Raw genomic sequence first — 72,089 nt, forward strand, 5'->3', positions numbered from 1 at the left:
TTTGCTTATGAGGAAGTGATGAAAATGGGGGAATGGAATCAGAGGAAATATAAAAAGCATGAAATGATTTTAAAAAGCAAAAAAACACAGAAATGTTTCCTAGGGTTGTAACAAGTATGTCGAGTAAGTGAAGGCTGATTAGGGTACAACCAGATAGGGTTCATTCCCAACTATGTTTTCTCTTCTTACTATCAATCATCATCAATGCTATAGGATCATGTGTACCTACCCAATGCAATGCTCTCTCTACCCTAAATATACTGCCAATACTCTCACTTGCTGCCTCTCACCGTATTGGGAGGAGAATGTACCAATACGGATCATGATATACATTTAAGAGGCATGAAGTCCCATAGCTCAAGAGAGTGTTTGGATATCGGAATCAGAAATCAATTGCAGAGGCTGAAAGCAAAAATATTTTAGTGTAGAAAAAAAATAATTTTCGTAAAACGTTATTCTAAAACTGTTTATCATAATGTGATTACAAGTGGCTATTTGATTTTAGGTTAAGACAATTCTTTCGACATGGTGACAAAACAAAACCATTATTGGATGTTGGAATTAAAACCAAAAGGAGACTTATCCAAAGAATAATGAAATTATCATATTGAAAATATCAAGTTATCTTCCGTTAAAACCATATATAGCAGCACATATTGTGGATCTTAACATCACCTGTAATGGAGAAAACAGAAGAACATTAAATTTTACTATCATTTTTGATAAATGAAATAACCAACAACAACCTTACATGTTGCATGGACCCTAACAAGTACACACAATAACTTTTTAGTTTAAAGAAAAAGAAATTGAGTAATTCTACGCCTACAAAAAAAGTCTTAAATTTTGGATGCAAATCTCATTCTGAATGTGGCTATAAGTTGGTTGTGAAAAATTATGGGTTAGTGTTTGTTTGTTTGTTTTTTATTGATAAAGAGTTTGGTACTGATGAGTTTCGAACTGAGATCACTGATATGATCATCCGATGACTTTATCACTGTACTACAGTCACGTTTATAAAAACAATCAAATTATGGGTCAATAAAACCCGACTTTTATAACAACAATCAAACTTATCTACTAGAAAAATGGCAAGAAGTACCTATGTAGATTATTGTGTTAGCAAAACGGGGATGTTTGAAGGGATCACAAATTCACAATAGTGGAATAAACCACATTCCTTTTATTTGTTGATCTTTGGAAAATTACTGGTCTCGTCAAGTTTTGTACAAGTTGAAATAAATTTGCAAAATATTTGTTTTCTTTCTTTCAACTCATTTATTTTCTTTAGAGCAAGAGTTATGGAATGAGTGCAAATTTGATCATGGGTAAGCAAATTGAGAAATTAAGAGGCTGATGTTTAACAGCATGGAGAGAAAATTAAGATTATCATATGACCCACGAAATAAGAGTTTAGAACAAATAAAATACTGAAAATATCTATAAAAGGCTGAAGATCAGCCACTTAAGGAGATTTTTTGTGAGCGGCTGGACATCTACTCTTAGCGAAGACTATTGAGTATGAATAAGGGGACCTCTCCATTACCCATAGTGGCACAAAATTTGATCAAACTTGTTCATGTTGAATGCGAACCCTCAATCCATAACCCTTACCCTTAGGGGTCAGGCCTAACATTTCTTGTTATATTTTTCTTTTTTATGGGAAAAAAACTCGGTACAGTCTAATAATGATAAATTATCCTTGGATAAGAAAATAATATTCGTTCAGCAGTGTTGTTTATTTATCAATAAATATTATCATTTAGAGAGTATTTTAGTATGTTTTTTTTTTAAATTAATATCATTTTTAATTTATGCTATTGAAATGTGATGGACGTCGAACATCCTTTGAACTATCCTAACCATACTAATGAGAATGACACGGTTATGGAATCCACGTACATGCGAAGAAATTATTGAGTGTGTAACAAATGATGAGTATGTTCCTGAATCAGGCCAGATGATAGTAGCGTCATACTTGTATTTGTCTTATTCCGGTAATCCTTCTATTTCTCTTGTCGGATTTCTCGGTATTGTACTTGTACGGTATGTTCTTGTTACTTTGTAATCTCTTATTTTCTATCTTAAACTCATTGTTACCTTGAATTTCCATTAATGAAAAGGTTCCTTGTTTATCAAAAAAAAAAAGCAGTTATTATAAAAAAAAAATTGCTTGTTACAACATGGGCAAAATATTCCAGAAGTCGTACATGTATATTTTTTCCTATAAAATATAACAACCATTTATTTTAATGTTGAACGCGCAATTGGGGGATATGAAAACTAATTGGGGGATTTGATAATATGACAAAATAGGGATTTAAATAGCAAATCAGAATTACCCCACATCCATGTATTTTAACTAATTCCTAATCAACCCGTCGCTAATCATGTTTAATGGTTAATTATAATTATTTAAGTTAATATACTAGTTTGATACTTTACTTGGGTGAGAGTAGAAGAAATTTTTTTGAGGTAATATGAATTTGGTTAAAAAATGAGTACTCCCAACTTACAAAATGCCGGCAAAATCAATGCCGACAAATGTTACAAAATGTGCAGAAAATGGGTACTCTCAACTTACAGTGCCGGCATTGTAAGTTATTTATCGAGCACGCCGATACCATTTTTCGACATGGTCTTCATCACTTCCGGCACGGTCTTCATCAATAATACAATGCCGACGATGTAAAAAAAAAGAATTCACTTCCGGCATGGTCTTCATCACTTCCGACATGGTCTTCATCACTAATACAATACCAGCGATGTAAAAAAAATCGTTTTCAAGGTGAGGAGCCGACATAGAAGAAAAAGAGAATTTGAAAGGGAGTGAGGAATATTTAGGTTTGATTTAGTTTTTACTTGTTTTAAAGGATAGTTTAGTATTTCCAGCCTTAAAAAACACCCCTTAGCAAGAACTATTGGATGGGAATATTAATTCATATCTCCCAATTGCACATTCTTTATGTTTCCATTGATTATTTATTTTTTTTTATTTTTTTTATGATCGGTAAAGAATTTGGTGCTAGCGAAGTTTCGAACTTAGGTCACTCTTTATCATTATAAATAACACCGGATTTTACATTGGATTTTCAGGTGCTCTAAAAATAAAAATTTATTCATAATGTGTTTAGGAAAAGATTATTCATCTGTCAAAGTTATTTGGTTATGGAAATGACACTAGCTTTGCTTAAGAAAAGGATAATCACATTGGAATTAAATAATCGCAAAATAGAAAAAAATTTGAAGCAAAAACAAAAAGTAAACAACACCCTCTAGGGAGTTCCTCCTAATCACAATGGGGTTGTGCCTTGTGGTAATAAGTGTTAATAATAACTTAACTAAAATAAAATAAAAAAATATTGGAAGAGAGTGTGTGAGGGGGATATGGTGATGGGTGAGGTCGTACGCGTGCTTACTAACCTACGCACGTGTATTTCTGTTTATAAATACGCATAAGAAATCCACCCTTCCAATCCCACTAAAAAGCGACTAGTGGATTTTTGTTTTGTTTTCTCTTCTTCTCCTTTCTCCTCCTCCCGCTGTCACACCACTTTTACACAGTAGTAGTTGCAGAAACACACCCACACAGAGAAACCAAATACTCATCATTTCTAGTAGTAGAAGAACAATGGAGAGAGTTAAGGAAATGGGGCAATCCAAATTCAAAAGGATTTGTGTCTTTTGCGGGAGTAGTCAAGGCAAAAAAACTAGTTATCAAGATGCTGCTATTGAACTTGGCCAGGAATTGGTAATGTCTTGATTCTCATTTCCTTCGATTTTTCCTTCATGGGTTTCGATTTTCTGACAATTTTTTCTTTTAGGAATCCATTTAGATTCCTACTCATTTTATCTCCTGAAAGCAGGGATAAGAGGGCTTTTTTGTGTACTCTGTTAGTATTCTATTTGCCCCTTTTCTCTGCTTAGTAGACTACTACCAGTTAATGTACTAGTTCTAAAAACCAAATCTTTTCATTTTTCTTTGGTAAATGGGTTTTTTCTTTTTAAAAAGTTGAAATGCAGTAGTAGTAATACTACCCATCTTCTAATTTTAGGGTCTTTAATTTTTGATTTGTTGATTGCAGGTGTTGAGAAACATTGATCTGGTATATGGTGGTGGAAGTATAGGTTTGATGGGATTAGTATCACAAGCTGTTCATGACGGTGGTAGACATGTTCTTGGGTAAGGCCCCCTACCCACCCATCATCTTTTGGTCCACAAAAATTAATAATCAAATGTAATGAGAATTTGGGTTTTGTAATTTTTCTTCCTTGTTCACTAATTTTTGTCATGTTATTGTCTTCTGCAGAGTTATTCCCAAGACTCTCATGCCAAGAGAGGTATTGTCTAGCTCTTACTCAACAATATCATCAACTTCCACTGCTTTTTGTTCTCAATTTTTGTTCTTCTTCATCATCTTCTATCTTTGTTTGTATGTGATTGTAGTTTTATAAGTTGTGGTACTGTGTGTTTTTGTTCACTGCCTCTCCTTTGGTCCTGTAGATGCATGTGATACCCCCCCAACTAAAGCTGAAGATTTTTGTTTTTTTTTTTCAGTGGTTGACAAACTTTCAAAAAATGTCATAGAAATATCTTCCTATCTATCATCATACCACTTGTGATGTTGGGGTTTCACCATTTCTCTGATACCTAGTGTTCTTTCTTAGTCTTTTTCTCTTTTTTTTTTTTTTTGTGTCCATCTCACTTTTTCCCCCACCCTAGACTTGACTTATCTTTTGTGTAGTTTGTACTCCTCACAAGAATCATTGATTTGTGGGAAATGGTATGCACAGACATGATTTTTGTAAAACTAGGTGCATTGGGGTGCATACATAAAGAATGGATAGTAATATTCAAGAACTGTGGCACTAGTGATTTGAATGAATCTGGTTATATCAAGAATGCTTCTGGTCATATCAAGAACAATTTTTATAATCCTTTTAATTGGAGCCTGAAATTTTTTTCCTCAAGTTGAAAAATTTGGACTACAGTTTAACCAATACAAAAAACATACACAAACTGCAAATCTCATCATTGTCTCTCTGCTCAAAAACTTGAGAAAAAGTTTTGATGGAAAACTTTTTCTTCTTCTCCTCTCTCTCTCTCTCTCTCTGCAATTATCTCTTGTCTGCTTCTTTATTTTGTTTTTGAGTTCTTATTTTTTTCCTTGTTTGGTGTCTTTTTGTAGATAACTGGTGTAACAGTAGGAGAAGTGAAAGCAGTTGCAGATATGCATCAAAGAAAAGCAGAAATGGCTAGGCAATCTGATGCCTTTATAGCTTTACCTGGTTAGTCATCTAATCCATCTCCCTGCACAATTTTTCAATTTAGTTCAAGAGGGTCTGCTTGATTATGCTCTAAATATTCAGTTGAATCACAAAAATAAGCAGAACCCAGTGTTTGATTCTCCTCAAAAGTTTTGGAAGAAAATGTATGGAAGAGATTCTGAACAGTAACTTACTGAATACTGCCTGTTCTTATCACTATTTGATACCAAATCAGGAAAGGAACTGACCCTAACTTTAATACTACATCATTGTTATAATTCAACTTTGTCTTACAGTCTACAGCAAGATTCATGATAAGAGAACAACTGTTCAAACCCTAGATACATCAGCATCTGACACTGAAAATAATAATAACAACAAGAGCCCTTATTATGCATGAGATCAGAGAGGAACCCTGTTACTTGTAATGTTGATAGTTAGGTGGTTTTCCTTTCTTGGACAAAATAATATCACTGTGTGAGTTATTACTGTACAATTATAGTTGCCACAAAAAAAAAAGAAAAAGTCAGAAGCCATTAAGCCAAAACTTTCATCAAAGTGTGTTTTGTGCCAACTATCTCCTCCTGTTGATGCCATGTGAGATGAAATCATATGATTTCCTTTCCTTTCCTTTCCTTCCATTGAATGGACTGATTCTTCTCTCCACTGTGAAGAAATCGTAAAGCCAGCCTTTATGAAGAAGTCAATGAATCACTAGTCCAGACTTGGATGGTGACCATGAAATGATAGTAATAATGGGCCCCTAGCTAAGAACACCCCCTAGCCATGTGAAGCTTTGCAGGAAAATGCTGTTATAAAAAATTTAGTATTTTTTTCTTGCGGTGATTTTGACTAGTGCCATGTAAAACAAACAGTTTCAGGGCACTTGCTCAGCTTAATCATTTTAGCTTCTGATAAAGAAGATAAAGATTTAATCTGCTTTGTTTATCATGTCAGAGTGTCCTTGTGTTATAGCAGAAGAAATTTGTCCGTTCTTTCCCATAGCTCAGCTCATATTATTCTTTGAATTATTGTTTTCCGTTGGTACAGTTTTGACTCAATTGATTAAAGAGAACTAAAGAAAGATAAATTGTGTGAATGAATTTCAGGTGGTTATGGAACTCTTGAAGAGTTGCTTGAAGTTATAACTTGGGCTCAGTTGGGAATACACGAGAAACCGGTAATGCCCTATGCAATGTTAACTTGTTGCTGCATTCCAAGTTCTTGTTCATATCAGTCATATGTATGAACGGCATTTGCTTAATGTTTTTCTTCTTAATTTTGAAGGTGGGTTTACTGAACGTCGATGGGTACTACAATTCCTTACTCTCATTCATCGACAAAGCTGTAGAAGAAGGGTTTATTAGTCCAAGTGCACGTCATATTATTGTATCTGCCCCAACAGCAAAAGAGTTGGTGAAAAAACTCGAGGTAACATTACAGCAGTTCTGTTAACATTATTAGAAGGTTGCATTGAATTGGAATTTAACGAATTTCATCTTAAAACAGGAATACTATCCTCGCCACCAAGGAGTTGCATCAAAGTTGAACTGGGAGACGGAACAGCTAGGTTACACTCCAAAATGTGACATCTCTAGATGATGAAGAGAAGTGTTTTGAGATGTGCAGAATGGAAGGAGGAGAGGATAGCATTTTGACAAATAGGAAAGGGCAAGCTTGGAAGACCAAAATATTTCCACATTTAGGGGAATTCTTTTTTTGTAAATTTAACAACAAGTGGCCTCAATATATGAGAAGCTTCACCTATATTCCCTTGTTTTGGTGTTCTTTTTTTTTGGGTTTTATGTGGGTTTTTTCTTCAGAAATATGGTTATCTTTTGGTCTTTCAATTATATAGGATGTCTTTTTAACTTTTTAGTATATATTAATGACAAAATTGCCCTTTCCAAAATGCTCATTTGCACAAGCTTGTTTCTTTTTCCTTTTCTTCCTATGTGGTGTTGTGTTGGGATACTAACGCCAGAGCCCAAGTGCTTCTTTAGCTACAAGTCTCACATGTCTACTTTCGTGTTTAAATTCTCATTCCAGATGTTTTCTTAAGAAATGGTTGATGTTATGTATCAATGCTGAAATCCAAAAACTTTTTAAATGCTATTCCTAGTTGCCGAGATTCCTAGCACCCTCTCCTCGACAAGAAACCCCTTTTACACCAGCTCTGCCTCTCTAGATCTCTCTCTCCCCATAAACATATAAGCTATAACAGTCTTCCTTCCTCCATAACTCTTCTACAAACAATCAATGATGGGGAGAGAGTAGTATGTAGTACTAGTGAATGCTAATAGTTATTTTTGCACCAAGTACTCTATACTATAGTCTATAGTACCACTTGCGAGGAAAAACTAACGGTCTTGATTATATTGATTTGGACGTATGTATGTATGTATATTAGATAGGACACAGCACCATTTTGTACTTCGAGGTGTGGGGCACGTCTCAGCCTTACTGACTGAGGAAGACTTGAGCAGAGGAGCTAGCTTTGGTCGACATTTTTTCTTTTTAAAAAAATTGGGTTAAAACCCCAAACGTTATATTAACGTTTAAACCTTAAGAGGTTTACTACCTACGGCTAGGAAAAAAAAGAACGACTTTTTTGTGACCATGAATTTTTTTTGGGGACCATGATCCTATTAGGCCACCTACCATACAATGTTAAGGGATGTCCTAAAATCAGATGAGATTACTAATTTGATCCTTATCCTAATTAAATTAACCCTAACCTAATAACTACATCTAACTTAATCTAAAACAAAAATCTAAACATAATCCCAATCTATCCTATCCGCACAACAACAAAAAAAACAGTTTTGAGGAACTGTTCTCCTCTTCTTCTTTCCTCTTCCCCCATTTCAACATCGTCTTCATCGATTAATCGTCGATTCATAAAATTTTCATCGTCGATTAATCAATCGACTATAAGAATGTTTCTTCGTAAGAAAACCAATAGACTCCCAGGAACAGGTCCCACATTAGGACATCTAGCAAATCAGCCGAGTGATTTTGAGATTCATAAAGAAGTGGAAGAGCCAAGTGAATCCATAATCCAGTATAATAGACGCAGTAAGAAGCCTGATTCTGCCATGGGACTGATTCGCAGGTATTTTCCAACAAACCCATACTTTTAATTTGATTTTGATTCGTTTAATTGAATAGAAATCATCAAAATAGGGCTCGAATGGAAGTTACAGTGCGCTGTTCGGTTAAGACGAATTTCTAGAAAACCCTAGTTTGTTAACCGAACTTCCTGAAAAGAAGAACACGAAGAACAGTTCGGTTTTATAGGATTCAAAACCGGGTCACCGAACTGCCAGTTCGGTTAGTTCGCAAAAAAACCTAAAACTTTTTTCTAACCGAACTTCACCAGTTTTGCAACAATTGTTTTTCCACTTGTAACCGAACTGTGCAATTTTGCCCGCTATTTTGAGTTTTTGTGTAACCGAACTGAGCTATCTTGTTCGGTTGGTTCGCATAATATTCTAAAACTATTTAGTAACCGAACTTTACCAAAAAAAAAACAAATTTCAATATAACTGAACTATGCTATTTTACTCAATATGTTGAGTTTCAATTTAACCGAACTTGTCCAACTATGTTGTGTTGCATACATGTGGAGTTCGGTTTATTCGCAAAAAAACCTTGACAAACCGAACTCTTCACTATTAGTTACCAATGTTGAGTTCGGTTTATTCGCAAAAAACCTTGACAAACCGAACTCTTCAGTATTTGCACACATGTGGAGTTCGGTTTGATCGCAAAAAACCTTGACAAACCGAACTCTTTACTATTAGTGACCAATGTTGAGTTCGATTTATTCGCAAAAAACCTATTCAAACCGAACCTTACGCTGAGAACCCTTATGTTGCATCTGATTTAGTCAATCATTTATCGGTTAAGCTAATAAATTTTGTTTTCTTGATTAGAGGAAAACAACCTTTACTGGAAGATCTGAGAACTCCCACGCCTCGAGGCAAAGTACATTGTGGTGCCGGTAAGCGTGGAACCAAAAATGCTAAGTATGGAGGTGGGTCATTACCGGGTGTTGTCATCCAAGATGGTGTCAATAGAGATAATGTTGACAACGTAAGCCAACAAGTTAACGAAGAGATTGTGGAAGAGATGGGCAGTCAAGAACATAATCAAGGTGGAGAAGATGAACCAGCTCAAGAAGGAGGAAATGAAGGTGGCGATGATGGGGGTGAAAAAGATGAGGAAGATGGAGACAAGGATGGAGATATGGATGATGATGAATCAGAGGAGGACTCGGATGAAGAGGAAGAAGAAGAGGAAGAAGAAGAGGAACAAGCAGACATAGTGGTAAAGAGACCTAGAAAGACGCCTAAAAAGCCTTGTGCTAGATATTCATACATTCCTCATAAGGATTTGTGTTTGCCGCCAAAGAATCCAACATGTGGTACTCCAAGAGATGGCGGGGAGGTATTGATGGGCTACAAAAACTCATGGGATGCCAAGATCTTTGCGACAAAGGTATGGTTCAATCTTAACCATCAAGATTTAGATTTCTCAGTCATTTTATTATATTTTGACATATATTGTTCTTTTGTATATACTCCCTCCGTTCCAATTTAGATGATGTTTTAGGAGTTTTCACGCAGATTAAGAAATGGAGAGAGATATAAAAAAATCTATGTATGCCCTTGAGAAAAGTCTTCAAACATTAATTGTTATTAGTGTATTTAAAAATAAGCTTATGGTTTCAAGACAAATTGTGAGGGTATTGTTGGTGGTTTTGTGGGCAAAACATGAAAACTATCAAATAATATGGAACAAAAAAAATAACCCTAAAAACTCATCTAAAATGGAACCGAGGGAGTATATTAGTATATAAGATATGATGTTGTTTTTTTTAGGATCATAAAAATGTTGTTCGTGTTTTGAAACGTCAAAAGAACAAGGTATGGAATATAGAAAATGAGTGTGATGAGGTCCGCTTGGCGGTATTTGATTATGTACTATGGAACGGGATACAACATGCGCACCAAAAATTTGATGATGTCACTGTTACTGCATTTGCCGAGAGGGCTTATCCAGAGACGAATACCTTTCATCTACCTTTTGGTGAGATGGCAATAACTCCGGATGATTGTTTTAGAATCACAGACCTACCAATTACAGGAACAAGTGTTCGAGATGGCTACGATCCCTCGATGAGTTATGAAGTTCTTGAAAAACTAGTCGAAAGGTGTCTAGGATGGAGCGATAAAAAGGCACAATGTGAGTTTAGGCGATCCAACAAAGAGCCTAAGGAAGGTGATGAGTATAATGAGTTTGAGGAAGACCGCACGTACAAGAAGAAGTTGAAAAAGATCAAGCTCAAAACCTTGTTTGATGAGTTTTCAGGGACGAAAGATTTGGTTGCTCAAGGAAAGTTGGTGATGATAGAGGAGAAGACTAAGCACCATGTGACTGCTTATTTGTTATATCAACTTGAAATATAACAACATCAATTAGAAATACATTAGAGTTCGGTTACATAAAAATTTTATCGCAAAAACCGAACTCTAAGTTCGGTTCATAAGGAAAAGTTGAAATGTCACCGAACTAAACACTGTAACTTTTGATTTTTTTTTTCTGAGTTCGGTTGTTTACGCTTTTGTTTCAAGTTTGCGAAACAACCGAACTTAATGCATTTAGTATACTCTTATATTATGTCAAGTTCGGTTAGCTAGTTCGTAAACATGCAGTTTGCGACAAAACCGAACTTTGTACACTAATTTAACTCTTATTTGTACGTAAGTTCGGTTAGTTATGGTTATTTGGTTGCGAACCAACCGAACTTTGTACACTAAATTGGATCTAATTTTTACGTAGAGTTCGGTTTGTTAATTTGTTATGAACCAACCGAACATAACGCTGGTAATCCTAGAAACTTCTATTAACGGTGAGTTTGGTAACCTGCGTGTTTGGACCAAGTAACCGAACTGCACTTTCAGCCGAGTTCGGTTGCTTGTTCATCACGCGATGGAACCGAACTACACATTCAGGAGAGTTCGGTTACATCTTCTTCACAGAAGGTAACCGAACCGTCCCAAATCCAGTTGAAAATTTTAGATTTTTAGGAAAGTTTTGACCAATTCAATATACATTATCCAAGTTTGGAGCATACCTGGACACCCAAATACTCTTCCTCCGGTTGTGGTTGATAAAATCCATCATATTCATCTTGAGATTGAGTTTGGGGAAGAATACAATCACCATCTAAGAAATAACTCATATCCGGATCATTATGAAGATTAACAAATATTCTAGGAGAGGATGGAGATGAAGAATCAGATGAGTCTTCATCACTTGAATACCCAAAGTTAGTGAATTGGAAAAAATTTTTATTTTCAATATTTTTCTCCTTCATCTTCTCTAACTTTACTCTCTCAATAATTCTACACATCTAATAAAAAACCCATTTTTTAATTTAATCTCACTAATTAATTTTAACTAAATCATTTCACTAATCATAACCTAAAATTAATTATGAGGGTAGTTTAGGTATTAATATAAATATCTAGATATGGGGTGACCTAGGTTTACTTCTAATGTCTTTACCCAAAATAAAACCATGGTCCCCCAAAGAAACCATGGTGCCCAAAAAATCGTTCAAAAAAAACCACCCGATACTGACGAGTTTCAAACTCCGGTCGCTGGTATCATCACCTAACAACTTTACCATTGTACCACAATGACATCTGCCTTTGTTCGACATTTTTTTGAGCATGTACCAGTGCTACATTGTTCCCTACACCGGTTGCCATTCATCATTTGTACTAGTGTGTCTATGTGATGTACAATATAAAATTGAGACTTGGAATCATAGAACAATGCTAGACTAATCAAAAGAAAATGGGATTACTACTAGCGATCTCAACAAGTTTCTCAGTAGACTAACAAAGAACTAGAAAACTCGGCAATTGGTTGCTGACCAAATGCATTGCCAAAGTGGGATATATACAGTACATTCTACTAAGCCAAGAAATCAGTGCGCGCATTCATTGTTACACACAATTTCCAAAGGATATGCTTCAAATCTCCAGAATTTAACTTGAACAGAAAAGAAAAGTTAAACGCTTCAAAGTTCAGATAACGTTGAATTGACCCTTCAAATAACATTCCAGAATCTCCAGACTAACAAGACCTCGAAAACTAAAAAGCATCACTACTAGTAATTGCTACCCATGTTCCAATAGGAGCATGGCCAAGAAAAATAGACAGATTGGGCAGGAAAATAAATCGTTTCACATTCACTCACCAAGAATAGCCTTGACCAAAATCAAATAGCAGTCCAGATTAACATGACCTCGAGAACTCAAACGAGCACTCCAACTATAGACCCCGCTCTTTAAATAGCTCCCTGGTCTTCCCCATTCGGAATCACTTCTTCTTCTTCTTCTTCCCAGAACAATTACAATGGTGGAAGCAAGAAATGAATCATGTTTTAATTGGGAAGATAGAATCAGTAGGTTACCAGATGCAATAATTCACCATATCTTGTCTTTCAATATTGATACCAAACATGTAGTCCAAACAAGTGTGCTGTCCAAAAGATGGATTCATATTTGGAAATCCATCCCAAATCTAAACATCGACAGACGTTCATTTCCTCAAGGCGAAGAACATACTCAGAGATTCATATATTTTGCGGACATGGTATTCATTCTTCGCGATGATTCTGACATTCGGAGATTTCGTCTGCATTGGGACAGCTTTGATCACGATGATGAGTATGTGGCAAATAATGTTAATAGGTGGATTGTCCATGCTGTTAAGCGCAATGTTCAACAAATTATCGTAGATATCGGTCAATATTATCATCATTTGGCTTATGAAATTCCTCATCAACTCCTGAATTGCAAATTACTGAGGACGCTGACAATACGACCGAATGCCGGTGCCAGACATGCACCAGAAGTTACTTTTCCAATATTAATGGATTTTCAGTCTACGATGTGGAACTATCTCAAAGGCTCTTTTCAAGTTGCCCACTTCTCGAAGTATTATACATATATGATTGTGTTGTACTAAATTTGAATGTAAATTCTTTAAGCCTCGAGAAGTTTCGGTGTGTGCGGTTGCGTTCTATTGCCAACAATATCAAGTTGACCGCTCCAAATCTGAAAAACTTCTACTGCAGGTCTTCTGCGAAGCAATGTTATTCTCTAGAGAACTGTCCGCTTTTATCCAATGTGGATTTTCACATGATGCTCGAACAAGGGGATTTAGATGAGGATTCAGAAGTATATTGGAAACTGCCTATAGAGGGAAAAAAAAGTTTATGCTGAACGAATGTTGAAGTTTCTAGGAGCAGTTCATACGGCGAAACAATTGAGATTATCATCTGGATTCCTCGAGGTATGTGTGCTTCATTTCTCCCATGTATGTATAAACTTCTTAGCATACTTGCGGAAATGGTTTAAGCAACTGCGTAGTCAATAATATGATAAGGCCAAGGATGCTGCTGCTTGAGCAATCCGATTTTCACCATCTGTATATAGGTTTAATGATGATGCTTCTTGGTTATCAAGATGATTATCCTTTTTGTGTTTCTTAGGCAAGATTTAGCTGCAATATTATTTATAGACTTTTCTATTGTTTCTCTAGATTCTCTCAAGAGCTCCGGACTTGCTAAACTGTCAACCATCTCGCTTATGTAATCTAAAACATTTGAAGCTGGGAATATGGTCTACAAGAGGTTGCTTTCAGGCTATAGCATACTTACTCAAGATATCTCCTAATGTAACTTCTCTTTCCCTTGAATTAAAGGAGGTACATTTAACCAAGCTCTTCATTATTAACTTGGCCTGCGTTGTTTCGTTGTCAGTAAGTGACTGACTGTAAAGTCATGCTGTGCTTGTTTGGATATAGTCGAATTTAGCGGACGTTGGAGATGACCGGGAAGCAGGATTGTCATCCCCGGGAATGTTGTCTCACCTCAAGCATGTGGATATTGGAGCAGTGGAAGGATGTGATGCTGAGCTCAAACTTCTGAGTTTTTTGTTAAAACATGCAAAGGTTTTGGTTAAAGTTGATCTATACTTTCATTCTAGTATTGGCTTGCCTGGCAGAGTTAGACAAATAGAGCTGTTCAAGAACAAGCTAAGAGCAATTCATACAGCTTATTCAAATATCGAATTGGTGTTTAATTAAAACTTAGTTAATGGCATTGTGAGCTCTACCAGAACCTGCAACCAGAAGTAGTCAGATGCTCAGACGTAGCAATCTTATAATGACTCTATATTCTTTCGGTCAAGAAGCAAGAAGATACTGCTGCGGAAGCCTAACATTGAGTAGTTTGATGTTTGTTCTTCCTATTTTGCTTTTGTTTTTATGTTTTTATCAGTGACTTTTCTGTCATTAGAACGATTGAAATGTCTATCTGTGATTAAATGCTAATTAGCTGATGCATAATTCCCTGCACTTATTTCATTCACCATTCTTACTACTGTGACTAAGGTTTTTGGTTTGAGTACAAGTCATCTATGTGATGTACACTGTACAGTATAAAATTGAGACTTGTGGAATCATAAAACAAGTAAACTAAATTGGTCATGGATTTCATGAAAACCTAAGTATCTTCGCAGTAATTACAATGAATCATTAGACTAATGAAAGAAAATTGGATTACTACTAGCTTTCTCAAGTTTCTCAGAGAACTAAACAAGAATCAGAAAACTCACTGTTCTATTGGCAGTTTGAGGTGTTGTTTTGAAATCCAGCAACTTTACCGGTTCTTCAACAATCAACAGTTTTAGGTTGCGATCTTTTGAACCCGAGTTTTTTACAGATATTCCAACCACTTTTGGATTTACCCATTTTCCCGATCTCTTGTTTCATGGACAAACATTCTTTTTCAAGTTCAGCAACTCGCATTTCCATAGTCTTTTCATTGTCTGCAAGGTTGGTTTGGATGTCATTCTTGGTGATTGCTAAGCTACCACGTGAATTTTCTGTGTTATTGGAGACGTAGAACCAACCAGCAATTGATGTGCGGAGACGAAGTTGTTCAAAGAAGAGAACTTGTACGATCACACGAAGTGGTAGTCTCTCATTCTGAGCTGCATGAGTGCACGCCTCCAATGAGAGTTTCTGGCAGTTCATGAGCCTGCATAGTTGCTCCCTCTCCAAGTCCGTGAGCCAAGGGTGTGCCTGATAGTAACCAGGAAATCATTTGTTAAGAACTTTCAGAAGTTATGAAACTTCCATTTGTGATGAGCTAACAAGTGCTTCTACTGGCTAATGCAGAAAAATAGGACATGTGGACGCGTGCATAAACATGTCCTGTGCAACTAATTTTGTACCTTTAGGTATATATCAATTGCACGATAGATTCCATCATCCAGAGGCCTAGCAAATTCAGGGATAACAGCAGCAAGAGACTGGAATTTCGGGAGCTTTAAGTTAACGTCAGGCGCAACCTCAGCAAGATAGCCATCCACTAGTTTAGCAACCATTGTTACCGGGGTAAGTGGTAAAGAACCACCATCTACTACCTGCCTTTCTTCTGCTTCTTCTTCGACTATACAAGGAGAAGGCGGTTCATCCGCAGCCTGGTCAACGGACATAAAATGATCAAGAATCCGCTGGACGCAGTCAATATCATAGAGAGTTTCTACTGTGTAGCCCATGTTAGGAATAAGAAGATCATCGAGTGTTGCATGGTCCAACTGTGCACCAATCCTTTTCTCCAAGTTCTCTCTACACGATGGACTGGCATGTAAACTCATAGCAGTTTGAAGCAGCCTGAGCAAAAAGTTTGTGAGGATAACTTCCTTCTTGTTGGGAAATAATCCAACGATTTCTTCAAGAAGAACTCTTTGGTCAGCCTCTGACGGAGCCAAACTAGTAGACGCAGAGTTATGATGGTTTGTATTCTCTTTGAAGCTCAGTCCAGGGAGATATCTCTTGGCGTAGAACATCAGAGATCCAGCAATTCCTTCGGGATTCATCCCTTTCGACTCAACAGCCACTATCAGTCTCTTATAAAGAGGTAAACTTAAGAAAGAAACATCCTCATACCACCAATCCTCTATCACGTTGCGTGTCTTAGATTCTGTGCATATTCCATTCCAAAGTTCAGCCCCTTCTGGCTTAGGAGCGCTGTTGGAAACAGGCCAACCAAATAAGCTAGGATCTGAACAAGCTTTAACTGCTATAGAATCAATACATCTCGAGACAACATGAACTTCTTCTGCATGAGGGAGAACCTCTTCACATGTTTCAAGAGCTCTAATGGAATCACCCCAGTTTCCAAAGACTTCATCGAGGAAATCCTCCGTTTGTTTAATAAGATTTCCATCCCCATAAGCCTCAGTCATCTGAAGGTGCTCAGCAGCACATCGGAGACTAACAACATTTAACGCAGAGACTTCGATTTTAACACCGTAACAAAATTTGGCTATTAGCTCAAAGGTTTTGGCTCCACCAGGTATGTCATGAAGCTGCAAAATGCAGCTTTGCCCATCCTCACCGCTAGAGACATCTTCTATTAGCTTTTCTAATAGCCCACTTCTGGAAAGCAATGGAAACTGCACCATGGGAGCAGTTAGAAACATGCCCAATTTATCAAGTTTGTTGCTGGCAAGCAACTCAATGATGCTAGATAGTATAAATTTGAAACATAAACAAGCACGAAACAAGGAAAATGTAGCTGTATGTTAAAGAGAAATATACGGTATATTCCCAGCGTGAATTAGCTAAATACCTTGTGAAGATGAAAGGACATTTCTCCAACTTCAATGACAATATCACTAGGAAGCCCAGCGGTGCATACCCTGCAAAATTGCGTATTTTGAGTTCAACTTCATTGAAATAGTGAAGTAACTCAAAGTTTTATGTTTTTATTTTCGATCATCACTCATATCATTGTCCAACCAAAGTACATTGATTGTGTTTCGATGTTTAAACTAAAGTGCATTATCATGTAAGTACACTATAAGAATCATTTTTTCATTCATTGAGATTCAACTGAATACGAATCCAAGGTACACAATGCCATGATATCTTTACTGCTAAAAAATTGTGCAATGAATCATTTTAACATACATATGAGATTCAACTCGAGAACTCGAATCTCGAGCTGACAGACAAAATGAAATCCCACAAGCTAATATATTAAACACATCTAACTCTTTCACTGTCCCTAGTATCGTCTAACTGGGCGAAGCTAAAATTGAACCAAAATGTCACATTCTTCATTTGTTACACAAAATCATTTATCCAAACCCATAGACAATTACTGAACAAGAACAGGGAATCCTTCAACTAAACATAAAAGGTTACACTTTTTTTTTTTTGATCTCATTAATGGAATTCTAAGTGAACCCATGATTTAAAATTCACAGATACAATCAAGAGAATAAGAAATTTAATCAAGATATGAGATTATGCGTTTTTTGTGTGTTACCAGGTTTGGCCATCACGTAGAAAAGCTTCAGATTTAGAGCCCAATTTCATGCATGCCATCAAAAGATTATGATGATGATTTGATACAAAAACACAAACAATCAAAAGACTTTTCTAAACATAGAGAAGATCTAAAAAAATAATATATGAATCAAATGAATTTACAAAACAGATGGAAATTGGAGAAGGTGGTTTATGGCGGGTATTACAACAATTGGTTTGTAGAGGACCGAGTCTACAGGGAAAAACATTTTGATCCCGCAACGGGAGATCAAAAATGAACTCGCGGCTTCACGGCTGTCGCATTTCAAGATGTGACATCATCAAGTTCCGGTTTCTTTTTCAAAGGTTGTATCGATGAGGGTCGGAGGGCGTTATGACAATCTTATAGGTGTATTTTGGTGCAATTATGCTTAGTCCACCGGGGATCAAATCCCTTGAAATATACGGCACCTCACATCTTTGGTGGACCCTACGGTGGGTAAACATCACCCCCTACAAATCTCTGTGTGGGGGAACCCAGGGCTTGTCTCTACCGGGATATTTCACGTTTGATTTTTGATGTCAACCTAGCATTACTCATTTTGGTGGGAACCAAGTCCCAGGGCCGGCTCTGAAGCCCGTCAAATTGTGCTCTTGCACAAGGTGGAATTTTTTTTGTAAATTAACACAGGCTTTGTATTTTTGATGGCCCAATAGTTTTTGGTTGTTCAAAATTTAGAGAAATGGGAACGGAAAATACAAGGCTAACTTCTCGGCTTCTGCTAAAAAAGAAAGAAGAAAACAACAACAGAAGTACCAGGTTATCACTTAATCGTAGAGGACGTCAAATTAGGGTTTTCATTTCATCCAGCGCATCGATTATTAAAGTGAGTTTAGTCCTAAGTTTTGGAATCATTATTCATGAGTTCTAAAGTCTAATAACTAGATTCATAGACTTATGTCAATTTGTCACTTCTCTAGTTTAGTTTAGACTGGTTGATCTAGGTATCTCACTGTCTTGGTTTTTGTTTTTCAATTTTAAAGACACGATGAATTGAATTGTGAATTCTTATTTGCATCTAGATGTTTCATAATTGATAGTAAAGAGTTGGTTAGCTCTGATATCTATAGAGATTATTAGGTTTGTAGGCATATAGATTTTCGAAAAATGATGGAGCAGTTTGCTGACTAAAATGCAAGGTGGAAGAAGTTCAAGTGAAAGTGGACACAAAATTAATAAGAGGTTACTATCTTATGTTAAATGTTCTTTGATTATGATTTTACTTCCTTTACTTTTCAATTCCTAACCGTATTTAGTAGCATGACACATACAAAAGTTCTTAAAAAAGTATTTCGGTACCATATTGTCCATCCGACTACATGGAACATATATTTAGTTGTGAATTTTTTTTCTTGTCCTAGCTTTTTTTCTAACTTTAATACAATTCTAAAGCAAAGAGTAATTGGACGGCTACTATCTATTTCAATTTGTTTCTGTCTGTTTTCGTTCCCGGCGGAAAGAGTTTCCAATTTTTCACCATATATATAAGAGATATTTCATTTCGAGATGAATCATGCCACAGTTTGGCCATGTTATTGGCCTTCAAATCTTTAGTTTCAGTGTTATATATACAATAGATTTCGCTAAGAAAACATACAAACTGCATGTGTGATTTTTTCTCCCATAAGAGGGCGTTCCAAGAACTTTCGCATAAGATCGTCTAAATGTCAGAGACGGCCCTGCCAAGTCCCAGTAGTTGGTGTAAGATTTTGGATGAAATGATGTTTAAAAATAAATGGATTAGCAATTTCAGAAGGGGATGTAAACATGTTTTTAATGTTCTTTTTTTTTTCTGTGAACTCTTTCACTTGGGTACAAACTGTTGTTGATTTTTATTTCCCAAATTTAACAACATAATGTATATTTTTGATGGACAAATATCTTTTTATAGTAAAAATTGTTGGAAAATTTGTACAAATAGAAAGATAAATGGAAATAAAAAGACGTATTACCGATCTTGCTAGGTGAACAGCTGAATACCAGCTGATCCCACATGGCACCAGATGTGGCAAACTGGAGTGATTACTCCTCCAAACCACGTCATCAAAAATAAATTTATACGGAAGAAGTTTTTACTATGGCTTAGATTTTCAAATTGTATATTATATTGCAATAATTTTGAGCCTTATTCTTGATCAAATTAAGAAGCCAGATCTTGACACAGTACATATATATCTGAATACGTAAGATAATTTGAAATTCCAGTTATCATTGTCAATCAAAGATACTCATTACTTCTTTTTCAAAGATTAAAAACTCCTTTAAATTATCATTCCCATTACTAAAATTAACAACTGGCCAAAGGGTAACTCCTCACTGTTTATTTTTCTTTCTATAATCTTGAGTTTTATGCATTGATTCAGAAGCCATACCAAGAATCAAAGAGTAGTTTTCCCATTCCTTGAACCAGCCGAGGCTATTCAAACAATAAACTCTTCCAACAAAAAAACTAACACCCTAATTAATGTAATTAAGTTTCATTATTGCGATAAATACGATGTGGGTCGATTTTAATTAAGTCTTTATCAACTAAAATTGAGAAAGTTCTTAATATAATTAATGAATTAAGGTTAGTAAGATTTTCCCCAATTTTTATGTGAAACTTGATATTTAGGTAAAAATTCATCACTGTGGAAGAAAGGGATACTACGGATCAGTTTGACGCAAGGTTGACGATGCAAGCATGAGACTTTTGTGGATGAGAAATAAGTAGATGAAGTCCGGAGAAAATCAGATGATGAATGAAGACGAAGATAACAAAGAAAATGGAAGACAGTCGCAAATAAAACAAAATTTTTATCTTTTCTTGTTTTCTGCCAGATGAAATGTCAAACAATAGAACACCCGTCTGTGCCAAATATATTGCCACGTCAAAATCAGCTGTTATTTAGCTGTCAACCGGCTAGTTAAATAGCATTTTCGGACGTACTACAAGCTTCAAGGCTCTTATCTAAGATTTTTTTAGACAATCATTCAACTCATTTTTATTGCCCAAATTTATTACTCCCTCCGTTCTTTTTTAATGGGCTAGTTTCTATAAATAAAAGTTTCAAAAAAATATGCCAGTTTCCTAATTGGGAAAGTCAAATGTTATTTTAATTTTTTGGGACCATTTTTCTCTTAACTTCTTTTGATGACAAGTGTCATGTGGACCACTTCACTTTACTTCTTTTGCTAACAAGTGTCATGGGGACCATTTCACTTCACTTCTTTTATTGACAAGTGTCATGAGGACCACTTTCAATGATTAGTTCTCTTAATTTTCTTAAATTTCGTTAAAAACAAAATTGATATATTAAAAAAGAACGGATGGAGTATTAGTTAAATATGTAAAAATTGTTGGAAAACTTGTAAAGGTAGGTGTGCGAAAAAAAAAAGAAAAGAAAAATCGTACTTCAAGCTTCAAGGCTCTTATCTAAGATTTTTTATAGACAATCATTCAAATCAATTTTATTCGGCAGTGCTATACACCTCCTCCTTCACCTCCCCACTCTGCTCCCTGACGAGGTGTTTTTCCATGTGGCGCCTAATTAATAATAAAAAGAACACGTAATCATCTCTTCCAATTTCTGTCTCATCTTCTTCTCTCTCTATTGGGAAGAAATTTTATAAAAATTCTACGATGGCCAAAACTCTAAAAACTAAAGTCATTGGAAATTGGAATCATAATCTTATTATAGATGGAAGACTCGAAATCATCTGAAGGGAAAAAAGAGCCTTCAAAGTTCCACTTCGTCTAAACAAAAAGTAGATCTAAACATCTAATTGATTAATCCATTGGGAAATCTAGTTTTTCTAGATTTATTTTACTGGCAACTACAGCAGGTCTGATACAAAATCATGATGATGAAAATTTTAAGATAACAATTTGGTTCATTATTTCATAATCATAGTACTTTTAAACAAGTGGGTCATATTCAATTTGATTAATAATCTGATTTTTGATGTTTTGGCCAGTGAGATTCTCAGAAGTAGCAAAGAGTTTTTTTTATTTTTGATTGGTAATTGAATCAATGGTGCTCAAGAAGATCAGAAAGGGAATGGATCTGGTGGTTGATGTTTGAAAGATCGATTATTGTGACGGTGCTATTTCGGCAGGAGTTTTGGTTTATTGATGCCATGATTTAAAGAAGATGCAAATGCTGCTGAAGTTGTGTTTGTAGCCGGAAATTATAGAAACAACCGTTGCTGCTGTTGGTTTTGTGATTCATGGCCGTAATAGATTAGGGTTCTGTGGTTGTATGATTCAGGTATTGAATCAGCTGAATGGAGGTGCTAAAATGGTTCGAGAAGAGGATGGATTTGTAGCTATGAATGATTGCAACAGTAACTGAAACATTGATCAAAGATTAAGTAAATAAAAAATAGAAGAAGAAGAATAGAAGAGCAGAAGAAGTAGTCAAAGAGATAACACATCACAAGAGAGATAGTATAATTTTTTGTCCATTCAGCTCGCCACATCAGATAGTGAGCAGAATGGGGAGGATAATAGCATTTCCGATTTTTATTGCCCAAATTTATTGTTAGGTAAATAAGTAAAAATTGTTGGAAAACTTGTATGGGTAGGTGGGCAATAACAAAAAAGAAAAAAAAATCGTACTTCAAGCTTCAAGGCTCTTGCATAAGAATTTTTAGACAATAATTAAACTCTTTCTGAAAACAAATTCGCTAGTACAAACGGGTTGCCGAATTACCGACTTCATGATTTAACGAAGTCCTATAAAAACATCGTCGAATCGTACTTTGTAAGAATTTGATTCGACCGAGAATATACTAACAATTTTTTGACGATGCCAAACAATTAGGAATGTAGAGGGAAAAGAAGTTGAGAAAAAATTCATATGGATGTTGTATTTCACTGTGTTTCGTCTCTTTGTAATTATAAGACCAAAGGCATCTACTGATGATGACTATTAATCCATAATAGGTATATATCATGGGTTCCTCTCAGTTGGATTTTGAAAATACAAATAGAATTGGGTATCTAACAGTTGCATAGCTTGCGAAGACGCGTCCCAAAACATATGTCACCAACATAGGCATCAACTAGCTTTGACCGTGGGTCAGATGTCCCCCAACAACCGATATAATCTTTGCTCACAAACATACCTGAGTTGCACTACTTTTGACCGCATTAGCTGGCCGGAGGCCAAAATTTCTCTCATCTATTAGAACACTGCTCGGTACCCAGCAAGCATTGTTAATTCCAAAATTCACCTGCTTGAATTGCTTACTAAAAACAACTTCGTTAGGTTAGAATTAAAATATAGAAATGTTTAGACAATCTCTTGGTACTCATTAAAGACCTAGAGACGTACTGAAAAGCAAACTAAGACATCATCCTTCGGATTGAGATTACTGACTATTTATTTGACTTGTTATATTGTTATCTAGTTTGTACAGTCGTATTCAATGGAAAACTTAACGTGCAAAATTCGTTTACATATACATTATCTATGACCAAGGTATTAAGAGGAAGGATATACATTAGTTATTCCTACAACTTGATATATCGAGTTACGAAGCATAGTTTTCTATACTTCTTGATGTTTTAGCAGAGCACTAATATGATACTTGGTCTTAATTTAAGCTGGACTTTCGACTTGAATCCATACTTCAAAAACATGTATGAAAATAAATACTTCAGGACCGACCACATAACCGATCCCAATTCAAAATATGAACCCCCTTATGATTATACGAGGTTTTATCCTCAATCAAATTCCGATAAAATCCTTAATGTTAGGTGGTGAGTTCTTCATGAATAGTTTACACCATTGGCTACTATCACGAGCAGGTCCATTGTTTTCTTACAAAAAAAAAAGTAATGTAAAATAACAATATAAAGAGGAACTAGATGAAGTTATAAATATGTTAAGAAAATATAACATATGATATACCTTTTTTTTTCTTCGACAGTCACACTTTTACTTTACGATGTATGTTTCCACTTAAATAAGAACTGTAGATAGAGAGAGTTAGATAAAAAATATCAGAATATAATAAAAAAACATACACATTAGTTATTCTTTGATTTAAGTTAGAGTATCTCCAGTAATTAGAAAAAGTCTTGATGTTAATTTTGTTGCCAAGTAGGATTAAAAAATTATTTTTCTTATAATTCCGCTTCTGATAGTAGGGCCATGTGTCGCGGAAATAATGTTGAGCGATTTTTTTTTTTTGAATCTGGAACTCTATCATAATATGTTGTGATGGATCAATTAAATGATATTAAAGCTAGGATTGAAGTATGCAAGGGAAACCTTGCAGCTGTCGAACAAATTGTCATTAATCTTGATGAGCCAAACGAGAAAACATGTTCTCATTGCTAACATTCTTACAAACTGTAATCAATTCGTTACATTGTATGGTGTCAATGTTGATGATGCTGCAAGAGAAGTAACTAACTTTTCCACCAAGTATACTAAAGCATTGCTCAAGCCACGTTTAAAGAGAAGTTGCCCCCGTTAAGTCTCAGGATTTTGATTTTGACTTCGAGATATTAAATGCGTTTCTTTAACTACTACTTGTAAAAACAAAAAAGATGGTACTACCTTAGGATTTTGACATCGACTTGATCAAATGTGATCGTTAATACAAATGAGATATTTTTGACCCATTATTAGACATGCTTCTAGCAAGTATTTTGTATAAGTTAGTATTAGAGACATGAGCACGAAAGTGATATCTGTAATGTCATGTACTTAGAAAATTCTAGTCGTATTTTAATATGGGGGTATATACGTCTCTAAAAGTTAGGAGTCTTATCTATAATCAGTTGGTGGAGATAGTTGCATATTCATAGAATTTATGTAATGAAAAGAGTCAAGCAAAGTATGATAAGTTTACAAAAAAAAAAGTATATATTTATTATCATTGTAATTTTTCTAAGAGCAGTCGTGTGAATCTCTCTCTATTATCTTTGTCCTGTGCAGACATACCTAGTGTGAAAATCACTATTAACATGGCAGTCAAATCATTCACCATTCACGTTTTTTACAATCTAATTAGCTTTCAATGAAGAAAAATAATAAGTTTATAATTTTCCTTAATCACTAGACATGTTCCAAAACAAATCCATTCAAATTTCAACTCCAAAAGATACCAATTAATATCATCGTAAACAGTGATAGTATTCTAAACACATTAAATGGAGGTGACTTCGAAAATACGATCCACATCTTCATCAATATCCAGAATTATCTTAATTTTTCCAATAATTGTATTAGTATCTTATTTGAATGACGATAAAACCTTAAATCCGACTATCACATGCTTCATTTTCATATCTACACACAATAATTCATACAAAAAAAAAACAAACATATCCATATACAAATAACTAAACAAGAACGTTTTAATCAACTGAAAGTAAAATCTCCAAAATTTTAATCTTAATAAAATCGTCCAAACACAACCGATTCATATTCTAAGAAAATTAAATTCACATTACAAAAAACATCAAGAGAATTTAACTTAAGAAATGAGATTATGTTTTTGTGTTACCAGGTTTGGCCATCACATAGAAAGACTTCAAATTTAGAGCCCAATTTCATGCATGCCATCTAAAGATTATGATGATAATAATTTGGTAACAAAAGAAACAATCAAGAGATTTTTCTAAACATAAAGAAAGATGTAATTATTTTTTAATGAAGCAAAAAAGATGGAGATTAGAGAAGGTGGATATGGTTGAGATTGTCTCAAAGAGTTATGGGTATTACAATTGGTCCTAGAAGAACGGGTCTAAAGAAGGAGTATAGAGGTCGAAAGACAAGTTACCATTAATATGTTGGATCAGGATCCTGGAACTCTTGATTTTAACAAAAAACTTAAACCTCAGATGATTCTTGTTAAGAAGTGTTCTTAGGCAGGGCCGAAGCTAGAATTTCAAGTGAGGCTTGGCAAAATAAAAAAAATAAAATAAGTCTCTTTGCTTGTATCTCACATATAAAAATAAGAAAAAAGGGATTTTAATAAAGCACCACGCTTTCATTTTTATATTTAACAAAGTGCCACCGTTTTTTTTCCGAATTAATTAAATGCCATCAAATTGACTTTTTCCGTTCTGTTTTTGTTTTTGAACAGTTAACATTCGTTAGTGCATAAGTGGCACTTATTCGACCTCGTAAAAGACAGATAAGCCTCGAATCACTTTGATGTAATTAAGTTAAATCGAGTCATTGTACCATTTTGAACTGAGTTAAATCGAGTCATTGTAGTAAGTCATTATTGAAATAAATCATTAGTCAGAGCTTTTTTGAATGTTCTTTTATAGATCCAAACTTATGGAATATCCTGCAAATTCGAATCAAGTAAGCATCCCATCACTCCTAATTTGATACTAACTCTAATTCCACCTGTATCTCTTGCCATTCATCTTCTATTCAATGGTAGAAACTCAGATCTTGGCTGCTAACTTCTTGTCCCAATACACATCTTCGTTGAAGTCTAAAATACATGCCCTAAATCATAACACATACTCACAATCACATGGTTAACCTGTGGCAGACACTTGGTTCGGTGATTAACATGATATGCTGCAAAACTGGTCGTTCAGACCTCTTCCCAAACATGTTATATGCTTCCTAAGATGGTGATGAAGATATATCTCCTCCTAAATTCTAACCCCATAATTTAGCTACTTCCATGCATGAATTTCATTTCCAAAATAGAACACATGTCTTCTAATCATATAGAAACTGTTAGAGCAAGCGTTGCTATCTCAAGCTTCTTTCTCAAGTTTAGTTGTCAAAACTATAAGTCTTGATTTCTAGTCTACTTATAGCTAAGTCTCGGATTAGAATAATAAGTATAGTTGAGCATTAGACTTCACGACGTTCATCGATTGAAGACGAAGAACTACTAAGGGGAGCTCGTGGAACTTCATCAACAAAAGGTATGTGGAGACTTGAACACATCTATCACTCAAAAGTCTATCTACTCTATCGCCTATTTGAGACAAAAGTCGTTTATCTATATAGACTTCGATTATACACATTTGATATTTCGAGCTGAGTTTAACTCGCTTACATATTTCTCGAAATATGTGTTGGTAAGCTTTCGCTTCAACCAAGTTCATCTTATATTCTTGACGAAAGTCAAAAGATGATCATGTGAAAATCGCCTGGTAACATCTTACATGATTTGTGTGAGACAATCATTTGATATAGACTCGGAATGTTTCGTATTGATCATTCGATCACTTGAAAATTGCTTTGAAGCTAATAATTTGTGTGAGACAGCTATTCCAGTCTTCCGAGAATGTTTCAATGATTGAAATGGGAGTTTGGAACAAATAACCATGATTGGATATAGCACAATATGCGTACTTGTATGCTAACAGTTGCAAGTTATTCCAAGTCCGGGAACCATGGTGTGCATACCCGTATGCGTAATGATTGGTTGAGTGGAGGTCCGGGAACTAAATACGCATACCGATACGCGTACCGGCATGAGCTTCAAGTTCCGGGTCTTTACTGAGTTTGGTGGTATGCGTACCAGTTCGCGTACTGGCGAACCCAAACTTAGTCCGGCCACTTAGGTATGCATACATGTTTGCATACTTGAGTAGGTTATGTGCTAAAATCGGGTTGTTCATGAACTAATACATTTATATAATAAGGAATAAAATCTTTTGCAAACTGTGGCTATAATGCTCATGAATTGATTCGAGTGAATCAAAATTGATTTTGCTTCAATTGTTTCTTGTATACTTCTATGAGAATATAAACAATTGAACAACTCTAGAACTAGTTTCATTTGAGACATTTGAACTAGTTATGTGATAGGTGCTATAAACATCTTGATATTTATTTATTGTTTATGCTTTCTTTGCTACTTTTCTTGTAAATTATGTACGTTATGTGTGTTTTTGAGTTTTATAGTTGTTTTGGAGTCATCTAGAACGAAAGAAGGAGAAATCGTGCACTTGGAGTAAAAAGGGGCAAAAGCGTCATTTCATTGCAAGTACTATTCAGATCTCAGTCGTAGATAAGGGACAACCAGTTGGATTCTAAAAGAATTGCTAAAAACACCCATGGGTGTTGATAGCCGTCCCAGTTATTACACGAAACACCTGAAATTGAGAAATCATTTTCTCTTTCGTTTTTCTTTCCCAAATTTCGTTCTGCTGCTCAACAGAAGTGGAGGTCGAGACGGGTTAACTGTGAGAAGAAATCAGTGGATTCGAGAGATAGTTTTGTGCAAATTGGTTCAGATAAGGTTTATAGTTATTCGATTCAAGATGGGATCGAATCCGTGAAATTCAGAGAAATCAGAAGAGATTCATGGGGTTTTAGGTTCGATTTTGCAGCCTGGAGATGGAATTTAGGTTGATTTCAGCTTGGGTTCGAGTATTGCAGATCGAGAAGCTCTTTCTGGTGGTTGAAATCATTTGAGCATGGGTCTGTTAATTGAAGCAAATGGGAAGGAATTTCAGAGCTATTACTGTCGATTAATTTGCTGTTGAAGTGAAGAAGAAACCCAAGTCAGGGTTGATTTGAATCTGAATTGGCACAATGAATTGAAGGGTTTTGATGGAAGTGAAAGATGAAGCTGTTGTTGCTGTTGGTTCAAGAGACTTCAGGTGGATGCGAAAGCTACAAATGGGTCTAGATGAGAAGCTTGAACTGGAGGGCTGGATTTGGAGTTCTTGAGCTGAAGTACAAGAATTGGTACTGTTGGTTCAGATTTGCAGTTTTGCAGTAACAGGAGTTGAAGCAAGAAACCTGAGAACAGAGAGTGCAGTTTGGGTAAATAGCTTGAGTTAGAAGCTGCGGGTGAACTAAAGATGGTATGAGGCAGTATTGCTGAGTGAATAAGGAACCAAAGATGGAAAGCAATGATGTTGCAAATAAGGTGCAGGCAGAGAATGGATGGAAGAGCTGATGACAGAAATGGAGTTGGTGCTTGCCGCCAAGTGAACAAGAAGAGATGGTGGTTGTAGCAGTAAAGCTTTAACTGTTGCAGTGTTGTAGTGAAGTGCATTGTTGTTGCCAGTGGAGATTTCTGCAAGTGCAGGTGGTGTTTGAGCTTATGGTGGTGAGTGCAATGGGATTACAGGTTCCGATGAAATGCAGCTGAGATTACAGAGATGCAATGGACTGAATTATGAAGCTGCAGATGGTCGAGTTTGAGAAGGAATTTGTGTTGTGGATGAACTGGTGATTTGAAGTTGTTGGTGGTGGTCTGTATTGGTTGAGGTGATGCTGCCAATGATTGTTGTAGATGGATTCAGGGTGTTGTTGAAGCTGTCGCAGGAATGCAGTGATTTTGGTGCTGAGTTAGAATTGGTACTGCGGGTTAGATCTGGAAGTGATATAGAGCTGATTACAATGGAGCAACTGGGAATGGTGCAGCTACAGATGCAGGCAATTGCAGGTTGTCGGGTGGGTCTTTAGAGTGGCAGGAAATACTCAGTGGAGGAATTGACAGTATGGGTTGTGTTTGATTAGCTTGTCAGTTCCACAAGACTGACAACCAAACATCTAATGAGCTAATGGGCTTGTCGGTTGTTCTGAAGCAGAAGTGAGTTTATGGGTTGAGTGCTTGTCCCATTACCCAGTTGGTAATTTGCTATGTCAACCGTGACCTAGACTTGGAAATTGGGTGGAGAGGAAAAAGATATAAAAGCAACACCTCTCCTATGTCTATGGAGATCTCGACTTCTACTTTGTTTTCTAGGGTATAGACATGAAAGCTTTTCTTTTTCTTCTTGTTATGAACTCCATGAACATGGTCTAGAATTTTATTATTGGTTTATGGATTAGTTGGATTTCACATAACATAATTCTTTGATTCAATATATTAGTTTTGTCTCATATTTATCGTTAATGATTCCCTGAGAATATAGTTGTATGATTGACGTATTACAACATGATGGATTGTTTGTTTTGTCAAGTTGCAAATTGGTAGAACTTGTAATCACATCTATTGCTAGTTTAGGGTTTATCATCGAGCGATATCCTTGAACACAAGTAGCATAAATATGGTTATAGCTTATAGTGATATATCCTTGTAATCATATGAGAACCATGACCTTTGTTCAAATTGTTTGCGCAATGTATTTCAATTGCATTGATTAGCCTGATTTTGTGAATCTTAATGCTCCATGGGAATTGAACTTGATTAGCGCAAGGCGTTAAGTTATTCTTTTGGTAGAATTCATACTTGCATAGGGCTGCACAAGACCCGCCCACGCTACCCAAACCCACCCGTACCCGCTAAACCCGTGGGTTTTTAGTCCATACCCGCCCGCTGTGGGTGCGGGGTTGGCTATGAAAAAAACCCGCTGTCTGTGGGTGCGAGGTTGGTTGAAGCTAATACCCGCACATACCCGCCCAAAAAACCCGCAGATTATATACCATTAGATAAAACTAATCCTAGCCGTCCATTATGAAACCCTAATAGGCTAATACTACTAGATAGGATAACTGATAACCCTCATTCACTTTCTACACTCTTCTCTCTGTTCGGCCTCTCCTCAGTTCTTCTTCTTCACCTACGAACGACAATTACCAGAAATCTTCACTAGAAATCGACAACAACAACTTCGAATCTTCACTAGAAATCGACAACAATCGAAAAATCAAAAGATTCAACACTTAATCTCCATTTGTGAACTTCCTAGGTATGAATATTTTGGGGGGTTTTGTTTTTTTTTCTCACTTAATCAAGGAGAATAGAAGTTACTCTAAATACTTGAATATAAAGCGGGTTAAAACCCGTTTAAACCCATACCCACCCAATCCGTAGCGGGCGGGTAACAAAACCCGCCCGTTGTTTGTCGGTGCGGGGTTGGTTATGAAAAACAAACCCGCAGTCTGTGGGTGCGAGGTTGGTTTTAGCTTATACCCGCCCATGTGCAGCCCTATACATGCATCGTTTTACATGTATGTGTGATGAAATCAGGAAATTGCGGGATATTCTTTCGAGTAGGTATCTTAAGGCTTTTGATAATGAGAGAGTAAATATCAATTCTAATTATTAAGACAAGAACATGTTAGTGAATGAAAACGAATCCTTAACCAATATCTTTATATCCTTGCTTTGCGTGATTTATTTATTTGCTTTGCTTTTATTTTAGTTTACTTTATAAAAATCGGAAAAATCCTCCCATTGTATTATATAGGAAACCGAAACATATTTACAACCTAAGTCCTCTATGTGGGAACGATCCTTTCTTGCCCTTGCTTCATTATATATTTTGAGTAGTAAGAAAGTGTAACTATTTTTGACGCATACGACAGCGATCAAAATTTTGGCGCCGTTGCCGGGGAGGCAGCGGGTTGCCAATTGTTTTTGGTTTCTTATTTTTGTTTTAGTCTTGTTTTTTATTTTGTTTTTGTTTTTATTTTCTGGTTTTTAACCTTGTTTTGAGAACTCTTGTTTCAGGTACCAATTACTATGGACAAAGCATATTGGAACAATGGGTACGGTTATCAACCTCAACAACATTATGGCAACTATCACTCTTGCGGGGAATACAATCAAAATCAATTCTTTGGTTATGGTCAATATTCCACGTACCCTTTGAGTTATTCTCATACATACCAACCTTCTTACAGTAGGTATGTAAGTGAGCAACCACAATTCTTCTAGTTTGGTATATGAGATGCAACAATTTATGGTGTGCATGGAGTCAATTTGTAGACAATCAAGCGTGGAACCAATTTCGTCAACCGAATATGCTCATAGTATGTTTGGTCCAATTTCTGATCGTAGTTATGATCATTCACCCATTCAAAGGGAAGATAATTGGCCTAACAATACTGAAGTAAGTGATTATACTTTTTCCTTGTTGAATGAGCTTTTCCAACAAATGGAACACTATTTTCAAAATTTGGATGGATCACTCCAAGCGCTTCAAAAAGGTGTTTCCATTTTAAGACAAGGCATTGAAGAATACAAAGAGGACATGTAAAATTCTGCGAAAGACCAATCTTTGGGAAGTGGTAGCCAATCTTATGTTAATTATGAAGGAGAATGCTTGCAAGAGACAAAGATGTGACACCCTTGACGGTTCTTGTGATTCTACCACATTGGGTCTTCTTCATCAAATTCACAAAGGTGTGTGTAAGATCAATTCCCAGGCAAATGTGTGCAGAACAATTATGTGTAATTGCCACCAAGTTTCCCGAAATCAAGGAAGACATGGATAAGATTCTAGCTACTTTGATAGTTTTCGATGATGAAGATGATGCCTAAAGTTCTCTTTCTCTTATCTTATCCTACTTTGTCTAGGAAACTTCTTATGAGAATTTATTCTTGTGTTTTAAGAAGGATAACTAGGGTTTGGAATAACAATTATTATGAGTACAAATATCTATTGCCAACGATTTTCATCTTGCAATGTTTTTAGATTTATTTATTTAAATTCTAAAGTTTATTTGGAAGATGATTTTGCAGTATTAATCTTTATGATTTTATATATTGCAACTTGTTATGGGATATCAGATATGTGTGTTTACGTCCGTGAACTATGATTGTCCCATATATGTCAAAAGTTAAGCCTATTATGTCATTATGCAAATATTGATGAAGATAGGATGAACTTTTGATGGCAAAGATTAAGTCTATTATATGTACGTCTTTTTGCAAATATTGATGAAAAATAGAATGAATCTTTGAATATTCCGCAGTATTGGTCTTTCCCTGATCCACATCTTTGTGAAAGTAATGTGTGGCTACGTAAGTTCTCTCATGTCGAGCATTTCCGATTAAATTAATCATGGATTCTCTTGTGGTTAATTTAATTGAGTATTCTAGATACAAATTCATGTTTCATGTAATTTGCTAATTTCCAAAGAAATCCTTCTTTTCTTGTAAAAGTAAGGTCGCTCTTATTGTTCTTTCGGGGGGAGAGTTCTTTATTGAACTTGTGCTTAATTGCCAAATCTTTGTGGGGAGTGTGGTTGTGGAATATTGTAGGAGTTTTCTTGTATCTTTATTAATTCCTTGATGAATGCATTTAGTTTCGGCTATATGATTGCATCTAAACAAAGTTGATATGTTTTCTTTTGGTCAAGAAGTATCTCCATGAGAATTTCATTAGGATCCCACTAGTTTTCGTACCTTTGCCAATTTATATTGACAAAAAGGGAGAAAATTAATGTGTAGTTCACACTACAAATACATATGGTTTACGGATCATTATGTAAAGGGGAGTGGTTTTCATGTGAGATGAAGTATTGACTAAGGGGGAGTGATACATATCACCATAGTATTGTTGTCAAAGTTGTGATACAATTGGACTTTGATGCTGTGTAATAATACTATGACACTACATAACAATGATTGAGAGCTACTGTTTTCTCATTTTTATAGCTACAAATTTTCAACAACAATGATGCTGAGTTGAACACGTTCAGAATCACTGGAGTACTTGGAAGAAACGAAGGAAATCAAGCATTTGGATGAGAAGCTACAAAGTTTATTTATTTTGTAATCCATATGTATTGATAATTTTGCCACTAAAATTGACAAGTGGGGAGATTGTTAGAGAACTGCTCGGTCGAACTCGCAAGCATTTCTATCTCAAGCTTGTTTGTCAAGTTTAGTTGTCAAAACTATAAGTCTTGATTTCTAGTCTACTTATAGCTAAGTCTCGGATTATGATAGTCAATGTAGTTGAGCATTAGACTTCACGGAGTTCATCGATTGAAGATGAAGAACTACTAAGGGGAGCTTGTGGAACTTTATCAACAAAAGGTATGTGGAGACTTGAACTCATATATCACTCAAAAGTATATCTACTCTATCTCCTATTTGAGACAAAAGTCGTATAGCTATATAGACTTCGACTATACACATTTGATATTTCGAGCTGAGTTTAACTCGCTTACATATTTCTCAAAATATGTGTTGGTAAGCGTTCGCTTTAACCAAGTTCGTCTTATATTCTTGACGAAAGTCAAAATATGATCATGTGAAAATCGCCTGGTAACAACTTACATGATTTGTGTGAGACAGTCATTTGATGTAGACTCGGAATATTTCGTATTGATCATTCGATCACTTGAAAATTGCTTTGAAGCTAATAGTTTGTGTGAGACAGCTATTCCCGTCTTCCGAGAATGTTTCAATGATTGAAATGGGAGTTTAGAACAAATAACCATGATTGGATATAGCACAATATGCGTACTTGTATGCTAACTGTTGCAAGTTATTCAAAGTCCGGGAACCATGGTATGCATACCCGTATGCTTATTGATTGGTTGAGTGGAGGTCCGGGAACTAAGAACGCATACCGGTACGCGTACTGGTGTGAGGTTCAAGTTCCAGGACCTTACTGAGTTTGGTGGTATGTGTACTAGTTCGCGCACTGGCGAACCCAAACTTAGTTCGGCTACTTAGGTATGCGTACCCGTTTGCATACTTGAGTAGGTTATTGTTTTGGGTTAAAAACTGATGCTCCTGGTTTTTGTGAATTTGGGTGTGCCGCTGAGAAACGAATCTAAACTCTAAACAAATGCACTGCATGGGAGTATTTTTAGATTCGAGAGATCAATCTTTACAATCCTGGCCTAAACCGAGAAATGGCCGTTCCAGTCTTGCTTCGGTCACAAAGTGAAGGAGAAGGGTTGATCTTAGGGAGGAAAGCGAAGCAGGTGTTGAGATCAGAATGGTTAACTCTGAAGGTGTGGTTATTTTATGACTTGTATCAGAATATGGAACTGGCTTGCAGAATGTAAGCTATCAGTCCTTGGTATTTTTCTGGATACTTGTGTTGTTAACCCCAACTCTGTTGTCCGTTGAAATAGGTTTAAAACCTATTTATACAAGTCATGATTGAGCACCCTTGATCTCGTAGGAAGTGGAGACAGTTAAGTAGTGGAGTCGTGTAAAAAGTAGTGACCATCATGTTTTCATCACGAGGGAAGACTGGTCAGCCTTACACCCACTACTCACTTACTGCTCATTAACCGTCCGCCCTTTCCTAAAACTTTCTTGTAATGGGCGTGTTGCACGCCGTAAAACGCAAGACCAATACCCCAGTGAGAATCCCCCAGTTTGTGACATGTTTGATATCTCGAGTATTTTCGTGAAAAATATGCAGCAAAATTACTGAGTGGGTGTTGTGTGCAAGACCTAGTTATTCTGACTAATCGCGCGCAAACTAGGCGGAGGGTAATCATGTACGGCGAGCTAGGTCATGAGACTTGCCGCAATAAATAACGTGTGACGCTCATTAAGTTAGTCTTGGTTGATAGCCTAAGATTTAATCTAGGCCGGTCAATTCGGCTGGCGAAGTTGGACGACTGAGATTTTAATTTATGGAAGAGGGTGGCCGTTGATTATGGCCACATCTCGTTGGCGCCTGTCAGTGGTATAGTGGCGTAATGGCGCCCACCAGGCGCGGCCATTATATATTGGTATGTTGGTGTTAGATCCAAACATGACCCAACAATATTGGCACTAGTTGTCGTATCAAACTTAATGCCTTAGGTGGCATTATTTGGCATGGGACAACATAGCGGTCTTAACCAAATTAGGGGTTGGAATGTAAAAGCCATAATTAGAGTGTGCGGTTATGTTGACGCGATGATCACTAGGTGTTGGTGCGGTTTGGATTTATTTAATGCGTGTGGCGGGTTTTAAGCGACCTGATTGGTCGAAGGAAAGGGGGCCGGAAAGCAACATGGGACCGACCTCATTCTAAGTGCGTATGGCGCATTTAGAGCGACCTGATTGGTCGACGGAAAGGGGGCCGACAAGCAACATCGGTCCGGCCTCATTCTAAATGCATGTGGCGTATTTAGAGCGACCTGAATGGTCGATGGAAACGGATCCGGCAAGCAGCATGGGGCCGAACTCATTCTAAATGCATGTGGCGCATTTAGAGAGACCAAATTGGTCGATGGGAAAGAGGTCCGGAGAGCAGCATGGGGCCGGCCTCATTCTAAATGCATGTGGCGCATTTAGCGCGACCTGATTGGTCGATGTGAAAGGGGGCCGACAAGCAGCATGGGGACGGCCTCATTCTCAATGCATGTGGCGCATTTAGAGCGACCTGATTGGTCGATGGGAAAGGGTGTCCGGTAAGGGAAACATGGAGCGTGGCCATCCGGATACAGGTGGTGCCTGCTAGGTGGAACTAGCCAGCCATGTGGCGGCCACGCCTCCTCTTGTTGCTCCTCCTATTTTCCGCAACTCCTCTTTTATTTCTTGCTTTCTGATTTTTGGTAGGACTTCGCTCCTACTAGTCCATAGAGGATTAATTTCCTATCTTACCTAGGTTTGGTCTCGACCAATAGGGTTCGAGATATTGCGCAGGGCGCAAAAAACCTAATTTTTGCAAATTGATAAATTAAGTTAAAGAACTGAATTTTGCAGGTTGCCGTAAAATCAATCAATTTTGGGTGAATTTTGTATACTGATACAAAAAAATCACTGATTTAATATCAAAGGGCAGTATAACTTTGCGTGCCTCAGATTGAGTACTTCCACATGCATCTCAATCCTGACATTTCGGGAGATTCATGCTACTCGGCTGAGAGCGAACATTAGTCGTCATGTCATGTCGGTATTAAGAGTTCAAATGGGAACATGGTACGAAACAAACACTTAGAAATTTACAGAATATTTGGGATTGTTGCTACACGCACCATTCTGGATAAATTTCATATAAATATACTGAATTGCTCAATATGCATGTAAGTAAAGAGGCATGAGAAATCATTACTTTTAAATGGCTCAACTTCTTTGCAGAATGATGGCGCATTATATACAGGGTTTTACAATTTTAGGCCTGAACTAAAAACCATCATCAGCATTATGTCCCCTACTTAGTACGTATTAGTGACATTGTTGCGGGGTAAGCACTAGATGTTGTAAAGATAAAACTTATGACGCAAGGTAGACAGATGTTACCAGAATAGAGGCCGGCAAGGTCTTTGAGCTAGACATGTTTAACAAAGTATCAAAGCACGAAGTGATCGTAATTTATCATACATCAATTGCCTTCGGGTAGATTTCGAAATTTGCTTAACTCCATTGCGCTCGATTGCGAGAGGCCTTGACTTTAAGTTGTTTGGAGTCAGGACTGCTGAGTCGCAACTAAAATGTTTTTTAAACTCCTGAGCATTGACTGGAATGAAATTGATTTCATCCCGACTCTTTATCTCATCGGCTCATTCTTTCCATTCTGATTGTGATGATGAAATGCTTGGAATGCTTATATGGGAAAAATCTTCCGGAGTCTTTGAGTGAAGTAAACGGGTTGAGAGGCGTTTATGTTGCCGACGTGCTGCTATCAAGTCTTCAAGGACTTCGTTACAAGCGACATCCTTTGAACCATCTTCTGAATCTCAGATTGTTGTATGAAATGAGATGTGATTGAGCAGTCCCCAGTTATACCTAAGATCCGATGGTGTGGCCGGATATGTGAAAATATCTCTGCGGCGTACTTTTGGATTCATCATTTTTTGATCAATGAACGGGAGTCGTATTTGATAGATTTGTATTGTATCCAAACTTTTGGCAGTTCATGCACCCCTTCCATAGGAAATTGGAAACCTAGAAACACCGAATCTGACTTTGTTGGCGATGTGGCAGACATGATGCGGTTGGTCTGTGTGGCTTGCTGAGGCGTTGAAACGACTTCTGGAGAGAACGTTGAAGCGGAATCTGGAGAGAACATCGAAACGGCTTCTGGAGAGAACGTTGAAGCGGCTTCTGGAGATAACTCCAGTGAGGGTGCCATTAACCCTTGATTTTGAAAACGAGTTCTTCTCATTTTTCTGAGGCGATACGATATGGCAGATGGGAAGACGACACACCAATAGTGCTGGTCGGCAATTCGTGTTTTCTCCTCATGGAAAAGAATACCGCTTCTTCTGTTTGATTTCCCTTACAAATTACATGCTTCTTGAAGATTTGTGGCGCGCCAACTAGGTATGTATGAGCATGGACGTCGTTTCTGAAGAAGTAGTTGTGCCCTGCTTTCCAGTTTTGTGAAAGGGTTCCAAAATACGAAATTCGTAGACTGAAAAGAACAAAGTTCCTTCTACGGATTCCTCGAGACTGTCTCAGGGCTTGGATTCGAAAGAGGATGCTCTTCAGGGTATGAAAGATGTCTTCTCTAAAAAGGGTGTACTGCTGCTAGAAAATTTCCCTTGAATATTTTGTCCTTCCTTTTTCCTTTGCATATTCCCTCTTTGAGTATGTTCTGGAAGATAAGAGATGCTTCCTCTGTAGTTTGATTTTTCTGGATTTGAGATGGTAGGTAATTGTGTTTGTCTTTGAGGGTTTTGAGTTTATTTGAGGTTTTGTTTTGAAATGATTCAAGGGAATGAAAAGAAATAATACTTCAATTAACTGATAAACTGAAATCCTAATGATGAATGCAAGCAGTGCAATCATTTTGGAGGAATTACAAATGTTGCATTAAAAGGGAAATTGCTAGAGGAAACACTCAAAGAGACGTTGGACAAAAGGGTGATATGGCATCTTAGGTATTGAAGGGTTTGATCCACCCGGTGTGCATTACTACGCCTTCTAGTTTGTCTGCATTGATGAGCTTGCAGTAACCTCCCAAAATAACTTCTGCCACTAGGTATGGCTCGCCTTTCCCTTATGTGGAATCAGTCGGAGCAGAGTGGGCAGCAACTCGTACTACCATATCTCCAACTTGAAATGGGTTTGTGTGTTGTGCCATTACTTCCTAGATTCCCCATCCTTAATCGTGACATCTTCTAAACTTTTGATAAAACATTTGAAAGAACCTGCATCCCATTCACATTCCTAGTGACGGCTGGGTTGATAATCGGATCGAGTCCCCAAGCCTTGGCGGAAGGAGGAGTGACTGGATGCAAAAAAGGGTTTTTCAATAAGACTTACTTATGTCCAGAATCTGCGAACAAATACTGATGCGCTCCCTCCAGGTAGCTGTGTCACATTCGCAAGTTGTTGACACGACAACAAATAGTCTTCAGGATTGAACGGCCTGTTGGAGACCCTTTCAGGTATAGACACTGGAAAATGACATACTCCTAGCTTTGCTTTGTTATCATGTATCCATGAACGCCCCAGGATCATATCATAATTCTGGTACTCTTTAACCACATGAAATTTGGCGTGTGTTAGAGCATCTCACACCTTGATTTAGAGATTGATGTACCCGTAAGCGTCTCTGGGTTCTCCTTCTGGTTTTTTGATTATGGTTGGGCAATGAACAACTTCCTATTTTGAAATCTTTGCAGCTTTCAACGTCTTGATGGTGACAATATTGAAACCAGAGACCGCGTAAATCAATATGCCGTAAAACTCGACATCCTTCAAGTGAGCAGTGGTTAGGAGTCCTCAGTTGCAACTATCTGTCGTGCTTTCCAGGAAAGATTGGGGTTTGGGAGCGGCTTCCCTGACTGGAAACAGACGCTTGCCTGATACAATACGGTTGAGGGATGCAAATATGTCTTGACGCTGCGCCTTGGAGAAATACATAATTTCACATAAATGCTCCATTTAGAATGTACGGTTTTGTAGATGGAGTCCCCAGAAATCATGTAGCTTCTGACAAGAAGAGGGTCTCTGTGAACTCCTTCAGTGCGTAATTGAAGTTCCCCTGCATCTACCTTTTCTTTAAAATGTGCTTCAATTTGTTGCATTCATTGGTTGGATGACTGACAAACCTGTAGTAATGGCAATATTTAGGATTTGCCATTTCTTCCTCAGTTGGTGGGCGCCTGATAGGAGGTAGTTTGATGGCATTATCTTGAATACATATTTCCAGGAGTTCAATTGCTTCCTCGATCGGGAACGAGAAGTTTGGAGAAGCATCTCCAGTTTCTTGTTGTTGTGCTGGTGGAGATTTTCTCTTTCCTCTTTCACTAGCGATTGACTGGAGGTTGGATCTTTTATTGGAAGGACGCTTGCTTTCCTGAACATCTTTACGAGCTTCCTCATTCTGGGACGGTTCGGATCGAATGAGTAAAGCAGCAGCGGACCTCTTAGCAGCTTCTGATGCAAGATGGGAATTGATATTTTCCAGGAAGGACGCACATAATGAAATCATCTTTTCATTGCGAGGACTCTGATGAGAACGTGACAAATCCCATGAGTCTTTTTTTCTGAGTTTGAGAAAACATCTCTTAATCATCAGTACTGGTCCAAAATGAATTGTTGATGGTGTTTCCTCCAGAATAAATACGTGTTGGTCCCTTCTATAGTTGATCCGTGAGGTCTTTCAAAAGAGTAAATACTTCGTCTTGCGTCTTGACAATAATAGCTCGATCCCTGAATATCGTTCAGGATTTTCATCAAATCGTGAATAGTTGTTAAATATTTAGACTCCATAGCCTCGACAAGGGTTTTAAATGGAAGAATGGATTCAGGAATAACATGTGAAGTATAGTCAGTGCTAGGGGAAGTAAAGCTGGGATTGAGGGTTTCTGAACCATTCCTAAAATCAACCAACTTGATAAATTTAGGAAATTGAAAATTGATCTTGCAACCGAGAGATTAATCTCCCACTGTGGTCGCCAGTTATTTTGGGGTAAAAACTGATGCTCCTGGTTTTGGTGAATTTGGGTGTGCCGCTGAGAAACGAATCTAAACCCTAAACAAATGCACTGCACATGAGTACTTTTAAATTCGAGAGATCAATATGTACAATCCTGGCCTAAACCAAGAAATGGTCGTTCCAGTCTTGCTTCGGTCACAAAGTGAAGGAGAAGGGTTGATCTTAGGGAGGGAAGCGAAGAAGGTGTTGAGATCAGAATGGTTAACTCTGAAGGTGTGGCTATTTTATGACTTGTATCAGAATATGGAACTGGCTTGCGCAATGTAAGCTATCAGTCCTTGGTATTTTTATGGATACTTGTGTTGTTAACCCCAACTCTGTTGTCCGTTGAAACAGGTTTAAAACCTATTTATACAAGTCATGATTGAGCACCCTTGATCTCGTAGAAAGTGGAGACAGTTAAGTAGTGGAGAAGTGGAGTCGTGTAAAAAGTAGTGACTATCATGTTTTTATCACGAGGGAAGACTAGTCATCCTTACACCCACTACTCACTTACTGCTCATTAACCGTCCGCCCTTTCCTAAAACTTTCTTGTAATGGATGTGTTGCACGCCGTAAACCTCCAGACCAATACCCCAGTGAGCATCCCCCATTTTGTGACATGTCTGATATCTCGAGTATTTTCGTGAAAAATATGCAGAAAAATTACAGAGTGGGTGTTGTGTGCAAGACCTAGTTATTCTGACTAATCACGCGCAAACTAGGCGGCGGGTAATCATGTATGGCGAGCTAGGTCATGAGAATTTCCGCAATAAATAACGTTTGACGCTTATTAAGTTAGTCTTGGTTGATCGCCTAAGATTTAATCTAGGCCGGTCAATTCGGCTGGCGAAGTTGGACGGTTGAGATTGTAATTTATGGAAGAGGGTGGCCGTTGATTATGGCCACATCTCGTTGGCGCCTGTCAGTGGTATAATGGCGTAATGGCGCCCACCAGGCGCGGCCACTATATTTTGGTATGTTGGTGATAGATCCAAACATGACCCAACAATATTGGCTCTAGTTGCCGTATCAAACTTAATGCCTTAGGTGGCATTATTTGGCATAGGACGGCATAGCGATCTTATCCAAATTAGGGTTTGGAATGTAAAATCCCTAATTAGTGTGTGCGGCTATGTTGACGCGATGATCACTAGGTGTTGGCGCGGTTTGGCTTTATTTAACGCGTGTGGCGGGTTTTAGGCGACCTGATTGGTCGAAGGAAAGGGGACCGGAAAGAAGCATGGGGCCTGCCTTATTCTAAGTGCGTGTGGCGAATATAGAGCGACCTGATTGGTCGATGGAAGGGGGGTCGGCAAGCATAATGGGGCCAGCCTCATTCTAAATGCATGTGGCGCATATAGAGCGACCTGATTGGTCGATGGAAAGGGGGCCGAAAAGCAGCATGGGGCCGACTTCATTATAATTGCATGTGGCGCATTTAGAGCGACCTGATTGGTCGATGGGAAAGGGGGTCGACAAGCATCATGGGGCCGACCTCATTCTAAATGCATGTGGCGCATTTAGAGGGACCTGATTGGTCGATGAGAAAGGGGGCCGACAAGCAGCATGGGTCCGGCCTCATTCTAAATGCATGTGGTGCATTTAGAGCGACCTGATTGTTCGATGAGAAAGGGGGCCCGACAAGGGAAACATGGAGCGTGACCATCCGGCTACAGGTGGTGCCTGCTAGGGCAAACTGGCCATCTATGTGGCGCGGCCACGCCTCCTCTTGTTGCTCCTTCTATTTTCTGCAACTCCTCTTTTATTTCTTGCTTTCTGATTTTTGGTAGGACTTTGCTCCTACTAGTCCATGGCGGATTAATTTCATAGCTTACCTAGGTTTGGTCTCCACCAATAGGTTTCGAGATATTGCGCAGGGCGAAAAACCTAATTTTTGCAAATTGATAATTTAGGTTAAAGAACTGAATTTTGCGGGTTGCCGCAAAATCAATCAATTTTGGGTGAATTTTGCATAGTGATACAAAAAATCACTAACTTAATATCGAAGCGCAGTATAACTTTGCGTGCCTCTGATTGAGTACTTCCACACGCATCTCAATCCGGACACTTCAGGAGATTCATGCTACTCGGCTAAGAGCGAACATTAGTCGTCATGTCATGTCAGTATTAAGAGTTCAACTGGGAACATGGTATGGAACAAATACTCTGTCATGTCATACAGTTGCTACGCGCACCATTCTGGATAAATTTCATATAAATATACTAAATTTCTCAATACGCATGTAAGTAAAGAGGCATGAGCACTCATTAATTTTAAATGTCTCAACTTCTTTGCAGAATGATGGCGCATTAAATACAGGGTTTTACAATTTTAGCCCTGAACTAAAAACCACCATCAACAGTTATGTTCTAAAATCGGTTTGTTCATGAACTAATACAATTATATAACAAGGAATGCAATCTTTTGTAAACCGTGGCTATAATGTTCATGAATTGATTCTAGTGAATCATAATTGATTTTGCTTCAATTGTGTCTTGTATACTTCTATGAGAATATAAACAATTGAACAACTCTAGAACTAGTTTCATTTGAGTCATTTGAACTAGTTATGGTTAAGATGAAAGTGTTCATATGGATAACTTCGGTTAACTATATCTAAATGAAGTCACTTTTTATTTGTGTGTAACAAGCTAAGTTTGATATAACAGTTGAAAGATATTAGCTTGAGTCTAATCAGGTTTTCATCTAACGGTGAATATTGAATGCTTTGTTACCAAGGTAACATTGATTGCGAACCATGATTTGAAGACTATATAAGGGAGAACTCTAGCAACTGGGAAACCTAATCCCCACACCTCCTGTGTGATACTAGTTGCGACTAGAGTCGATTCTCCTTTAACCTTAGGTTTTTCCCAAACCCTGTAGGTTAACGACTTGAAGACTTCATTGGGATTGTGAAGCCAGACCTATTAGAGCATTGCTCGGTTGGACCCACAAAGCGTTGGTATGTCAAGTTTGGTTGTCATATTTTAGTGAATCAAAACTCATGTTAAGAGTCGCTTGATTATGTACTAGAGTCAACTTCGTATAGGTTAGCTTGAAAGTATTAGGATATGAGACATTACAAGTATTGCGAAGTCTTGAAGATGTGAAGAAGCAAGGAGCTACAACGACAACAATCATCCTTCCACTTGAGGTTAGTGATATTTGACTTGAACAGTTTCATTCCCTAACGTATCTTTCAAGTCGTGCATATTAAAAACAAAACTGCGAAGCATATTTGAACTCTAGATAGACATAGTATTAAGGAATACAATACGAGGTTTATTACTTAACCATTAAACTTTGTAGATCAGACATCGCCATAATCATTTGAGTGCTATTATGATTATGTATGGGTATGAGGTGAGGATTTCATCCTAGGGAACAATGTTTTACATGTGTTCTAAGGAAGTAAGTTCATAAACTTGTTTGTGAACCGAAAAGGAAATTGCCAGGCGTTATTGGTTTTGTTATTCATTGCATATCTTATGAACAACCAGTATGTGTGATTGAGTATAACCGTTTACGACTTGGTTGTGTTCTTGGTAGAACTATTCACAAAGGTCTGACTTATGTATTGGTATGACTTTTATTAGTGAAAACGATCTTAAGTAATCACTTGAGATGGTATGATCGGGTTTGTGATTTTATGTATGACCAAATATGGGAAAGGGGAACCTATCCTAGTAAGAGGTGCAGTACATCACAAAGGGGAACCGATCCTTGTATGAGGTGCATCAAGGTTTATAGCAGAAAGGGGAACCGATCATATGAACATGTGCAACATGTTTTTAGGCAAAGGAGAACCGATCCTATGGACATGTACAACACATATAAGTTAGATACCATATATATTGGGGAACCGATCCTAGTACCTAGTCAACCAAATTTTGGAAAGCTAGTGTGACTATGCACAGTACTCACATGTAAGGTAGAACCGAAACTTGTTTTGGTAGAACAAATAAACCCATGATTGTGATTGAATGTTATTTTAGCAATCCCATAGTTCTTGAAAGTCAGATGAACCAATTCTAAACTTGTTTGGAAGTGTGGAAAATCTGTTTCAAGGTTGTAAGTGTGAAAGAGAACTTAAAAAGTAAGGATGTCGACATACTTTGAACACGTACTATGAATGTTTATTATTTAATTGTTCAAAGGTATTCCTTAATAGCTAAGGGAAGAGAATCCCAGGATCGAAACATAAATAAGTTAAGAATATTTTAATTAAGGTATTTAACTTCATTTTGTAGGTAAATAAGAATTAGTAATGTGCATTTACTAATTAGAGATTTTTCGAGAGATTTCGATCATTATTTTTGGACAGAGCATTTCCAGGAATTATGAAAACCAAATATGTGCTTTAATGAATATCTTGAGAATATTTTCGGTTTTGGAAATTCCTTCGTGTCCAAACTTCCTTGTCTATAAATACTTGAAGTTTGCCTTTCTATTAAACTAATCCTTCGTAACAACAAGCTTCCTCTTTGTTGTGTTGTTACTGGTGTAGCCGCCTATTCGGAGAGGAGAGTAACCTAATTAGGCGAAATATCTTGAAGCCGCTCAGTTTAAAGTCTTATTTGGGATTGAGAAGCTCTAGCGTGTACCGTTGGTGGGAAACTAGATAATTGCGGTTTATCTTTTGTTTTCATTGATTTAATTGACTAACGATGGTTGAACTTTGATTGCACATAGTTTGTTTATGCTTGAGAATCTTCTCTTCTAATATAAGATTCACTCAAACTAGTTCAGAGTTTCGACAGGGATCTTTAGACTGTTGTTAGTTCTAAAGACGATCTTGTGATAATCCATTGTTAACAGACTCCGTTCTGTGCGTGATTGACCACAAGAGATTCAAGTGATTGTGTGCAGGTTATTATTGAAGATCTAAGAAGATTTGAAGACGAAGAAGATATTGAAGATTTCTGATTTGTGGGTTCATAATCTTTGGTGTGCACAATACTTGTTTCGGTAAAAGAGGATCCAATTAATAATCAGTTTATCCTTGTGATAGATTGGATTGATTAATTGAGTAGATCAGCATCAACACAATTCTTTGGATTAATGGTGTTGTTGGCTTAATCTTAAACGATTACTTCAGCAATTGAATATAAGATAGATCTAAGGACCCGACGAAGGAGTTTATGTTAAGATAAACAGAAGAGCTGATAGACACATTTTTGTGTCTAAATTGTCCTCAATTTTCTCTATGTTGGTACTCAATTTTGTACTTATTTTGGTGTTTTGTGTGTTTGTAGGTATTTTTGGAAAATAAACGTTTTTGGAAGAATCGGTTCGAAAAACTACTAAAGGCACCCCCAAAGGACATTTGTTAAGCGGACCTCATATTTGGCTAAGGGAAACCCGCGGTTATGTGCAGCCCAAATTTGTTCTCAGCACCCAAATTACTATCGGCACCCCAACAGAAGGATAAGAGGCACCCTTCATCTTCAACATTCAAAAAGAATATTTGCGGGAAATTTGGTTCCACCAGTAAAGGATTTATTATCTTTAAGATAAGAATATCTTCTTGCCTTATAAACAAGAAGAATTTGAAGAAAAAGGAAGTTATCTTGTATTAAACAAGAGAGATATCCTTGGAAGATTTTATCTTGGATTCTATTCTGCGAATTAAAGAAGATATGAGTTTAGTAAAGAAATATGGAGAATAAAGAGAAGGAAAAATTCCTGAAGATATTTTTAATTAAAAAGAAGAAGATTTTGGAGTTATGGAAGAATATATTTGAGTAATGTGTATTTTTGTGTATAAATAGAGAGCTAGCATATTAGAGTTGGGGAGAGTTGGGGAGAGAAAATAAAATCATTGCTTTAATAATTTTCTCCCATTTTCATTATTTGTAAACACTTTGAGCAATGGAATTATATTTCGAGCGTGTTTCCAACCTAATGAGCTAAACCCAACATTGGGATGACGGAGGAAGCTGGATTCATCAATGTGGTAATTTGATTAATTCTTTTATTTACTTTTTGCATCGATTTTAAATGATTTATGATTTCTATTAATCAATTGTCATCTTGTTAGATAGTGTATACTTAGTCTTAGGTGCTTTAGATACACTATGCTTGTAATTTACAATTGATGTTTTACGAAATCTACTTTGGCAAAGAACAGAGTTATTGTTTCTTTTGTTTTGAGCCATAAATGTCTAGGATTAATTTATGAACCCCATGAACATGAAAAGCAGTGGAATCCCGAGTCCCGGTCTCTCTTCATCCCGTGGCAAAATTTGTATATATATTTTTCTTTTATTTTGGTTTATTAATTCTTAAAAACAATCTCATTAAGTCCGAGTGAACGACAACCTTTCTTACCACTATATAAAATCTCATCAATTTTTGGCGCCGCCGACGCGGACTTGTGTATAGATTTGTTTTTAGGTTTTTTTTTATTTATTATTTTTGTTCTTTTTTATGCGTTTTGGTATTTCTTGTTTGCTTTCAGATTTGGAGCTGAGCTAAAGAAAAAGAGAGAAAGTGCTGAAAAGAAAAGCGAAGCTAAAGAAGGAAACAGAAAAGAGAAATCTAAAAGGAGAGAAGAAGAAGATTTTGTAAATAATTTTATTTTATTTTTTTAGAAACTGTAATTAGGGTTATATTTTTGTAATTTTTTTTTGGACCTTTTTTTTTTTTTTTATTTTTGGACTTTATTTTTGGACATTGGACTTTATTCTATTTTTAAAACCCCTACGGAAGGGTAGTTTTAAATAAATTTTTTGCAGAGAAGGACGGCGATTACGATATCGCCTAGGCCCATCGGGTTCGTACATGACATAGGAGTCGTGGCCCGAGTCGACTTCAACGGTTCATCCCCCGTGTGGAACGGGAGGTAAGAATTCTAAACACCCGCGAATCCCCTGTCAGCGGGTTTACTGGATGATTTTGTATGCATATATGTTGAGGACCTGAAAAATCGAATTTAATTTTCTAGGAAAGGGCAAGGCCTGGCCAAATCAAGATATGGACTCGGATTTCATCACCGTTTCCTTCTTGCCCGCCTTAGGAACACGTAACCTACGCGAACCTAAGCTTAAAATACTGACTAGAACGAGACCGATAGGGTAACGAGCTTAATAGGAAAGTCATTAGAAAAATATTGGTTACTCTTTTAAGCATACTTCGAAGTTCATGATGGTTTATGTGAGTTGAATGCGTGACTGCGCCGCCTTGTAATGCGGTGAGGCCTTGGGTATCAAGGCTCCATGCAGCTTTCCTCGCCTCTATTCAACTTACTTTGACTCAGATTGATTCCAGAGGGGTTTGCTTAAATTGTAACGAATTCCCTTTCGAAGGATTAGAAGTTGGTCTAGAAACAATCTAAGTGGAGCCATCATGCTTTTTGTTTTCTAGATAAAATAGGCTTGTTGTGGTCGAGTCAGCCTTCTTTGTGCTTGTTTAGAATTCCCTTGCAGTTAGGATGTCAAACTGGTATAGCCAATACAATGATTATCCGACTGAGCAGCTTGGACATTATCCTTTTTATGACCATAGTGTGAATAGTGATTGTGAACGCGAAACTTTTGAAGGTTACGGGTCATACCATGGTGATCCCAATTACTATCCACATGCGCACAGGTCATACGAGCAAAATAATCCTCCTATTTCTTTAGAAGAGTCTCTCAAGAGTTTTAATGAGTCAACACAGAAGTTATTTATGAAAGGGACTTATAATATTCCGCTTCCAGAAGAGTTCGTAGAGCAAACAACTAAGATGTCTCTAGAGGATTCCCTCAAGCAATTTACTGAAAGTACAAATAGGATTATGGAAATATTTGCTCAAGATAGTCTTAAATTCCAATATAGTGTTCCCAATACCGCCCTTGAAAATAATGAAAGTTTTTATTCACATAATCAAGATGACGAGGTTAGAATTGGTAACACTACTTGTTTTGATGAGGTTCGACCTTTTCATGTTATTATAATGAGGACTATGATGAGGATAGTATTGATGAAGAATCTGAAATATATAGGCATAGTGATGAGGAATCTGTTACTCCCAATGAGCTCTTTAATGATAATATTATTTCTAGTTCAAATCCAAATAATTTTAATAATTATTCACCTATTCAAAAGGACGAGGATTTGACTAGAGATACCCCCGTTTTAGACGATATAGTATTTCCTTTTGATTACGATGCTAATAATGGTTTAGAGGAACGAGTTTATTTTGAGAATATTGTTTTAGAGTCTAGAGATTTAGAAATATTAGTATTAGACAAAGAAAATGAACTCGTAGAGATGAGTGAGGATGAACCAGACTTAGAAAAATCAATTGACCATTTTCAGGAATCTAATGACCTTGAAATTAGGGAAGTTGTGACTAGTCTTTCTAGAGACACTGAAAACTCTAAGTTTGGGGGTGATTATCATTATCCATGTGCTTTAACTCTTAGAAAGGTCCCTCACTTGGGACTTGATATTTGTGCCTCAACCATTATGCCAGATTACCGTCATACTAGTTCTCCCGAACCTAATAACGTCCAGGAAAAAGTTCAGTTGTTAGAAACCCATCCTCCGGTTGATGTGGTTAACCCAGGCTATGATACCAAGATTGAATTTGTTTTCCCACCAAAATTTTTTCAACCAATTGTGGGAACGTATAAGTTTCAGATGTGTCAATTATTAAGTTTTGAGACTAAACCTAATTACTTTAGGATATTAGGGTCGACACATTTTCTTAAGAATGACCATTATTATGGTCAACTTTGTAAGTCAAATCTGATTGACTTAGAGGATCCCCAATTATTCAGGTTGTTGTTATGTGCTTCTAAGTTCTTAGTTGAGTTTTTCCAGACTCTAATACCTGAATCGGATCTTAGCTATGAGGAAATGCAATCCATGAAAATATTTTATCTAGACCCTTTTATAGAGCCTGAACCTGAACTAGATATAGTTTTCTTAAACAAGGGTATGTTTGGTATCTTCTTGGTCTGTTGCAGTTTCCTCTTCTTGTGGTTAGCAATTTTTGATCCAGAAGACCCACAGTTATTCCGGCTACTTCTATATGATTCTATGAGGTAACTAATTTCTTCCGATGTCTGGATGAAGACTTTAAACTTAGCACTTCTTGGGAGGTAACCCAATCTCATGCAACACGGTAATATCTTTCCTTAACTCTTTTGCTTCAAATGGTAACAATTTCTCCTTGTTCATATGCTTTTAATTTTATCTTTAGAACATTGAGGACAATGTTAGATTTAAGTTTGGGGGTATGGGAGAAACTTTTTAGTTGAAACAAATAAACTCCAGAGCCTAGAAATTTATGCCTATTAAGGATTGCACTAACCAATCTAAGTGGATGGGAACATTTTCGTTGTAGGAGTTGAGGAACCAATCTGATTAGATGGAAACATCTAGAAGAGTCTATTCATCAAAGCACAGAGCGCAGGTGTTAGAAAAGAAAACATGGTTGTTTCGCCATATCCTCATGATGGAAACATCGAAAGAATCCTGATCACTTCTTTTTTTTCTTTTTACCATTACTAGGGTGAAATAGAGTGACTGAGATACAAAAAAATAAATAAATTGAGACCAGACCACCATACCAACCAGAATAAATACAATAAAGTCGACCACTGGTACCCTTGTATTTGCCAGTGTGTTGATATTAGCCCAGACCAGTATCTCAGTCCATTAGGATAGGTTCACCTTAGTCAACATCATCTACGTTTTTATCTACATCCATCTTCTTAATCTATCCATGTGATTGGTTGACTCCGGTTTATGATGTCCAGAAACTATCTGAGTAGAGCTCTGTCACTTTATATGAATTTTAGTATGCTTGAGTGCAAACTCGTGTACATCAATTGGAATTTCGCATCAGGGTACTTCCTCCTGTAGTCAATAAGTATGCCAACCAATGAGATTCTTTAGTGCCTTCCAAGGTTCTGCGTAGATAGCTAGGGTCTGGGGTAAAGGTTTTGTGGGTACACCTCTGGTAAACCCCCCGGAGACAACACTCCGTCGCTAGGGCCACCTAACGGTTTAACTGCTTGCTGCACATGCTAAGTGTAGACTTTATTTTCTAGAATAAATTTGCTCGAGGACTAGCAAATAATAAGTTTGGGGGTATTTAATAGACACATTTTTGTGTCTAAATTGTCCTCAATTTTCTCTATGTTGGTACTCGATTTTGTACTTATTTTGGTGTTTTGTGTGTTTGTAGGTATTTTTGGAATATAAACGTTTTTGGAAGAATTGACTCGAAAAACTTCTAAAGGCACCCCCGGAGGACATTTGCTAAGCGGACCTCAGATTTGTCTAAGGGGAACCCGCGGTTATGTGCAGCCCAAATTTGTTCTCAGCACCCAAATTACTATCGGCACCCCAACAGAAGGATAAGAGGCACCCTTCATCTTCAACATTCAAAAAGAATATTTGCGGGAAATTTGGTTCCACCGGTAAAGGATTTATTATCTTTAAGATAAGAATATCTTCTTTCCTTATAAACAAGAAGAATTTGAAGAAAAAGGAAGTTATCTTGTATTAAACAAGAGAGATATCCTTGGAAGATTTTATCTTGGATTTTATTCTGCGAATTAAAGAAGATATGAGTTTAGTAAAGAAATATGGAGAATAAAGAGAAGGAAAAATTCCTGAAGATATTTTTAATTAAAAAGAAGAAGATTTTGGAGTTATGGAAGAATATATTTGAGTAATGTGTATTTGTGTGTATAAATAGAGAGCTAGAGAGCACATTAGAGCTGGGGAGAGTTGGGGAGAGAAAATAAAATCATTGCGTTAATAATTTTCTCCCATTTTCATTATTTGTAAACACTTTGAGCAATGAAATTATATTTCGAGCGTGTTTCCAACCTAATGAGCTAAACCCAACATTGGGATGACGGAGGAAGCTGGATTTCATCAATGTGGTAATTTGATTTATTCTTTTATTTACTTTTTGCACCGATTTTAAATGATTTAAGATTTCTATTAATCAATTGTCATCTTGTTAGATAGTGTATGCTTAGTCTTAGGTGCTTTAGATACACTATGCTTGTAATTTACAATTGATGTTTTACGAAATCTACTTTGGCAAAGAATAGAGTTATTGTTTCTTTTGTTTTGAGCTATAAATGTCTAGGATTAATTTATGAACCCCATGAACATGAAAAGCAGTGGAATCCCGAGTCCCGGTCTCTCTTCATCATGTGACAAAATTTGTATATATATTTTTCTTTTATTTTGGTTTATTAATTCTTAAAAACAATCTCATTAAGTCCGAGTGAACGACAACCTTTCTTACCACTATATAAAATCACATCAAGAGCCTTTGTCCAACTCATATCACTTGGTTGAATAGAATTGATACCACACATATTTGTTGTTCCTTTACTGTTTGGAATACGAACCAAAGGAATTGTTCCAAGTACGCGACTAAGGTCGGCGACGTGGGAATACAGACGGAACTAGGTGAACTATAGGTTTATTTGCTTGGTCTCAACTATACGAAATTAGGTGTAATTTTGTGTAGCGACTTAATCCTGAGAGTATTCAATTCTGGACAAGGTCCCGGGGGTTTTCTGCATTTGTGGTTTCCTCGTTAACAAAATCTTGCTGTGTCATTTACTTTATATTTACGCATTATAATTGTTTTATTATAATTAAAGTAAATTACACAAACGTTAATTCCTATTTACTTGATAAGTGAATCCTATTGTGATTGGTTAAGTCCGAACCTTTTTATCAAGTAACATATTTCGTTGGTGTATTGTCTCGATCTCGTATCCATAGACGATCACATGAAGTGTGAACCGATTAGTTGTATTGTCTCGACTCAGTCCATAGACAATCACTTTCGGAGAAATGACTTATAGGTAGGAAAAGTTTTAGCTTGAGGTATATTTGGGTACCCTCTCGTTTTCAATTAGTATCAGAGCAGGAAAACACGAAAAGATCTAAAAAATATGTGTTTGGTGCGATCCAACCTATAAGAATTGAATCTAATGGTCGATTCAGTTAACGTAATGGCAGGATTTGACTACTTTATAAAATCGTGGTGGAAAACACGTATGAAGTATGTAATACTTTTATTCCTAAACCTGTTAGGAATTATGCTTATGTATGTCTTGAATGACTTACATAATCCTTTGGCTATCATAGGATTGTATATCATTATGTTGAGTAACTATGATACAATGGCCTATGATACATGTCGTATCTTGAAAATGCATAAGATTCTGCTTAATATTTTATGAACATCGACTATTGTGTTCCGGCAAAATCAGGAATCTTGAATATATTTTGGATGGCCTACCAAAGTATACTCATGTACATTTTCAGATCAACGACTGTCAATGTTCCGCTTTCTAGGATGCGGGTTTGGAAAATATGTGATCCTACAAGGAATGAGTTTTCAGTTAATAATTCTATTAACAATGGTTTGCTTCATACACCTCACAACTGTTTTAAAGAAGCAAGTGATCTTTTGAAATATTGTTGGGATTATGATCCTGATGGTATTTTTAGCAAATATCATATCTTGTTCAAATTTATCCCTGTATACTCTAGTAAACTCTTGGATAAGATTCAAGTAATATTGTTACTTTCTGGTAATATAAGAGTAAACAGGTTTTTGGACAAAGACATGGAATCAATCCGAAACGAAGATCCAGTCCATAAAAAACCGGTTTTCCAAAAGAAATACCTGGACACAAAATCGGAATCGTTTCCCCACAAGCCACGGTTTCCGATTCTGAGTGTATTTCCTAAAACTAGTTATTTCCGGTTTTTGATATCTAATCTTCCTATAAAAGATAAACTCTTGCTATGTGTCCAAACATATTGGGGAAGATTAATCAAAACCATAACTAGGGTTTCTCATGACTTCGCAAGTATGAGAAAAAGGAAATCAAGAACTAAATCCGCTGATAATCGGATCAGAATTGAAAATATTGATGAAATCAAATTTCCTAACAATATTGATAACAAGCATGAATTTACTCATTTCATTGATAGCTCTTGCTTCAGGAAATACGAAGCATTTAGGGGAATGGATTTTACCACTGAAAAGAAGTTTGATCCAGATGTCGAAAATAAGGATTATGTGAATTTTGTTCAAGATCGAAACTGAGGGAATCTTTTTAATCTTGAAAAATATTCCCCTGATTTGGTAAGAGTGTTCTATGCCAATATACACAATGTTAATCACAAAAAACTTAGTTTTGTGACTTTTGTTGGTCGATGTATCTATTATATTGATCGTAAGACAATTTCTAATGCTATTAAGTACAATGAGGAATGTAATCACTTGATTACTGGAGTTGAAATTGAACACCATACCATTTCAACATGTCTCATTGGAAAGAAGACTGCATGGAAAAATGATAGATAACCAACAAAGAATATACCCTTTCATCTTAGGGTTTTCAGTAAACTTGCTTTAGCAACCATATTTACAAGTACAAGAGATAAATCAGTCTGGGATAAGACTTTTGCAGAATTTGTCTATTTTCTATTGAAAAAGGATACTCAAATAGATCTTTGTGGTATCATTGTCAGCCAAATGATCAAGATATCAGATTCTATCTCATCTTCTGGTATCAAGAGACATCTCGGTTTTCCGTGCATAATTACCAAAATCTGTGATTTAGTCGGAGGAGAAGATTTTGACGAGATGATGAGCATTAATGTTGTGACTAATAATACTATAAGTCAAACGATTGGAGTACAAACCCACTATGAAGTTGTTAAAAGAATTACTCCAAATTCCAATAAGAGGTCTATTCTTGTTCACCTTGAAAGTTTAGGTAAACGACTTGACTGTTTTCAGAAACAGCTGAGCTTTGCTGCTCGAAAAGATATAAAACTCTTAAAGGAATTCAAAAATTTGAATCAGAGTTCTGGGATCAAGAATCAAAAATTGAAGAAGAACGACAAAAAGCACTTGGTCTCTAGGAATGTTCTTCGCAATGAATAAGTTGACAAAAAAAAATAGACAGTTGTTTTTGATCTATTTCAATAAAGTCTACTATGAATTAAACTATTATGAATAAAATTGTTTGATTTATAATTTTCTTGTGATAGTTTTCGGTTTACATAGCCTGTGCTTGAATGCTTTTATCTTATTGTTGTGTATGTTTATGGTATGTATGATTTCGGTTTCACTACCTTAATATTCGATCTCATATATTGTGAACCCTTGTGGTTTGGGTGACTTTTTGATTTAGCAGGATTAAGTTCTAGCCCATGTTGGTAGGCTTTATCAAAGAATCATGAGGGGTTCTGGTAGAAATAATATGTGAAAAAGTCACAATATGTTGAATCGGTTTTGGTTGTTGTTATTCTTTTGTTTTTGCATAAGGATGTTAACATGATAATATTTCGATATCAATTCTCCCTGGAAGAAGATGCAATCATATTGGAGAAGTGGAAGCGAAATTTGAGGTAACAATCTTGTTAGTTAATTGTTTTCCTGTTTAAGAAAATCATGAGTTTGTATCATATATATTTATTGCTTTTGCTTAACAAAATTTCGGTTCAATTGATGTTTATTCCATGATGTGTGTGATTCAATTGGTTCCGGTTAAGAAAAACTATTGTTAACTTGCTTTATTGTGTGGTATCAATTGTTTAGGCTTACAAAATTTCGGTGCAATTGCGGTGTTTTAATGCTTATGTTGTTTCAATTGCTTCCGGTTGAGGTGAATAATTATGCAAGTTGATTAATGTTGGTTTGTATGAATTATTTATGGCTTAATGAAATAAAAGGATTACGGGATGAGTTGTTTAGTCAAATTCGATTCCGGATAAGAGAAACTAAGTTAATTCTGATCTTAGTTAGACTTATCGAAGTGAGGTATCGGTTATTCAAGTATAATCGAATGCCTTAACAAGAAATGCTGGTTAACTAACCTAGTACTTGTCTTGTTTAAAATTGAAAGGTCTAAGTTTATGGATAATTAGAACCTGATGAGCAAAATAGAGTTATCTTTATTTTGGTCTTATCGAATTAAGCGGTTGTTTTTGAACAATCGGTTTAACAAAGGGATCACTAAGGTGCTTAGTTGATTTTTGTTTTGCTAAACTAAATTGGAAAAATTGTTTCGGACAATTGTTTCCTTGGTAACATATCAAAATAAAACTACTTGTAGTTTCGGTTTTGATATTGGTTATCAGAACATGATGTGTGGAACCCTCGTTCCAAACTCTACAGGTTGCAAGTATATTTTGAGATTTGTAAGATTGTTTTCGTGTTGTACTTTATTTTTTTCGTTTCTTTGTCATTTTGTGACAAAAAGGGGGAGAAATATATGGAGTAAACAAGTGATACCGGCATTGATTTTATATTGATTGGTATCGCTAAGGAAAAGAACATTGGTGCTTAAACGTTTTATCGAAACGAAAGAGTGAAAACACAGACTAAGGGGGAGTAACATGTCATATGAAGTGGTATAACAAAGACGCGCGGATTGAGTATCTACCTATCTTCCTTAGGGGGAGTATTTGCTTTGTTATTATAATGTCAACATCGACATTTTCAAGGATTGAATGTAAGCAGTTTACTATGTTGTTGAATCGGGAATCAAGCGTATGGGTAATGAATTCTTGTAATTTGTTTATCCATATGATGTAAGAGTTTTGTCACTAAAATTGACAAAGGGGGAGATTGTTAGAGCATTGCTCGGTTGAACCCATCAAGCGTTGGTATGTCAAGTTTGGTTGTCATATTTTAGTGAATCAAAAATCATGTTAAGAGTCGCTTGATTATGTACTAGAGTCAACTTCGTATAGGTTAGATTGAAAGTTTTAGGATATGAGACATTACAAGTATCGCGAAGTCTTGAAGATGTGAAGAAGCAAGGAGCTACAACGACAACAATCATCCCTAACGTATCTTTCAAGTCGTGCATATTGAAAACAAAACTGCAAAGCATATTTTAACTCTAGATAGACATAGTATTAAGGAATACAATACTAGGTTTATTTCTTAACCATTAAACTTTGTAGATAAGACATCGCCATAATCATTTGAATGCTATTGTGATTATGTATGTGTAGTTGCAGGAAATCCTACACTACACCCCTTATGTGATTTCATTGTTGATCAACTCATTTTTAGGTTTATATTCTTAATTTTATTGATTACTTTTTGAATGTTCTTACAAGAAAGATAAAGAAGTCAAGAATGATCTCTGCTCTGAAATTTCTCTCTCCTATTTACTTGTTTCTTACTCAAAAAAGATCTCTCTCTTCTTTACAACTCGAATGACTATTTATAAGGAAATACATAGTGGATGACAGCTAATCTGTCCTTTATTTTCGGATATGGTTTGCGACATTCTCGCAACCTTACAAATATTCATTTTCGCAAACTCTCTAATTTTCACAGGACTATCATACCTTTCTCGTGTTCTTAGCTGACGTCGTTTATTTTATCATTTTTGGAGTTGTTTTGCGACGCTTAAGTGCTGTGTCATTGATAATTTCGCTGAAAAATAGTTGTTGCGAGATTCTGATCCTACATCTTGCCTCTTCTCATATCTTTTCTGCGAAGTAGAGAATGATGTGAGAAATGCCGCAACTACTTATCTTTTCATATTCTTCATTTATCACACGTATTCTTTCTTCCATTTATTTCTCGACACGTCTTTTGTAACCGTTACTTTTTAACCGCTTATATCTTCCCGTATTAACCGTGTTTATTTTTTCGAGGAAAAATTCTCTCTCTATATATATTCCTTTTCACTCTCTTCTTCTTTCCTTTTATTCTCTCTGCAACTTCATCGTTCTGAAAGATAAAGAAGTCAAGAATGATCTCTTCTCTGAAATTTCTCTCTCCTATTTACTTGTTTCTTACTCAAAAAAGATCTCTCTCTTCTTTACAACTCGAATGACTATTTATAAGGAAATACATAGTGGATGACAGCTAATCTGTCATTTATTTTCGGATATGGTTTACGACATTCTCGCAACCTTACAAATATTCAATTTTCGCAAACTCTCTAATTTTCACAGGACTATCATACCTTCTTTCATGATCTTAGCTGACGTCGTTTATTTTATCATTTTTGGAGTTGTTTGCGACGCTTAAGTGCTGTGTCATTGATAATTTCGCTGAAATATTGTTGCGAGATTCTGATCCTACATCTTGCCTCTTCTCATATCTTTCTCTGCAAAGTAGAGAATGATGTGAGAAATGCCGCAACTGCTTATCTTTTCATATTCTGCATTTATCACACGTATTCTTTCTTCCATTTATTTCTCGACACGTCTTTTGTAACCGTTACTTTTTAACCGCTTATATCTTCCGTATTAACCGTGTTTATTTTCTCGAGGAAAATTCCCTCTATATATTCTTTTCATCTCTTCTTCTTTTTTTATTCTCTCTGCAACTTCATCGTTCTTCTGCAAATTCCTTATTGCAACTTTTCTTCTTTCTCTTCAATTTTTAAGTTCTTCTTCATCTTCAACTAGATCTTCATAGTTCGTGATTTCTTCGAGACAATCTCCCTGCTATTATTTTTCATGGATTCATCAAGGTTAGTCTTCTTTTCTTCTTTATGAGTTTTGCTGAAATTGATATATTGAAATTGATCTTGTTTATTGCCTTATGATGTTGTGTTATGTGATTCCCATACTCTTGTTATTTCAGCAAAAGCGGCTCCAACACTAAATTTACAGTTCAGAACCCTAACAATCCCAAATCACAGCAAGGTTGTCGCACATAAAAGAAAGTCTGCGAATGAGAAGGTAGTAAGAAACACTATCTTTTTCTAATAACAATATTGTTGCCTCTGTTTCTTATCTGGATTGTAATTCGCAGGGTGATAAAGATCTTCATAAACCTCACAAGAAATCTCGCCACCTAAAGTGTTCCAACTTCTGTTCCCTTCCACCTACTCATTTCTTCCAAATCTCCTGCGACATCTTCGCAAGATAAACCTTTATCTCCAATTCGCGAAAATGCTGCTCTGATTTCATTTCTTCCAAATCTCCTGCGACTCTTCGCAAGATAAACCTTTATCTCCAACTCGCGAAAATGTTGCCTCTGATTTCATTTCTCAGTTGATCTTTCTATGATTGAAATTCCCCTTGTGGATCCTTCTGCGAATGAAACCTCTTCTCTTCCCATTGAGAATGTTTCTCAACCTTTCTCTACAGTTCTCTACCCAAGTCTCTTCCTCTGTCGAAAGAAACCGTGGAAGGGATAGATATTGCTTTCAAGTTTTATCTGAATTCTGGATGATGGCAAGAAGTCTTCTACTGATCCCATCAAGTCTAATGTTTGCGAAATTCTGAGCAAGCATTTGGGTTCTGGCAGAGCTGCTTCGCAGTCAGCTTTAGAAAAAGAATGTAATGCTCTTCGTATTGAAAATCAGAAACTTCAGAATTTTTTGCTGGATCGCGACAATCTTCGCAAAAAGAATGATGAATTAAGAGGTATGATTTCATTATCTATGTCTTTAATTTGCCTTTTCGATGGTTTTATCCTTCCCATGTTTAATTATCCTTTAAATCCCTCTTTCGCATGTTAAACATTAAATCAGAAACGAGTAATGAAGAAATATCAATTTGAATCTGTTGTTGAAGAAGCCCGTGTTGATAAAGAAATCTTAATGGGTCAATATAACCAATTAGATAACCTCTATTCATATTCTCTTGATCAAATAAATAATCTTACCAATGAAAATACCCAATTAGTTCAAAGACAAGATCTTTAAGTAATGAAGTGTCTCGTTTTTCTTATTCTTTAACCAAAGCTAATTTAGGGATGGAAACTTTATCAGATGATAATAAACGAGATGGCGATATCTTCGCAACAACTTAATATTCTCCAAAAAGTATGTGCTGACCAAGAGAAATCTCTTCGCTCTTTAAGAAATGAACTTAAAGAAGTAACAAAATCATCTATCGCTGAAAGAGATACACTCATTCAAGGTAGAATAGCTTTAAGTGTGAAGGCAAATCAACTTAAAGAACAATATTCCAAATTAGAAGAATCTTATTCTTCTCTTGCGAAGAAAAATGTCTTCCTTGTTTCTAAAGAGAAAAATCTTCAGTCTCGACTTACAGGTTTAGTTGGAGATAAATTTGATGATGCAATGGACCATTGGGAGAATAGTTTCCTATCCTTGATTAAACACCTTATTTCGCAAAAGGAAGGTAGTCATAATAGTTTGACTGCCTTAATTATCTTTTCTTTATCATCTCTCTCTGAATTCCTTATTTTAACAAAGTTTTGTATTCTATTTTTCGCAGAGTCTGAGAAGAATCTTCATTCCTCTATTTCTGACTTGGAGGCTAAATATGCTAAAATTCGCAAAGAGAATGCCTTGCTCGTCTCTACCCTTACTGGTTCTCGCGATCGAGCAGAAAGAAGACTTGATTATCTTGCTTATTTTAAGATATTCAAGATAGGAATCATCAAAGAGCACTTCTTCGCCAAGTTCATCTCCGGCTGAAGTCCTTGTAAATGACATCTTACTGTCCAACTCTCTTCCTCCTACATCAATTGATCCTTAGAAGTAGATGATGATGAAGTTCCTCGTCCTGCTGATAGTGATTATGATTACGAAAGCGGTGAGGATAATTTCCTGGAAGATGAAGAAGAGTTCCTTCTAAAGAAGTATCTGCTGGTGTTAATCAGAATGAGAAAGAAATTTCTCCTGAAGAAGTAATTGCTGGCGATAATCAAAATGCTAGTCATGGCGAAGATCAAAGCCGAAATGAAGGAGAAGCTTGCGAGAATGTTGGCGAAGAATTTCTGTCATCTCCTGCTACTGATATTAATATTGAAGCTTGAGCTTCTTTCTAGCTTTGTTTTCTTGAGCTGTCTTATTTTTATCACTTTTGAGAGCTACTTTTTCAATAACTTTGAAGTCAACTTTTCCTTTTAATATTTTGTTGATAAGAAAGATAATGCTTCTTGTATCGATTCCCATACTTGCCTCTCATTATCTTTCTTGCAAAATAATCTGTTGTGAATGCTTATCATTAATTTGTTTTATCATATGGTCTTATTTTGCCTTCCTAATTAAAGGTCTTATTATGCCATCTCTTGTCATTGCGACAAAATCGCAGGACGTCCTTGCATTTTCATACAAAAACCCATTGATTTGTCTTAACCTATTATCTCTTCAGGAATGTTGCGACAATATGACAGGCCTAAATATTCTTGCGAAAATAAAGCCCCATGACATTGCCGTCTTGCGACGAAATCGCAGGACGTCTTCGCACTTTCATGCGAAAACCCATTGATCTCGTCTTATCTTTTTCTTTTGTATTATTGCCTCTTCAGGATTGTTGCACAAATATGACAAGCCTTAATATCCTTGCGAATAAAAAGCCTCATGACATTTGCGTCTTAAGACACTTATCACTCCCTAATGGAGGGTGCCGCCCTTATCCCCCCTGGTTGCCCCTTCAAGGAGGCGTACTTCTACCATACAAGGTTAGCTCCTCCCATCCAGTCTTAACAACAACCAGTTGTTTTCGCAGCCTCTTATCCCTTTTGCCTATAGGGCTTATGGTTACGAGACTGCACCCTAAGTGGGGTTTTCTTCAGGCCGAGTGCAGTATAAGCCAAGACTTGTCAAGAATGGCAAGGACGCTTCAAACGCCCCGCACCCTTGACTCAACCGTGTACCTCGGCGCCTTGATCAGATTCTGCACTCCTTGGAGAGTCCTTATTACCTTAGTCGCCCAACCTAAGTCATATGCTTAAGTTGAGAATCCAAGGTGCCTCTCCCGGATGGGCTTTATTGACCCCAAATCTCCATGACTCAGGTTCCGGTGGCGGTGTAGCCTTTCCCTGAGCCATGTAACAGGTACCCCCTAATATGACGTACTTTAGGTCTTACATTTGCCTCTTGCGAAATTTTATTCGCGAACTAGGGTGTACGCCATAAAGGTTCGCCCCTTTCTTTTATGTCATTGTTCTGTGTTATCTCTGCGACAATTTCGCACATCATGATCTTCTTTTGATATGAGTAATTCTGCAATTATTTTTCAGAATTCATAACTTCTCAAAGCTTCTTACTGATAATATCTTTTAAATACAACCTGTTCCATGGTCTGTCTAATCTATGACCAACATCTCTTCCTTCTGGATCCATTAATCTATAAGCTCCTGTTCCAACTATCTCCTTAATGATGTAAGGTCCATCCCATTTTTTCGCTAATTTTCCACCATTTTCTCTGCTATATTGGTGTTTCTCGCAGAACTAAATCTCCTGGTTGAAATTCACGTATTTTGACACGTTTATTATATTCTCGAGCTAATCTTCGCTGATAATTCTCCATATGTTGTAAAGCTTTTCTTTCTTTCTTCTAATTCATCAAGTTTGTTTAAAATTAAACCCGCACTAAGATTTTTCTCCCAAGCTTCTCTTTTGTTGTCGGAATAACAACTTCTGTTGGTAACACCGCTTCAACTCCGTATGTTAAACAAAAAGGTGACATTCCAGTAGCTTCTCTTCTAGTTGTATTATAAGCCCATACTGCATTATGTACTTGTTCGCACCATGATCTGTGATGTCCTTCCAATTTCTTCTTTAATATATCTGCAATTGTTTTATTTGTTGCTTCTACTTGCCCATTAGCTTGTGGATACAAAGGAGTGGACTTTCCACATTTTATCTTGAATGCATTAAGTAACATTTCTATATTATGTCCTTCAAATTGTTTCCCATTATCAGATACCAACTGTGCAGGAATTCCAAATCTGCAAATGATATTTTCGAATATGAATGTAAAGATATCTTTGTCGCGAATATGTTGTACTGCCTTCACTTCTGTCCATTTTGTGAAATAATCTGTTGCGACTATTAAGTATCTTCTTTGTCCAGTTCCTGGTAAAAATGGCCCCACAATGTATAAGCCCCATTTTCCAAAGGTCCACACACTGGTTGAAGATGACAATGGTTCTCCTGGTGCATGTATTTTCTTTCCATGTCGTTGACAATCTTCGCAACGCCTTGATATTTGTTTTGCATCTTCATGCATGTACGACCAATAATAACCTTGCATTTTTGCTCTATGTGCCAAAGATCTTCCTCCACTATGATTGCCAGCATCCCCACTATGTAACATTTTCAGCACCTTTTCTCCTTCCTCTCGTGTCAAACATTTGAGTGATGGTCCACTAAAGGATTTTCGGTATAGCAACCCATCTCTTAATTCATAATTCGTTGCTCGGCTTTTTAACTTGTGTGTTTCCAATCTATTTCTTGGTGTTTCTCCTTTCGCCAGATATGCATGAAGTTCCATTCTCAAGTCTGGGACATTGTTTATTTGTTCTTCTTTTTCATTATCTATTATCATCACATCTACATCTTCCTCTTCTTTATTTATTGATGGTGACAGAAGTGTTTGTATTTTTATGCATCTCGCAGTTGGATCTGTCATCATGCTTGAGATAAAAGCAAAAGCGTCTGCGAGTCTATTATCCTTTCTTGAAATATGCCTCCATTTTATCTTTGGGATTTTCTCTGATAATTCTTCAACCAGCTTCTTGTATTTCTTCAAGGATGGTTCATTTGTAGTATACTCTCCTTTTATTTGGCGAATAACTAGCTGCGAATCACTAGTGATCCTGGCATTTTCTAGTTTCATTTCTATTGCGAATTTTAAGGCATGTATCACAGCTTCATATTCTGTTTCATTATTAGTGGATGCAAATTCCAATCTGAATGAAAAAGCCATCTTTATTCCTTCTGGTGAAATTAAAACAATTCCAACTCCATTTCCTTCTCCATTTGATGATCCATCTACCAATATTTCCCATCTATTTGGTTCTGTTAATAAATATTTTGGATCTCCATGTTCTTCTTCTACATCCATCATTTCTTCTACTGCTTCATCTTCTTCTAAAGGAAATTCTGCCAAGAAATCCGCAACAACTTGTGATTTTGGTGAAGACCAAATTTCATATTTAATATCAAAGTGGCCTACTTGTGCATTTCATCTCTCTACCCTTCCTGATATTTTAGAATTCTTCATCACTGATTCAATTGGCACTTTTGTTAATACCTTTATCTTGTGTGCTTGAAAGTATATGCGGAGCTTAAATGATGCATAAACCAATGCTAAGATTAATTTTTCAATCTTTGAGTAATTCTTCTCAGCAGTATTAAAAGTTTTGTTAATGTAATAAATGGGTTTCTCCGCTCCTGCGTCTACTCGTAATAACACATCACTTAATGCATGCGACGTTGTCGCAAGGTAAATCAATAATTCTTCTCCTGGTTCTGCCTTTTGTAAAATAGTTGTATTCATAAGATGTTCTTTGATTCCTTGAAAAGTCTTTTCACATTCATCACTCCATTTAAATTTCGCACCCTTCTTGAGTATATCGAAAAAATATTTGCATTTGTCTGATGATCGCGAAATGAATCTCCCCAGCGAAGCTAGAAGCCCATTCAATTTCTGTACATCTTTTATTGTTGCTGGTGTTGGCATGTCACGAACTGCTTGCACTTTTTCTGGATCAACCTGTATTCCTTCCTTCGATACAATGTAGCCTAAAATTTTTCCCGATGCAACTCCAATAGTACACTTCTCAGGATTCAATTTAATGTTATACTGCCGCATTTGTTCAAAAATCTCCCTCAAGTTTTGTACATGGTCTTTAGCTTCTATACTCTTTACTAACATGTCGTCCACGTATACTTCTAATGTTTTATGTATCCATTTTTGCGAACACCTTCTCTACCATTCTTTGATATGTCGCTCCCGCATTTCGCAAACCAAATGGCATTTTCGTGTAACAATATAAACCTCTTGGGGCAAAGAAAGCAGTATGTTCTTGATCTTCTTCAGCGAGAGAAATTTGGTTATACCCTTTGTACCCATCTAATGATGATACCCTATCATTTCCTGCTGCAGATTCCACCATTTGAGGAATATAGGGTAACGGAAAACTATCTTTGGGGCAAGCTTTGTTCAAATCAGTGAAATCTATGCAAATCCTGATTCCCTTGTTTTCTTTGAGACAATGACCATATTCGCTATCCATTCTGGAAATTTTTCTTCTCTTATAATTCCTGCCTCCAACATTTTCTGTAATTCTTCTTCTATTTGGGAATGGTAAGTTGTTGCGATTTTTCTTATTCTCTGTTTAAACGGTCTCACATTTTTGTTAATCTCCAATCTGTGGCAAGCAATTAATGGATCTATTCCTGTAATCTCATCCATGTTTCCTACGAAAATATCTTTATATTCTCGCAACAAGTTGACAGTTCTTTCTTCTTCTTCTATATCCATTTTAGTTCCAATTCTCAATATTAGAGGCTCCTCCACAGTCCCAACATTTATTTCTTTTGTTGGTTCTGCGACAGTGTAACTGGGTTTAGGTTCTCCCATTGGCGTTGGTTATTTTATTGCTTTTATGGGTTCTTCCTCTTCTTCCGAGATTTCGCTGGGTATTCCTTTGCCTTCTTTTGCCCTTATCATGTATACTCTAAATTCTTGTTCCTTCTTTGCTTCTTTTGCCAATTTTATGCGAAATTTTTTTTTTTTTTGCTTGTTCTTCATAATGTTTTACCTCAATTTGATGACATAATTTCACATTGTCAATATCTCCTCTGATTTCACCTATTCTATTTGGAGTGGGGAATTTAATACATTGATGCAACGTTGATACCACATCTTTTATCGCATGTATCCATGATCTTCCTAATAACATATTATATGGCGATTCCATATCCACCACACACAATGTTGCATGTGTTTCGATTTCTCCAAGTGGAATTCGTACCACTATCTCTCCTTTAGGTTTTGTTGTGGATTTTCCGAAGCCGTGAACAAAATATGTTGAATTGGACATTTCTTCATCTTTAAATCCCATTCCCTGGAATGCGTGATAAAATATTATATTAACTAACTTCCTGTATCACTTAAAGTTCTGTTCAACATCCATTCTCCTGTGGATTTTATTGTTGTCTCCTTCTCTTTTCGTTTAACAGGCACTGTAATGACCAACGGAGATGTGTGGTTCAAATTTTCTTTTGGTATTTCTTCCGCCATGAATGTAATTTTTTTCTTTTCCCAATCTTTCAAGGGTGATGTTTTTTCTGCCGCCATAACTTTCTTTCCTTCAAAATTTCGTTTATTTATTCTTCCTTTGATGTTTTCATGGAATTCATTAATCAAGCTTTTTGTTATCATATTACACTCAATCTTTTGCCATTTCCATTAATTCTATTCATCTTTCTTCCAACTGATTCACTGATTCATTTAATCACTTTCTTGATTTGAATATTCTCAATCAACAACCTTCAACTTTCGATCTTCATTCCCTGTTTCTAGCGCCATTATGTAGTTGCAGGAAATCCTACACTACACCCCTTATGTGATTTCATTGTTGATCAACTCATTTTTAGGTTTATATCTTAATTTTATTGATTAATTTTTGAATGTTCTTACAAGAAAGATAAAGAAGTCAAGAATGATCTCTGCTCTGAACTTTCTCTCTCCTATTTACTTATTTCTTACTCAAAAAAGATCTCTCTCTTCTTTACAACTCGAATGACTATTTATAAGGAAATACATAGTGGATGACAGCTAATCTGTCCTTTATTTTCGGATATGGTTTGCGACATTCTCGCAACCTTACAAATATTCATTTTCGCAAACTCTCTAATTTTCGCAGGACTATCATACCTTTCTCGTGTTCTTAGCTGACGTCGTTTATTTTATCATTTCTGGAGTTGTTTTGCGACGCTTAAGTGCTGTGTCATTGATAATTTCGCTGAAACATAGTTGTTGCGAGATTCTGATCCTACAATATGGGTATGAGGTGAGGATTTCATCCTAGGGAATAATGTTTACATGTGTTCTAAGGAAGTAAGTTCATAAACTCGTTTGTGAACCGAAAAGGAAATTGCCAGGTGTTATTTGTTTTGTTATTCATTCATATCTTATGAACAACCAATATGTGTGATTGAGTATAATCGTTCATGACTTGTTTGTGTTCTTGGTAGAACTATTCACAAAGGCCTGACTTATGTATTGGTATGACTTTTATTAGTGAAACCGATCTTAAGTAATCACTTGAGATGGTTTGATCGGGTTTGTGATTTTATGTCTGACCAAATATGGGAAAGGGGAAACGATCCTAGTAAGAAGTGTAGTACATCACAAAGGGGAACCGATCCTTGTATGAGGTGCATCAAGGTTTATAGCAGAAAGGGGAACCGATCCTATGAACATGTGCAACACATTTTTAGGCAAAGGGGAACCGATCGTATGGACATGTGCAACACATATAAGTTAGATACCATATATATGTGGGGAACCGATCCTAGTACCTAGTCAACCGAATTTTGGAAAGCTAGTGTGACTATGCACAGTGCTCACATGGAAGGTAGAACCGAAACTTGTTTTGGTAGAACCAATAAACCCATGATTGTGCAGCAAGGATTGAGAAGCTCTAGCATGTACCGTTGGTGGGAAACTAGATAATTGCGGTTTATCTTTTGTTTTCATTGATTTGATTGACTAACGGTGGTTGAAATTTGATTGCACCTAGTTTTTTTATGCTTGAGAATCTTCACTTATGATATAAGATTCACTCAAACTAGTTCAGAGTTTCGACATGGATCTTTAGACTGTTGTTAGTTCTAAAGACGATCTTGTGATAATCCATTGTTAACAGACTCCGTTCTGTATGTGATTGATCACAAGAGATTCAAGTGATTGTGTGCAGGTTATTATTGAAGATCTAAGAAGATTTGAAGACGAAGAAGATATTGAAGATTTCTAATTTGTGGGTTCATAATCTTTGGTGTGCACAATACTTGTTTCGGTAAAAGAGGATCCAATTAATAATCGATTTATCCTTGTGATAGATTGGATTGATTAATTGAGTAGATCGGCATCAACACAATTCTTTGGATTAATAGTGTTATTGTCTTAATCTTAAACGATTACTTCGGTAATTGAATATAAGATAGATCTAAGGACCTGACGAAGGAGTTTATGTTAAGATAAACAGAAGAGCCTTTGTCCAACTCAAATCACTTGGTTGAATAGAGTTGATACCAAACAAATTTGTTGTTCCTTTACTGTTTGGAATACGAACCAAAGGAATTATTCCAAGTACGTGACTAAGGTCGGAGGCGTGGGAATACAGACAGAACTAGGTGAACTATAGGTTTAGTTGCTTGGTCTCAACTATACGAAGTTAGGTGTAATTTTGTGTAGCGTCTTAATCCTGAGAGTATTCAATTCTGGAAAAGGTCCCGGGGTTTTTCTACATTTGCAGTTTCCGCGTTAACAAAATCTTGTTGTGTCATTTACTTTACTTTCCGCATTATAATTGTTTTATTATAATTAAAGTAAATTACACAAACATTAATTCCTATTTACTTGATAAGTGAATCCTATTGTGTTTGTTTAAGTCCGAACCTTTTTATCAAGTAACATACTTCGTTGTTGTATTGTCTCGATCTCGTATCCATAGACGATCACACGAAGTGTGAACCGATTAGTTGTATTGTCTCGACTCATTCCATAGACAATCACTTTCTGAGAAAGGACTTATAGGTAGGAAAAGTTTTAGCTTGAGGTGTATTTGGATACCCTCGCCTTTTCAGGACCCAACTATTTTCTCTGTAGTTGCTTGTTCTGATCTTGCTTTTTTTTTTCTTATCATGATTGAGTATTATGTTCTCTAAGATTGGCTCGAGATTTATTCTCCGATAGGCAAGATAAAAATTGGTCACAAACATCTTCGTCTCATCGTTTGTGATTCCACAATATATTGTTTCGCTACCATATGATTAAGATTATTGTGAGGTGATTGATATTACTAGGATGTTCTTCGGGAATATAAGTCCGGTGTAGCAATTGGTTCCTATTCTCCTTGATTTATCAAAAGACGGAAGAAAACTCGTAGGTATTCTGTGGGAGACAAATTTATCTATTCAATAGACTTTTTTGTGTGAGACAGATTGGTTTATCAAGTCTTCGACTTTAGGTCGTAACAACTCTTAGTTGTGGGTGAGATCAGCTAAGGAAATCAAGTGCGCAGAATCCGGCATGGTTCTAGAGGCGTAAGGAACGCGACTGTAGCTTGATCAGTGTGAGATTGGTTAGAGCTCAACTACATTCTATTCCGAAGTTAACATGGAGTAGGCTAGTGTCTTTAGCGGCTTAGTATAGTGTGGTTTTCAAATCTGGACTAGGTCCCGGGGGTTTTCTGAATTTGCGGTTTCCTTGTTAACAAAATTTCTGGTATCTGTGTTATTTCTTTTCCGCATTATATTTGTTTATATAATTGAAATATCACATGTTATGCGTAAGTTCAACCAATTGTGAATCCAACCTTTGGTTGTTGATTAAATTGATTGACACTTGGATATTGGTTTTTGATACCGTCCAAGTTATTTCTTATATTCAATCGGGCTCGCAAATTCCTATTTGTTTGATTGCAGATTGAATTGAGAAATTGAGATATACTCTTTGATATACTTTTCTCAAGATTGAGTCTGACTGTCTAGTTGATTCTCTTGAAAGTATATTGGAGTTAGTCCATACATATTGCTGAATGAAATATTGGGTGTGTTTGTTAGACCCCTGCTTTTTCAGAAACATTCAACTATTTATCATAATCTTTAGAGGCAACAAGTTTTACAATAGGCTGTTATTGATGGTGGATTTTTGATGAATGTCATGTTCGTAAAATCACATTGGAAATTACGTATATCTGATCAGTATCAGAATCATAATAAATTTATATCTTCACAAGGGGTGAATAGCAATTCTTAATATCATGGCGGTAGTAATATATAATAACAATACTAGGGTTTCTGAGGAAGAACTTTTAGTATTTCATGCATTGTATTATTAAAGCTGAAAGATTCGACACATTTTATTTGAATTCAGAATACACTCCTGGTGTCTGAACTAACCCAGAATAATATATGATGCTGATCACATCATATCTAAATGCTCCTAGACATATTGTATGCTAGTATAGAGCAATGGATTAATTAAATCTAGTCGCAGTATTCATTGGATTGAATTCCTAGAAATTACACACTAATTTAACACTAATATTCACCCACTCAGGATCCATGGCTTTTCTCGGTCGAATTCCATGGAAAGTAATGGATATTTACCTTCCGGGCATTTGGATCTCCCTGAGTAAGCCCCGAGTAAAAGGTGTGGGTGTATTTAGTAACAATGCTCAAAGGAGCATTCATGGAAGAACTAGGATTAGGAATTTAATGAAAGAAGGAAAAGGAAGAGAGATAAAATAATATAAAATAAGGAAAACCATGGGAATGGGACCACAGGCCGGCCGGCCATACCACGGTTTCGGTCGGTCCCTCCTTTTTTTTTGAACGCGCAATTGGGGGATAAAAAAAAGTAATTGGGGGATATTGATTACTTCCCCCAACCCATGGTGTGTGCTAAGGGGTGAGTTTTGGGTATGAAAATACTAAAATACCCTTTGATTAATTAAAAAACATTATGAAATGACCATTATATCCTTTCTACTAAAACTTAAAATCAAAAACCAAACCATTTATCCCCCATTATCAAATCAGTTCCGGCACTTCGTCGATTCAAAAAAAAATTCGTCAATTAACCTACCCAAATCATAAACAATGCCTCCATGAAAGAAAACAAATGCCCAATCGTCAAAATCGATAGGTCAACAAAAACACGAACAAAGAATTGTTAAGATTGCTCAAGAGCAAAAAGAAGAAGAAGCAGCGGATTCGGACAATCAACCTCTCGCAACCATGGCTTCTGTGAGAAGGTAAGTGATTTTAAACTACTTTATGAGTGTTTAAATCGATTTATAGCAATGGGTTTAGGTTAGAATCGGGAACCCTAACTGAAACAGTTGAGTTTCAGTAAGTACCGGCACTGAAATATGTATGAATATAGTGCCGGTTTTGTGTTCCGGCATTCAATCTTGGATGAATGCAATGCCGTTTCCAACCCCAGATTCACCTGAAACTGAATTTTCCCTACCGGCATAGAATTTGGGTCGAAGTCTATGCCGATTTTTAGTACCGGCAATTTTTAATAATAATTCGTGTATGCCGGTTGTGGACTTAAAACATACAGGAGAGTTTATGAATTTGTCAGCAGTACCGGCATAGATTTTGGGTTGCATTATATGCCGGTTTTGGCTACCGGAATTCTTTTGTAATAATTCGAGCATGCCGGTAGTGGACTTAAAACATACAGGAAAACTTAAGAATTTGTCACCTATACCGGCATAGATTTTAGGTTAATTTGTTTGCCGGTACAAAGTTACGACATGGAATTGATTTATTTCGAGAGTGCCGGTAGTAGTCTTTTGATATCCAGGAGAATTACATATGACTACCGGCATTGTCGATAGTCAATGTTCACTCCCGGAACATTTAACCGGCATGGTTAGTTTAAGGAAGTCAATGCTGGTACAAAAACTGAAAGTGAGTTGTCTCGCATTCATTTCGTGTGCTTATGATATAGGTCAAAAGCCAAGGAAGCTAACAAAAGAAAAATTAAAGATGCGGTCACTAAGAGAAGAAGGAAGGATGGTATTGATACTCCTAAATCTCTCGCTCCTCGAACGAAAGATGAAGGTCGCAAAAAGTGTTTGGGGGATGAGACAAGAGGGATAATTTGGGAGAGTGGTGGTGATCGTAGTCGAGTTGTAATCCGTGAGCACGATGATCAAGATGAGCAAGATGACGAGGAAAGTGAGGATGAAGATAATGTGGTTCCTCCAAGTCAATTAGAAAGCCAAAGCGAAGTTGGTAGTCCAAGTCAACAACCAACACAAGGCAATGGAAAGAAGGGCAAAGACAAAGTGAAAGTTAAAGGTTCCCACCTTCCTCATATTAATGACATGATACCTGACCTTGAATGTGGTAGAATTTTGGGTGAAGCTCCGGAACCGAAAACACTATTTGGATACAAGCACTCGTGGGCTCGTACTATCTATCAAACCTATGTAAGCATTTTTTATCTTATGCATATGTATTGTTGTGTATTTATGTAAAATATCTTAATTGTATTGTCTCCTAATTGTAGGATCATAAGAAGGCTGTGCGTGTTTGCCGAAACCAAGCCGCAGATTGTTGGAAATTGTACGAGGAATGTGAAGAGGTCCAACAAATAGTAAAGGATTCTGGTCTATATGCTTTGGTTGAAAATTATGTGAAGCATGATTCCTTGACTGTCAATTACTTCGTCGAAAGGTATCATGATGAAACCGATACCATGCACTTCCCTTTTGGGGAGATGACCTTCATCCCTGAAGATGCTCAGAACATTCTAGGCTTGAGTGTTATCGGAAAATCAATTGCAGAAGGAGTTGAGTCTCTGGACCTAGAATGGTCGAAGTTGCACGCTCTGAATAACAAGCTTTTTCATTGGGACTACAAAACTTCTGTGGAGAGCTTTTATGAATCCACGTCTGGTAAGACAAAGACAATCAAGTAGACGCTGCTTAAGAAGAAGTTTGAAAACACAAAGCAAATAAGTTTGGAGGATGGATGGGACCCTAAACAAATTCGTTATACTGCCGCTGCATACCTGTTATACATCTTGGGAACTAGGGTATTCCATGACACTAATGGCAACAGGGTTAGTGCGAACTACCTTCAATACTTGGATCCGTTGGAAGAAGTGTATGGGTATTCTCGGGACACCGCGGTAATGACACATTTGATGAAGGAGATGAGAAGGGCCTCTAAGGCTAAAAATAACCAATTTGTCGGGAATTTCACTCTACTGCAGGTAATTTTGTTTTTAAACTTATGTTATTATGTATATTGTTCACATGTACCCTTATTGTGAACTTAGAAACAAAACTTATTACTTCACATTGGAATAGGTGTGGGATTATGAACACTTCCCAACCTTGTTCAAGGATTGGA

At 36.6% G+C, this 72,089-nt stretch overlaps 2 protein-coding genes and 1 long non-coding RNA gene across 3 annotated transcripts; 2 read left to right on the forward strand and 1 right to left on the reverse strand.

The window, feature by feature from the left end:
- Positions 1–3,491: 3,491 nt before the first annotated feature.
- On the forward strand, positions 3,492–7,090 carry LOC113313885 (cytokinin riboside 5'-monophosphate phosphoribohydrolase LOG1-like). The gene is made up of 7 exons (XM_026562666.1): positions 3,492–3,751; positions 4,086–4,183; positions 4,311–4,341; positions 5,190–5,289; positions 6,378–6,448; positions 6,556–6,699; positions 6,778–7,090. Exons 1-7 carry the CDS (start codon positions 3,632–3,634, stop codon positions 6,868–6,870), a joined length of 657 nt encoding a protein of 218 aa, XP_026418451.1. The 5' UTR covers positions 3,492–3,631; the 3' UTR covers positions 6,871–7,090.
- Positions 7,091–14,818: 7,728 nt separating this feature from the next.
- On the reverse strand, positions 14,819–18,054 carry LOC113308973 (BTB/POZ domain-containing protein At5g03250-like). Its single transcript, XM_026557415.1, has 4 exons — positions 17,696–18,054; positions 16,994–17,063; positions 15,591–16,817; positions 14,819–15,438 (listed from the first exon to the last, which is right to left on the reverse strand). Exons 1-4 carry the CDS (start codon positions 17,752–17,754, stop codon positions 15,025–15,027), a joined length of 1,770 nt encoding a protein of 589 aa, XP_026413200.1. The 5' UTR covers positions 17,755–18,054; the 3' UTR covers positions 14,819–15,024.
- A 3,299-nt stretch (positions 18,055–21,353) lies between these two features.
- LOC113308542 lies at positions 21,354–22,102 on the forward strand. The gene is made up of 2 exons (XR_003339898.1): positions 21,354–21,562; positions 21,695–22,102. It is a non-coding gene; the product is annotated as an uncharacterized LOC113308542 (long non-coding RNA).
- The last annotated feature ends 49,987 nt before the right edge of the window (positions 22,103–72,089 follow it).

This window comes from Papaver somniferum, chromosome 9, assembly GCF_003573695.1.
Source record: "Papaver somniferum cultivar HN1 chromosome 9, ASM357369v1, whole genome shotgun sequence".
Classification (NCBI taxonomy): domain Eukaryota; kingdom Viridiplantae; phylum Streptophyta; class Magnoliopsida; order Ranunculales; family Papaveraceae; genus Papaver; species Papaver somniferum.

Bases quoted from the DNA above. Each gene is read 5' to 3' on its own strand.
- LOC113313885 (XM_026562666.1), top strand. From the start codon at position 3,632: ATGGAGAGAGTTAAGGAAATGGGGCAATCCAAATTCAAAAGGATTTGT. The intron at 4,342-5,189 runs GTATTGTCTAGC...GTCTTTTTGTAG, and splicing joins AGACTCTCATGCCAAGAGAG to ATAACTGGTGTAACAGTAGG. The intron at 6,449-6,555 runs GTAATGCCCTAT...TTAATTTTGAAG, and splicing joins TGGGAATACACGAGAAACCG to GTGGGTTTACTGAACGTCGA.
- LOC113308973 (XM_026557415.1), bottom strand. From the start codon at position 17,754: ATGGCATGCATGAAATTGGGCTCTAAATCTGAAGCTTTTCTACGTGAT. The intron at 17,064-17,695 runs GTAACACACAAA...GCAATTTTGCAG, and splicing joins CTACGTGATGGCCAAACCTG to GGTATGCACCGCTGGGCTTC. The intron at 15,439-15,590 runs GTACAAAATTAG...GGTTACTATCAG, and splicing joins CAATTGATATATACCTAAAG to GCACACCCTTGGCTCACGGA.